The 53,383-nt window shown below is 51.0% G+C and overlaps 1 protein-coding gene across 1 annotated transcript; it reads right to left on the bottom strand.

The window, feature by feature from the left end:
• Positions 1–26,582: 26,582 nt before the first annotated feature.
• Enpp7 (ectonucleotide pyrophosphatase/phosphodiesterase 7) lies at positions 26,583–31,553 on the bottom strand. Its single transcript, NM_001012466.3, is given in 5 exon segments — positions 26,583–27,239; positions 27,504–27,723; positions 28,852–29,478; positions 30,815–30,960; positions 31,251–31,553. Coding segments are annotated over 5 exon segments (1,320 nt in total). The 5' UTR covers positions 31,501–31,553; the 3' UTR covers positions 26,583–27,162.
• Positions 31,554–53,383: the final 21,830 nt, after the last annotated feature.

Here is a 53,383-nt window from a genome sequence, read left to right as displayed (position 1 = left end):
GTTAGAGAGTGGCGGGTTTGAGAGTGGGCCTGCAGGTGCTGCTCAGAATCAGGAGTTCTGTCTTTTCCCCATGGTCAGCAGGATTCCTTCTTGTTGGAAAGACCCTCCCAAACACAGAAATGTCCTTTGGACCACACGCACATAGGCAGGTATCTTTGTGCTTGCTGTTGTTGGGCAAGAAGAATTCCTCCTGAAAGGAGAAGTATCCCTTGGGGCTGTCAAGATGGCGCGAAAGAGACCTGACAACCCGAGTTCAACTTCAGAACCCAGATGGTGGAAGGAGAGAACTGAGTCGACCAAAGCTGACTTTCTGATCGCCACACACGTTATGTACATGTGCACATACGTGTGCAAACACATGCGATAATGATTAATAATGATGATGATGATAATAATAACAATATCAAACCGGTCACGCGCGTGATTGACACCCTCCGGCCCAACCTTAATTCCTTCTCTGCAAGCAGCAAATGAGGTCACCCCCAGGACCCCTTCTGGGCTCTTTGTGTCCTGGCAGGAGCAGGGGTCTATTTCTCAGAGCTGCCTCCTGTTTGTTTCTTCTCCCACAGATGGCGGCTCACGGCAGGCCATTCTGTTTCTTGCTTTCAGCTTTTGCAGTAGGCAGAGGGGTCACGGCCCACCCAATGGATGGTCGGACTTCGGTCTTTTGAAGCCTTAGTGGGTGACATTTATTCTGGGTCAGATGTCTTATGTTTTCTCTCACAGGGTCTTGAGTGATAGGAGGGGAGCTGCCTCTGAGGTAATTACTGCTCCCACTGCAGTAACGAACAGTGTTCTTCACACTTGGGCAGGAGCAGGCCTGCCTGCAGCTGAGGTATCTGTGGCCACAGCAGAATTGACAACTTGAGGGGAATGTCCTTAGTATTGCTCCTCACTTATGTGGACGTTCTCTGTGGCCCCAGCACCTCTGGCCCGTGTCGCTTCCCTGGGCTCTGTGTGCCTTTAGTCATAAACAACAGAAAGCCTGAGTGCACAGCCGGGGCTGGCGAGATTGGGTCCAAGCACTCACGGCCAAGTCTCGTCGTGACTTGCGTTCCATCCCTGGGACTCACAGGGTCCGAAGAAGAGAGAAGAAACTCCTCCCACACGTCGTCTTCTGACCTCCACGAATGCACCACGGCACATATATGTGTCAGGCGTGCACGTGTGCATACAAACAGGCACTGAAACATCCCCACATACCCCTCCCAAATAAATAAATAAATAAATAAATAAATGTAGGAGCCGGAGAGATGGCTTAGTGGTTAGGGGGGGCTTGCTGCGACTGCGGAAGACGCAAGTTCGGTTCCTAGCACCCATGCTGGGTGGCTTACAGCTCTCTCTGTATCTCCAGCTTTTCTCACCCCCTTGGACAAGTGCACGATTCCACCATACACGCATAAATGAGATAGAATGCCAGAGCGAATACAATAAAAATGTAGAACGAGAGAGAAAATAAAACAGTACCGGGTTTGGTGCAGCTGTATACGTTTCTCTGTGTGTTTGGGGTATTATTTCTGGCCCAGGAAGTTTGATTTTTGTACACTCTGGCTTCCCGAGTTAGTAGCGCTGTTCTGGGTGTCCTTGGATCAGTGCAAACTTACTTGGTCATTGTGGCTTTTGGGGGGGGCTCCCTGAGGTTCTGCTGTCGGGACGTGTGCGCAGTGGAGTGGCGTGCTGGGGTGCTCCCTGGTGTGGTCTACAGAGCGAGAAGCCACACAGGACTTGTCCAGAAGGACCGAGTGAGGTAAACTTGGGCTGAGAAGTGGTCCTGACCCCAATGGTGTGTGCGTGTGTATCTAGGGCATCTTTTTAGGGCTGGACTGATATTCGAGAAGCTCTAGGCGCAAGACTCCTGTCGGGGTCCGAGCCTCCATGACATGGATCTGGAGAGGTAGAGAAGACTGTGAGGACTCAGGTGGGGTCTGGTGCCTCTCAGCTGTGGGCCGTACTGACCAAGGTGCTCCAGAAAGGCACACCCCACAGACACACAGTATCTAGGGGACTGGACCCAGGACCCCCGAGGAGACAGACATCGACAGATGGGCGGGTCCTTTCTGCAAGATGGCACCTGGGCCTGCCCTCCCATGCTCCTCAACCCACCTATGCTGTCACCTCTTTAAAAAAATATTTATTTTCATGAGCATAGGTGTTTAGTCTGCATGTATGTATGTGTACAACATGCCTGTGGTTTTTGGTCTGCATGTATGAGGTATGTATGCGCAACACATGCATGCGGTGCCCTGGGTAGCCAGAGAGTGTTGATTCCTCAGGAACTGGAGTGCAGATGGTTTCGAGTTGCCAGGAATTGAACCCAGGTCCTATGCAAGAGCAGCAAGAGCTCTAACTCCTAAGCATTCGCTTTAGCGGCTCTAACCACTGAGCACCCATCCCAACCCCCAGAGCTCTAACCAGTGAACAACTTCCCAGCAGCTCTAACCACTGAGCACCCTCACCCCCAGAGCTCTAACCACTGAGCAACCTTCCCAGCAGCTCTAACCACTTAGCAACCTTCCCAGCACTGTTCATTACCCCTCAAAGGCTCCAAACCTTCCCAACACTGTTTTACCGGGGATCAAATTTCAGTATGTTTTATTTGGGTCTCACGGAGCTCAGGCAAGGCTGGAACTTAGTCTGTGGTAGAGGACGACTGTGTTAGCCATTTTTTCCCCTATCACTGGGGTGGGACACCATGACCAGGTGTGTCACCTCCCTGGGAGGGAGGCAGTGCTCTGGAGCACAGATTGCTCAGTGGGGACTAGAGGGGATGGAGGGGATGGAGGGTGTCTGGGCTGGGGCAGGAGATGGAGGCTGAGAGCTGTGGTGATGTGGCTGTGCAGAACCCACTTCCCACCGTCCCACAGGTTCTCCCGCTCCTTTGTACTGCTCACAGCCGCAGGATATGGACTGAGGCTTAGCAGTCTCAGCACTGAGTGAACGCAACTTGCTCTGTCACAAACCCAGCAAGGTAATAGGGCAGGACTTGCCTCACTGAGTTTGTACTGGGGGATATTGAGTCCTGTTAGCTGGGGGCCAGTGTGTTCCCGGACAACGCAGACCAGTGACGGTGTCTGTAAGGACATTCGCTAGGTCTTGCCGAGTCTCACCCCAAATCTATTTTTTTTTAAGATTCTTTTTTTTTAAAACAAAACAAAACAAAACAAAACAAAAAAAGATTTATTTATTTTATGTATGGGAGCACCTTGTAGCTGTCTTCAGACACACCAGAAGAGAGCATCGGATCCCATTACAGATGGTTGTGAGACACTGTGTGGTTGCTGGAAATTGAACTCAGGACCTCTGGAAGAGCAGTCAGTGCTCTTAACCGCTGAGCCATCTCTCCAGCCCCGAACCTTCTTTTTGTATTTGATTACCACCAGAATTCTTAAAGTAAGACCTAAATATTTTTATTGCCGTGACAGACATGATTGCCAGTGGCTCTCCCTCCCCAGAAGGGCCATTTGAATTGTAGCCCTGCCCTGGTGCACATGGCCAACCTTCTTGTTGGGGATATCTACCTCAGACCTCTTCCAGCATGAAAATCCCTCAGCATGAACATTTTTTGGTTTATTTAATTTAATTTGTATATTATTCTTTAATTCTTCTTGGTTTAAAAACTCACCCTATCAGGGCTCGAATCTTCCCAGCAGGGGATACTGGCATCTCCTTAACTCCCCACGTCTGGCACAGAGCTGAGAGCCCAAGCAAGGCCAATAAAAACCTGTGGTTTGTAGGTCAACATGGGATGGTTTCATCCCAAGACAGAGTGTATTCCTGATCCTAAACCCTCCAGTCCTCAGTGAGATTAAAAATCAGCTTAAAAGGTAAAGGTCAGTGGATGCTCACGTACTCTGGGTGGGAATGCAAGTGGCTTCAGGGTTTGGGGAAAGTAATTCCAGATTCTTGAAATGACTCCTGTCTGTTTATCATGCACCTCTACACAGGAGGATCGCTCAAGAAAGGAGGGGAGTCACTGGGTGAGCAAGCTATGTTCGAATTCCATCACTGTGGTAACTCACACAAGGATGGACATAGTGCCTGGGCCTGGGTGGAAGGTGAGTGCCGTTCAAATAAATGCAGCTGTTGCAACTCAAGGTTTAGCTCTTGTATTTTTTTTCTTTGCCCATTTTCGTGATGTGTGCATGCGTGTATGTGTACATGTTCGCATGTGTTTTTGTGTGCATGTACATGTTCACACATGTGTTTGTGTGTACATGCATGCACATGTACATGTTCACATGTATGTTTGTGTGTGCATGTGTATTCATGTAATGTACACATTTACATGTGTATACATGTTTGCACGTGTGCATAAGTGAATATATGCGTGTGCATATGTGCATGCATGTACACATTTGCACGTGTGTGTACATGTGTGCATGTGTGAACATGCGCATGTTCGTATGTGTGCATGTGTGTGTACATGTTTGCATGTGTGTGCATGTGTGTTGGTGCACATGTACACACTTGCATGTGTGTATACAAGTTTGCATATGTGTGTACATGTTTGCATGTGTACATGTGTGTGTACATGTTTGCATGAGTGAATATGTATGTGAGTAAATGTTTGCATGCATGTACACATTTGCACATGTGTGTACATGTGTGCACATATGTGGGTGTGCCTGTGGAGACCTGGTTCTGGTGTCAGGAGTCATCCTTCATCACACTTTCATCCTATTCACTGAGGCAGTGCGTTTCAGTCAAACCCAGAGCTTGCTGACGGGGCTGGTCTGTCTTCTGTTTCTGTTCACTGAGGCTGAACTTCCAGGTCACTATCATGCACACTCAGCATTCAGGTGGGACTTTGATCCTCATGTGTGTGCATCAAGGGCTTAACTGCTGAGCCAGCTCTCCATCTTTTCTCTTGAGGAAGGAACTGAAAACATTTAGGTTATTTATTTCTTTTTGAGACATGGTCTGGCTATGTAGACCAGGTTGGCCTCAAACTCACAGAGATCCTCCTGCCCCTGCCTCCTGATTGCTAGATTAAAGACATGCACCACCACTCTTGGTGCTATGATATCTATATATATGTATATGTACATGTACATGTACTTGCACATGGAAATGTATGTATATATATACATATAGATATTTTAATAATGAGAAAAAACCTTTAAAAAGTGAAAAAGAATTAATAATAGCAACAACCAAAACTAGCGATTTTTTCTAATGCTGGGAAAAGAACCCAGGGCTTGAACCCTGAGCCTTAGAGAGAAACCTCACAAGTGAAGGGTCCAGTACCAGGAGGAATGGAGGGCAGCCTTGTGGAGACCCCAGGAAGAGCCTACCTTTGTGATCATTCTCTATATCTTGAGTCGTGGATTTTTCTATCCGTAGCTGTGTTTTCCCTGTAGGGTAGTGGTTCTCAACCTTCCTAATGCTTAAACCCTTTCATACAATTTCTCATGTTATTGTGACCCCTCAACCATAAATTTTTTTTTATTCTTTTTTTTCGGAGCTGGGGACTGAACCCAGGGCCTTGCGCTTGCTAGGCAAGTGCTCTACCACTGAGCTAAATCCCCAACCCCAAATTATTTTTTTTCTTAAGATGTATTTTTTTTTTTTCGGAGCTGAGAACCGAACCCAGGGCCTTGCGCTTACTAGGCGAGCGCTCTACCACTGAGCTAAATCCCCAACCCCAAAATTATTTTTTTATAGTTGTAACTCTGCTACTGTTATGAGTCACCATGTAAGAGTCTGAACCGCAGGATCTCTGACATACAGCCCCTGTGATGGGAGCCGAGAGCGCAGGTTGAGAACGGCTGCGGTTGGGCCTTGTCTCCTTGCAGAGGTATTCACACTGTTTCTGTGTAACTTAACTTGTTCTGGAATCCTTCCAGGATGCTCCACACTGATGAAACCTCGCTGTGGTCCGTGTTCTGCCGGCTGCGCAGAAACCCATTGCGCACATAGGGCGCGGTCTCGTGGAAACAGTGCTGTGACTGAGGATTGGCATCATTCGGTGTTGCCTTATGCTCCTGGTCTAACAGTGCTTTGAGGACCCATTATGACTTCTCTCCTCTTCTCATGTGGATAGACGTGGTTTTGACTAACTAGAAGTTACTGGATGGGGCTAGAGAGCTGGCTCAGCAGTTAGGAGCTCTTGCTGTTCTTGTAGGGGGCGGGCACTGGCTTGGTTTCCAGCGTTCACACTGGGTGCTCACAACTGTCTATAATTCCAGCTCTGGGGGATCCTGACACTCTCTTCTGGCCTCTGACATACATAATAATAAAATAAATAATAATAACAATAAATAAATAATACAATAAAATAAATCTAAAAAGCTACTGGAAGTATAGTGACCCATTTTCCTTTTTTTTTTTTTTTTTTCCGGAGCTAGGGACCGAACCCAGGGCCTTGCGCTTCCTAGGCAAGCGCTCTACCACTGAGCTAAATCCCCAACCCCCCCATTTTCCTTTTAAAGAAAATTCTTCTCTCATACAACACATCCCAACCACAGCTTCTCCACCATCCACTCCTCCCACGACTTCCCTCTCCACCAGATAGTCCCCTCTCCCGTCTCGCCCCAGAAAAGAGCAGGCCTCCCAGGGTCATCAACCTAAGGGATTGAAATACAATAAGATCAGGCACAAACATGCTCATCAAACCTGGGTGAGGGAACCCAGTGGGAGAAGAGGGGTCCCATGAGCAGACAGAAGAGCCAGAGACACCCCACCCCCATCATCAGGAGTCCTACAGAAATGCCAAGCCACCAAACATAACGATATGCAGAGGACTTATCACAGACCCATGCAGGCTCAGTGATCCTCCATGAACCCTGCTAGTTGATTCTGCAGGCCATGTTCTCCTCACTTCCCCCTTCTCCATCCCCCATGACTGTCACAATTCCCCCTTCCCCCACTTCTGCAGGGTTTCCTGAGGGGAGAGGCCTGATGGTGACCTCCAACATGGGCTCTTCCCCCCCCCCCCACTAAAGTTTGGCTGGTGACCTTTAATCTCAGCATTTGGGAGTCAGAGGCATGAGGTTCCCTGTGAGTTTGAGGCCAGCCTGGTCTACATAGTTAATTCTAGGCCAGCCAGAATTTAGTAGTTTCAAAAAAAAAATCAGAAAGAAAGAGAGAGAGAGAGAGAGAGAGAGAGAGAGAGGAAAGAAAGAAAGAAAGATTAAAAAGAAAGGAAGAAAGCAGACTCCCTCCTGTAATTTGTTAGCTGGAAGGACTCATACAGACAGGTAATGGGCTTGTAAATTGAAATTTTTATCATTGCTGTATTAACAGGTGTTGGAACATGATCCAAGAAAGGAGTTGTTCCAGGGAATTCTGAGTGCGTATGAGAAAACTCCCAAGAAAACGAGAGAAAGAGTCTTGTGACCACAGTCTCCTCAAACACACAGAATTGTTCTTGGACTGTGCCTTTGTGCCCCTCCTAGGTGTAGGAGAGGGAATGATTTTACTTCAGATAATTCATTACACGTGTCTTATTCGTTTAAATGCCTCTGTGGGAAAACATGCTTTAGGCACACGCGGGTCGTCCTTGTGATTGGTCGCTTGACTCTTCAGATTGCGATTCTTCTTAACCCTCTGAATATCAATCGTCTGATGCTCTGAATAAATTGGCTATTGGATGAGAGTTTAGTCGGCCTCGCTTTTGAAAGGCTTACTTATTTATCTTATATATATATATATGAGTGATCTGTCTTCACGCACACCAGAAGAGGGCATCGGATCCCATTACAGATGGTTGTGAGCCACCATGTGGTTGCTGGGAATTGAACTCAGGACCTCTGGAAGAGCAGCCGGTGCTCTTAACCACTGAGCCATCTCTCCAGCCTGCAGTCTGCCTCATTTTTAGGCTCTTTCTCCTGGGTCCCACCTAGAGTAATAAGCAATGGTTGGCTTCTCATCGAATTTTCTGTCAAGTGCTTTTGGCTGAATTCCCCCTCTCTTCTCTCATAGTCAGGGTCTCTAACTCACTGTGTACCCAAAGATGACCTTAAACTCCTGATTTTTGTGGGCCTCTGCTTCTGGAGTACTGGGTTATGAGGAGGTGCTATCACACCTGCTTTTGGTGTTTATGGCCGTGCTAGGGACTAACGGCAGGGGTTCGTGCATGCTTACCTAACACTCTACTAAACGGAACTTGTAACGCACATCTGCCCGAAAATAAACGTAAAAAATAAACGTTTCTTTGCCGGAGGTGCATGTGTGGAGGTCACAGGACAATTCGTAGGACTTGATTCTCTCCTTCCACCCAGTGGGTCCTGGGGATGGAACACAGATCCTCGGGCTCGGCAGCAAGCACCTTTCCCTCCAGTCCCATCTTGCCGGCCGTAGATGAACTTTTCTGACATTCACTTTTAGAACACTTACTGGACAGTGGTGGCGCACCTTTAATCACAGCCCTTGGGAGGCAGAGGCAGATGGATCTCTGAGTTTCAGGCCAGGGTGATCTACAGAGTGAGTTCCAGGATAGTCAGGGCTACACAGAGAAACCTGTCTTGGAAGGAAGGAAGGAAGAAAGGAAGAAAGAGAGAGAAAATTAAAACTCAAACATGCCTAATTACGACTTCAACCTGCCCACCGCTATACCTGATCAGATCACCTGAGTTTAGCCCCCATGACCACATGGTAGAAGGAGAAAATCATCTTCAAGAGCTGCCCTCTGCCCTCCACACATGCACATTGGCATGTACACAGACCCCGTCCATACATGTGCACACATAGCATCAGCAAGTGTAAAGGAAAACATTGAAGGAGGAAAATAAGAATCTCAGAATGGCCCGTCCTGAGGAGACAGGACCAGGGAGTTGTGTCCAACAGGAGGCTGCTGAACAATGGGGGCAGCCGAAGGGGTTGGTTCCTATCTTTATGTCCCCAGAGGAGGAAACACTGCCTCGGGGTGGTGGCAAGGTGTCCCCTCCCTCAGCCTCAGCCTTGAGCTCTGCCAACAGTGGTGCTGAGCAGGCCTGCAGGGCAACAGCTAAACCAAGATAGGGACAGGACGGGGTAGGGAGGGGTACTGATCTTGTGTCAGGGGATGGGGTAGGGAGGGGTACTGATCTTGTGTCAAGGGGCCAAAGGATCCTGGAGGTAACAGGTTGAATTGCCTTCCTTAAGGAAATGTTCAATAATGAGTCCTAGGAGCCAGGACTGTGACCTTCCTTGGAAAGGTTTCTATCTGTGCAATCAAAGTGAGCATTTGATTGGCTGTCTTGGATGAGGGTGAGCCCAGAGCCCAGTGACCGGTGTTTTTAGATAAGACAACCATAGCATTCGGGACACAGATATGTGGGAGGGAAGGCCTGAGCCACCCCATCTGGCTCTCTGCTATGTACATGCATATACACACATATCTACACATGTAATTATATATGTATGCTCTATGTGTGTGCATGTGTATGTACATGTGTGAGAAGGCCTGAATTTTTTTTAAAAAAGGTTTATTTTATGTATACGAGTATACTGTAGCTTTCTTTAGACTCACCAGAAGAAGGCATCGGATCCCATTACAGATGGTTGTGGGCCATCATGTGGTTGCTGGGATTTGAACTCAGGACCTCTGGAAGAGCAGTCAGTGCTCTTAACCACTGAGCCATCTCTCCAACCTGAGAAGGCCTGAATTTAACATTGACTTCTTCATCTGTAGCTACTTTATTTGTGGAGGCAGCATCTCTTGAACTCTAAGGTCACCAGTTGGCTAGTCTAGCTAGATAGCTTGTACTACAGATCCCATGTCCCTGCCTCCCGAGTATGGGGTGGCGTGCTTTTACATGTGTGCTGGTTGGTCTTTGTCAACTTGACACAACCTAGACATAACCTGGGTAGAGGGAGCCTCCATCAGATTAGCCTGTAGCCGCATCTCTGAGGCAATTTTTTAAATTGTTAATCGGTACAGGAGGGTTCAGCCCACCGTGGGCGGTGCTGTCCTTAGGCAGGCGGGCCTCAGCAATATAAGGAAAGTAGCAGAGCAAGCCAGTAGGCAGTGCTCCTCCAGGGTCTCTGCTTCAGTCCCTGCTCTGTCTGCTTCACTGACTGTCATAGTTAAGATCACTACTGCTGCCACTAAAACACCAAAAGCAACTTGGGGAGGAAAGGGTTCATTTGGCTTACACTTCCACATCATAGTCTATCACTGAAGGGAATTAGGTCATGAACTTAAGCAGGGCAGGAACCTGGAAGCAGGAGCTGATGCAGAGGCCGTGGAGGGGTGCTGCCTGCTAGTTTGCTCTTCATGGCTTGCTCAGTCTGCTTTCTTATAGAACCCAGAACCACCAGTCTGGGAATGGCACCGCTCATCATGGGCTGGGCTCTCCCACATCAATCACCAATTAAGAAAATGTCTTACAGGCTTTCCTGCAGCCAAATCTTAGGAGGTGTTTTCTTACTTGAGGTTCCCTCCTCTCAGATGATTTTAGCATGTGTCAAGTTGACATAAGACCGGCCAGCACAGTGACGGATTGCTCCCTGGAAGTATAAGATAAAATAAGCCCTTTCCTCTCCTATGTTATGTTTGGTTAGCGTTCTATCAGCAACAGAAAGGCAAACAAGAATAACATGGGGTCTGGGGATTCGAACTCTGGTCCTCATGCGCTGTGGCAAGTACCCCAGTCTCTCAGGCTCCACCATGTTTTTATTTCGTTCTTTTAAAAATATTTTATTTTTTAATTATGTGCATATGTGCGCGGATGCGTGCACACATGAATCCAGGTGCCTGTGGAGTACAGAAGAGGACTCCAGATGCCCTTCAGCTGGAGTTGCAGATGGTTGTGTGACGGCTGATGTGGGTGCTGAGAACTGAACTTGGGTCCTCTGCAAGAGCGGCCAGAGGGCTTAACCACTGAGCCATCTCTTGAGTCCCGACCATATTTTTCAACTGAAAGTTGAGTACCGCACAGTACCATTGCTTCTGGGTAGTTCATGTCACTGGGGCACTTCCCATCCTTTGTGTGTGTCTAGCCTCCTGTGGAGTGTGAGGGAGGACTCTGCCTAAGTTGGCTGGATGTGCAGTACTGAATGGGATTGGACAGAGACACGACACACCTTTGACCTCTGGAGCAGCTTCAGGACCCCTCTGTCTTGCCCGCATCTTCACCCCTTCCCTGCCGGGAGGACACACCTCTCCCTAGCTCTTGAGGAATGACTGGTTTCCAGCTGAAAGATCTGTGTTGACAAAGTGCAGACTGGTATTCGCCTTCCCTGTGCGTGTTCACGGCGGGTGGGACACCGTGGTTTCACTTAGGGAGAAAACCACCAACATCTGGACAGCAGCAGTTGCCGAGGGCCCTGGATGGGGTGGGAAGAAGAGAGAGCAGCCTGTCCCAGGGAGAGTCTCGGTTTGCTCGGATTTCTCCTCCGGGCCCCACTTCCCACCTGGATCAGCCCGACAGGGTAGGGGCTGAAGCTGTTGGTCTAACCAATGAGACAGCATGAAGCGATTGGTCCAACCAATGAGAGAGCAGGCACTCCGGGACACCCTCCTACAGTTTAGGGGGGTGGTGCCCAAGTCTGACGATCCTGAAGGATCCCAGTGTTTGTTGGGTTTCGCCAGCCCCTTGGACAGAGGTCATAGGTTGGATCTGTCCAGACACAACTTGTCCTCCCAAGACCTGGCCTCACCTCATCTCATCCTAGATCGCCTGTCCTTTTCATCAGGGCCAGGACAAGGACACTCCTCTGACTTGCATCATTCCCCGGGAGCGCCCTGAAGTCCTCTTCTGAGCTGGCAAGCCCTCGCTGTTCAGCTCTGTCCTAGCCAGCCCAAGAACAATTCCTGCTGAGCCTTAGGACAGTGCAAGCAAAGGTCCTTGTGACCTCACAGCTTCCAAGTACTTAGGTTTAAAGAGGGCCTTGGAGCCACTGGCTGAGAGCCAAGACCAAGGAGGGAGCAGTGGGGCTAGGATGTGGATCTCCTTCAAAGCTTTCCAAGTGAAAGGCCAGGCTACACATGGCGCCAGGGTCTGGTGTTTTCCTTGTACAGTATAGGACTGTGTATAACTGTCATCTCAACACTCAGGAGGCTGAGGCAGGAGGATGCCTAGTTCAAGGCCAACCTGGGTTACAGAGTAAGTCTGTGTCTCAAAAACCAAGAAAACAGAACGGAGGCCGGGGAGGTGGTTCAGTTGGTAAAACGCTGGTAGTGAGGACTGAGCTTAGATTCCAGCACCCATAGTGATGTGTGCCTGCAAGGTCTGTGCTGGGGAGACAGAGAGCTGGTCCTGGAAGCTCATAGGCCAACAAGCCTAGCCAAATCAAGGGACTTTGGGTTCAGGCAGGGATTGTTCTGAAACGTAAACGTGGAAAGGGATTGTGGCACCTGATGTCGACCTCTGGTTTCCACACACAAATGCACGGGCACATGCACATGCACATACAGGAGTACACACACACACTCACAAGTGCATATACTATATGCACACATCTGAGCCATACCCTGGGTCTCTGCAAGAGCAGCCAGTGCTGAGACAACCTCTCCAGCTTCTGTAAAAATTAAAACGTTTTTCTTTTATTTTTAAGATTATAATTTTAGTATACATTATTTCCCCCTTCTCTTTCCCCCTCTAAACCCTCTCTTATACCCCTCTCTTGGCTCTTTTTTCAATTCATGGCCTTTTAGAAGATGGTAATGTGCATTTATGTACAGTGCGCGCGCACACATACACACACACACACACACACACACACACACACACACTCCTAAATATAACCTGCTCTAACCTGCCCAGTTTATATAATGCCACTCATGTGTATGGTTTTAGGGCTGACCATTGGGTTCTGGATAACCAGTTGGTGTGATCCTCTGCCAGAGACTGTTTCTCCGGCTCTGAGCATTCTTCCCATGTCTGTAGCTCTTTGCGTGGGGTGGAGGTCTCATGGGGTTTCCCTGTCCACTTTGCATGTCTATGGATGTTGTCCTTGTTTAGCTCACATTTAGATAGGCAGGCTGGTGAGTGGGTGTAGCTTCTGACATAATGAAGAGAAACAATCTTATAGCAAAAAATTTTTTAAAAAAAGATACTGTGTTTTTCACATATATAAAAGCAACATATGCCCTTGGTAGAAATATCTTGTAAAAGTGAATCCAGCTTATATGTTGACATCAAAAAGAGATGGCGCAGCTTACCTTTATATGTGTACGGTGCAGCCTACCTTCACATGTATATGGTGCAGCCCAACTTCATATGTGGATAGTGCAGCCTACCATCACATGGAGATGGTGCAGCCTACCTTTGCATGTGATGGTGCAGCCTACCTTCATATGTGGTTGGTGCAGCCTACCTTCATATGTGTTTTTCTTGTGCCTTCACCCAGATGAAGACTCTGGGAGAATGGGCCGCAGAGATCTCCTGTGTGCCCACCGCGCCTCTCAGCCTGCTTTGGTGCTTGTGTAGGAGGGGCCTCCCTTACTTCCTCTTTGCTGCCCTTTTAACTTACTGTTGGCGCCGCCGACTCACCGTCTTACTCTCCTCAGTATAATAACGCACACGTTCTCCCCATGGGTACTGAGTGTGGAACCCAAGACCTTCCGTGCTCTAGGTGCCTGCTCACTACAGAGCAGTATCCGAGCCCTCCTTGAGTGTCTGTCCCACAGCTTTGTTCCTTGGGCTGTGGATGGGCAGTTTGAGGTTTTCAAATAAGGGCCACAAGGTGCTGGGAACATCGCCTCCCGAGAAGCAACTCAGCAGCCTGACGGGAGAACAAAGGGGCCAGACTCAGGATGTGAAAGTTTGGGGTTAGAAGATCTGTAACGTTTGGATGAACGAAGACAAATGCCCCTTCTTTTTCTTTTCTTTCCTTTTTTAAAGATTTATTTATTTTATTTATACAAGTACACTGTCGCTGTCTTCAGACACAGCAGAAGAGGGGATTGGATTCTGTTTACAGATGGTTGTGAGCCACCATGTGGTTGCTGGGAATTGAACTCAGGACCTCTGGAAGAGCAGTTAACGCTCTTAACCACTGAGCCATCTCTCCAGCCCCAAAGCACTGGGTGAGAAGCACTTGCTTTCCTAGGTCCTCCTCCTCTGCCTCTTCCCCCTCCTCCTTTCCTCTTCTTTTTCCTCCTCCTCTACCACCTCTTCCTCCTCCTGGTGGGGAGGGATAGACACAGGGCCTTAACATGTTGCCCAGTCTGGTCTTGAAATCACTATGCAGCTCAGCAGGGAGTGTGGGTTTTGTCCCAACCCCTCACAACCTCCCAAACATTGGGGTTACAGATATGGGTCACCACCACCACGTTAGCCTCTGTTTCCAATTCCTTGATGGCACTAGCGTGTATCCAAATTGAAAACAGCTACCACAGCATAGAGACACGCTGGTCTATTTTAAGTTTTAGGAAAAAGGTTAAAACGGTGTTTCTGTTGAGCACTGGGGTTTCAGCCTATGGAAATTGTCAGAAGAGTATATTCAACCCTTTCGCTGTTTCCTATCAGGTCACGAATCTTTTTTTCTCTTATGTTGGTAGCTGACTCAGTTGTTTTCGTACTGCTGTGACCAAAATACCTGACAAAAGGGACTTAGGAAGGAGAGCTTTGAGGGTACAGTCTGCTGTGGTAGGGCATGAGACAGTTTGTTACATGGTGTCTTTAGTCAGGAAGCAGAGAGGGAGGGGGAGGGGGAGTGGAAGGGAGAGAGAGAGAGAGGGAAAGAGGAAGAGGGGGAGGAGAGGGGGAGGGGAAGGGGAGAGGAAGAGGGAGGGGGAGGGGGAGGGGGAGGGAGAGGGAGAGGGGGAGGGATAGATATGCTGGTCACTTTGTATCCTTAATCAGGAAGCTGGTGTTCAGCTCACTTTCTGTTTTTGATTCAGTTCAAGACTCCAGCCCACAGTATGGTCTCCTACATTCATGGATCTTCCTTGCTGATTTAAACACCTGCACAGATATGTCCAGGAGTGGGCAACCTCTTAGCTCATTCTAAATCCAGTCAAATTGAAGATGAAGATTACCCATCAGAGCAGGTGTGTCGGCAGGGCCATGAATCCAAATCCAAATGTTAATCATGGAAAAAAAAACAGAAAACAAAAAACAACAACAACAAAAAAACAAAAACAAAAACAAAGCAGTGTTATGCTGGCAACCTGGCACTGCCGTCCTACTAACCTCTTTGTGAGGCTGGATCGCAAAACTACGCTGTTCCTTTGCGCCTCGGTAAGACAACAACCAAAACAGACAGGCGGCTTTCCGGAGCCCCTACCACACGGTAAATGTGAGTTTTCAGGAATTACCCAACTGTGATTCTTAAGGCAGCCTCTGGACACCTGCGTGTGAGTAGGAGAATAGGGGAACACCACGCCTCACATGCAGGGAAACCCGTGTGGGGAAACAGTGGGCTTTCAAAACTCTTGCTAGTACTCGACCCCCAGTAGAGCACAACTGGGGGGCATAGCAAGTGATCAGGATGTGAGGCCTCCCTCTTTTGGACAGGATCCAAGCCCTTGTGAAAGGATGGGAGGTGGACTTGGAGGGATGGCTCAGCCGTTGCTAGAAGCGCTTAGCGCTCTTGCAGAGGACTCAGGTTTAGTTATACTCCACTCACCCACATCGGGCAGCTCATAGCTGCCTGTAATCCATTGCCTGGGTATCAAAGGCCTCTGGCCTCTGCAGGCTCGGGCACATAGGTAGTGTATGTAGTATGGCTTTTGGATGAGAATGACCTCCTAAGCTCATGGGTTTGAATCCTTGGCAGGAGCATGGCAGCATCCAGGCAGGTATGGTGCAGGAGGAGCTGAGAGCTCTACATCCTCATCTGAAGGCTGCTAGCAGAATACTGGCTTCCAGGCAGCTAGGATGAGGGTCTTAAAACCCATGTCCACGGGGTTGGGGATTTAGCTCAGTGGTAGAGCGCTTGCCTAGGAAGTGCAAGGCCCTGGGTTCGGTCCCCAGCTCCGAAAAAAAGAACCAAAAAAAAAAAAAAAAAAAAAAAAAACCCATGTCCACAGTAACACACCCACTCCAACAAGGCCACGCCCACTCCAACAAGACCACGCCCACTCCAACAAGACCACGCCCACTCCAACAAGGCCACGCCCACTCCAACAAGGCCACACCATGGGTTTGACTACTTGGTCCCCAGTTAGTAGAGCTGTTTGGAGGGATTGAGAGGTGCGGCCTTGTTGGAGGAGATGTGTCACTGGGGTTGGGCTTTGAGATTCCAAATGACAACTCCTAGCATGCCTCTCTGTTTTCTGTTTTCAGATCAGAATGTGGGCTCTTGGCTGTTTCTGCCACCTTTGCTCCACTGACCTGCAACCAATTAAATGCTTTCTGTTATAGGTTGTCTTGGTCATGGTATTTTATCATAGCAACAGAACAGTAACTGAGACAAGCAGGCTCTAACACATACACAATTTTAAATCTTAAATAAATATATCCTTAAAGTAAGAATGCATGACATCCAGGATGGGTGGAGCAGGAACATCGGGAATTCAGAGTATTCGAGATTATTCTTGGCTACATTGTGAGTTCTTGCCTGGGCTACATGAGGCTCTGTCTTAAAAACTCACTCCATCTACTATATCCCAGGAGGAGGAGGGAGAGGATGATGATGAGGAGGAGGGTGTCTTAGTTGAGGTTTTGTCTGCTGTGAGCAGACACCATGACCAAGGCAACTCCTATAAGGACATTTAATTGGGGCTGGTTTACAGGTTCAGAGGTTCAGTCCATTATCATCAAGGTGAGAGCATGGCAGCATCCAGACAGGTGTGGTGCAGGAGGAGCTGAGAGTTCTAGATCTTCATCTGAAGGCTGCTAGCAGAATACTGGCTTCCAGGCAGCTAGGATGAGAGTCTTAAAACCCATGACCACAGTGACACACCCACTCCAATAGGGCCACACCTAATAGTGCCACTCCCTGGGTCTATCATGTACAAACCATCACAGAGGAGGAAGAAGAAGGAAGAGGAGGAGGAAGAAGAGGAGAAGGGGGAGGAGGCTGAGGATGATGATGAGAAAAAAAGCCATTTTCTTTTTGGTCTGTCTGTCTGGAGTGGAGGTAGGGACCAGACACCAGTTCTGGTGGCAACTTCATCTTGGATTTCCTGTCCTTCAGAATCCTGAGCCATGAATTTTTGTCTCCGGTGACCCAATCTCGCTTTTCACACTGGCTTTTTGTGACTGAGCAATCACAAGGGTCTTGTTCTTCCCAAATGCAGAAAAGACATGAAATGTCCATTTTAGCCAACACACACACACACACACACACACACACACACACACAGACATACAAACACACAGACACAGACACGTACACACACACAGAGAATGAGAGAGAGAGAGAGAGAGAGAGAGAGAGAGAGAGAGAGAGAGAGAGATCGAGCGCTGTGGAATGCTGTCCCCATGGCCATTCCCAACTGTCAGTGCAGCTGTTGATCACATGGGTGACACCTCTGTGGCTTCCTGGGAACCTGGACTCTGCGATGAGAATTCCATGGTTCTGACCTTTGCCCTATTTCTCTCAGGTTCCACCATTGCAGGATTTGAAGATTGGTTTCTGTCAGCCCATCAGGGATAGGCAAAGGAGAATTGGGGCCACATGGTTCTTTTGTGATGTTTATCTCTCTCTTACCCTCTGTGACCACTGACAGTTCTCTTGCCTCTTTCCATTCTTGGCCAGGGTTTTTTTCCTTCCTGCAGGTTCTAGCCTCCTCTACCCTCCTCTGGGCAACTTTGAATTGCGTCAGAGGAAGAGTCCATAATGTCTGTCTGTGACAGATCTCCAGCTCATGGGCAAGCACCTTTTATTTTTTTAGATTTATTCTTTTGGTTGTTGTTTTCTTGAGATAGGCCTTCTCTGTGTAGCCCTTGCTGACCTGGAACTCACTCTGTAGACCAGAGCTCCTCTTGCCCCTGCCTCCTGAGTATGGGGATTATAGACCACATGGGGCTGACACTTATTCATTTATTTTTATGTATGTGTGTGCGTTCGTGTGTGCGTGTGTGCACTAGATGTGTGCAGTGCCCAGAGAGGCCAGAAGAGGGTGTCAGGCCCCCTGGAGCTTGAAATTCAAGTGGTTGTGAGCTGCTGCGTGGGTCCTGGCACCCAGCCTGGGTCCTCTTTACTATTGAGCTGTTTCTCTAGTGTGTCCCACCCCCACCCCTTTCCTTCTTTTTTCCTCCACCTCAGGCCCCTCTCTAATTTCTCCCATAGCACTTACTTGTGTCTTGTAGACTGCCTCAGTTTCTCAGACTGACTTTACACTCGCTGTGTGTGGGAAGGGGAGGGTGACCTCGTACTGGTTCTCCTGCCTTCCGATGTTAAGTTCTGTGATGACAGGTGTACTCCAGCCACCAATCTGACTTCACAGAATTTCATTAATAAAATGATTTTTTTTTAAAAAATTGAAAGTAATTTGCCAACCACCCAAGCGTAAGCCTACAAGGAGAACATGTACATAATCTAAAATTTAAAAGCATTACTTCCTGTGACCTCTATCGTCCAGTGGTTAAGAAACCCATTTTCCACCTAGTGATTAATGAATTCATTAGCTGGCGGAACAGGCGGACGTGCATTAAAATTCTGACATAGGTTTATCATATGTAAAATTTAAAAGTTGATCTCAGCTCTTGGGGAGAGAACTGGCTGGGATTTTTAAAGGATTCTTTTGTCTTGGGAGACTCGTGCCTCCGGAGTTCAGTCAGAGCCGTCCAGTGTGTATGCTTTGCGGGGTAAGCTGTGGGGAAGCTACTTCACCGCGATTCACACTCGGACAGGAGATGCTCAGGTGAACACTCTGACCGTTTTCCCTAGGTCTTGATGCTTGTATTGACAATAGAGATGGAAATGCCGGGGTCGCTTCCTGGCGGCAGTGGGGGTGGGTGGAGAGGCAGGACTGCAGTGACCACACTAACAGTCCAGTACCAGGGTGCCAGGCTATAACCTATCCAGGTGGCGGAGGTGACTCCCATGTTCAAGCACAACAGGTAGGGCAGTCGAGTTGGAGAGCAAGGGAAGCGCCTACTGCACATGCGTAGATCCAAGTGTGCAACCGTATTCATAAGGGTCTACTTCTTCCACCAGACCTGAGGAATGTTTTCAGAGTGCATTAGGGGACATCAAGATCTGACTTGCGGTAGTGTGTGGTGACCAGCGTGTGTGGCTAGAATGTGTTGTGCCCCACTTGTAAGATCATCAGTGCTAGGAGCGAGTATCTAGCGTTCTTTGCGTGTATTTCCGTACCTGGTGTGTCCATGGGGGTAGGGAGGTGTGCAACGGTGTGAGCCGTGAAGTGCAGTGCCTGCGCGATTCCTGCATTGCATCCGCTTCCCAAACCTTCCTCCAGCTCTGGGCTCAGCTCACTTCGAACGCAGTGGTCCAGCCCCAGGCGCGGGAACAGGCCGCGGGTTACCATGGCAACAGATGCTCCTCCAACCCGGAGCCACAGAGAGCTGCTGCGGCCAAGCGTGGGGAGGGGAGCTGCACATCCAGACCGGCGATGTGGGGGGAGGGGAGCCACGTCCTCATAGCTGGGATAAACGGGGTGCTCTAGACACGCCCCTGGGGATCATTGGCAAGCCCCGGTGCTAAGAACTAACGTTATTCGTTGGGCGGCGGCAGGCTTGTGCTTGTGTGTGTGGAGGCACCCGATGTCCCTTTTGCTGGTCATGAACCCGTCCGTTAACTGGAGCTCGAGGTTATCACAAGCTGGGTGGTCTGGAACCTGTAGATCCTCCTATTGGGTCCCCGTTAGAATAAGAAACGAATAAGGAGCGATTCTAAGCCGCTAACTTACTGGTTTGTGGAAGGACTCAACTCTATCGCAGCCCTCTAGGAAGGGCTGGCCAGGTCCCACTGGGATCGAACTCAGAGAGATGCCTATTTTTATCTGATTCAACGTGCGGAAGTTGAATGAGACTAATTTCCACCCACCATCCATTCATTCTAGATTGTGGGGCCTGACCGGCAGAACGCGAAGTACCTGGACACGCAGATCCCCAGGCTCACCCACACTTGGATTCAGAGGTGTGTGCGCGGGCCCGTAGGTGTGTACTGTGCGCCCCGCGTTCGCTCTGCCTGTGCTCAAATCAGACCTGGTTTGAGATCCTGGCATCCTGGGTGCTGAGTTGGGGAAGCTGGGGGTTTCCCTGAGGGGAGTGATGCCTGGGCCTCGGCATCTCGGTTCTTTTCTCTAAACCGCCCCGTTCACTTGGCGGCACCCTGCGGATATCCCGGAGGCTGAGTCTGAGCAATCAGAGCTGCAGTAGCTGAGGTGGCTCTCGCTCACTGCAAAAGCTGCCTGGGAAAGGCTTTTCTGGCGTTGAGGAGCCCAGGAGCGCCACCTCCTGGTGACAGCCAGCATCATAGAACCAACTCTGAAGGGGCGGGGCCTCTTGACAAAGGGGTCTTTCTGTGTCCCCACGCGGACCACCCAAGTGGGTCCCAGGATGTTTCATATGCTGTTTCCGGCTGACAGGCCAGTGAAACGGTGGCTCGCTGTTACCTCTGCCCAGCCATGTCCCTGTGGGTGCGGGATGCGGGGCGTGGCTTTGTTTCCATTGGGTTTGTGCGGAGTCTGAGCTGGGTCAGTGATACTCAGAGATTTGCGCAGAGAGACTTCCCACCTGCTGACTTCAGCCTGAGGCAGCTGGGATAGCCCAGAATAACGGAGCATCTCCAAGGGAGCTTGGGGACACGTTTGGATGCCAGCCCTGAGGAGGCTAAGTGCCTCCCTGCAGAGCTTCCTGATCTGGCTTCCCAGATGACAGATGAGCAGGCAGGAGCCTGCCTGCTCTGTTATATAGTCCAAGTCGTTTTTTAAATTCACCCTTTCTTTTCTACTTAAAGTTATTTATTGCCAGGCCTGGTGATGACTAAATAATAATTAATCCTAGCAATTGGGAGGCAGAGGCAGGTAGATCTCTGTGAGTTCCAGGACAGCCAAGGCTACATAATGAACCCTTGCCTCAAATTAATTAATTGCATATGGGTATGCCCCTGCCCTTGCTTGTGTGTGCACATGCATATGGGAGCCAGAGGTTAACATCAAATGTCTTCCACCTCATTTTTATTCTTTAAACCAAGGACAAGCCCTGTCTGTCCTGGAACTCACTTGTAGACCAGGCTGTCCTTGAACTCACAGAAATCTTCCTGCCTCTGGCCCCCATTTACTGTGACTAAAGGCGTTCACCACCACTCCTGATTACATCTTTCCTCTGTGTGTGTGTGTGTGTGTGTGTGTGTGTGTGTGTGTGTGTGTCTTTAGACATGTGCTACAGTGCACATGTGAAGGTCAGAAGTCACCTTCCAAGGAGCGGATTCACCTTCCATCGTGTGGGGTCGGAGTATGAAAATCAGGTCATCAGTTTGGTGGCAGGCATCGTTCTCCAGTGAGCCATCTTCATGAATTCTCCACCTTACTTTTTCTTGAGGCAGGGTCAGCCTTTGAGTTACAGATTCGAATCACCATCAGTTTGTTTTTTGGTGCCGGAGATCCCATCTCATCTGGGGTTCTCAGGCTTGGGAAGTAGGCGTCTACTCCCTGAGCCATCTCTCTGGCCCCAGATGTCTATTATAAAAGGAAACAGTAACATGTGCAAGTCTAAGGTGATCCTAACCAGGAATGACTGCAGGTGAAACAGTTGTATCACTATCTGGGTGTGGCTGTGTGCCAGGTGCAGCCTGACACCCCACCCCCACCCCAGCCCCCACCCCACCCTCCGGCCAAACCCCTATCAGGAAGTGACTTGACTCAGGAGTGCCAGTCAGAACAAATTCTCTTGAAGGAGATTTGGAGGTGGGGCTTTCTCAGCATTTTGGTCCTGTCCATCACCCTGTCTCTTAGGAAACATATTTGTGAGCTCTAGCTCTAAAGCATCAAGGTCACCAAGAGGCTTGCTTGCTTGCTTGTTTGAGACAGGTTCTTACAATGCAGAACAGGTCGGTTTCAAACTTACAATCCTTCTGTCTCAGCCTCCTGAGAGTTAAGAATTACAGGCATGGGCTGCCTTGCTGGGTCACAATCCTTGATTTTACAGATGAGAGAGTTAAGGCCCAGAGGTAACTTGCCTAGAACTGAGAAGCCAGTGACTGTTGGCAAGAGAGTTGGCTGTTTTCTGGGTGATTCCATGGTACCTCAGCCCTGTTCTCCACAGGGGAAACTCAGCTCTGCAGGAAGGAACCCTCAGGTCACCCAGCATCTGGGGTGTCAACTCACCTGACCTCCACCAGGTGGGGAAGGCTCCCAGGGAGCCTGTCATGGGGTTGGAGCCAGCCATAGAGTTGGGACTGGTGTGTGTGTGTGCAGGTGTGCCTGTGTGTATGTGTGCATGTGTGTGTGTGCACGTGTGTGTGCACATGCAGGCATGCATATGTGTGCATGTGTGTATGTGTGTATATGTGCATGTGTGTGCATGTGAATGTGTGCATGTGTGCCTGTGTGTATCTGTGTATGTGTGTATGTGTGCACGTGTTATGTGGATGTGTGCACGAGTATGTGTGCATGTGTACATGTGTGTATGTGTGCACGTGTTATGTGTATGTGTGCATGAGTATGTGTACATGTGTGCATGTATGTATGTGTGCATGTGTGTATGTGTTGTGTGATGTTCATGTGTGTGCATGTATGTATGTGTGCATGTGTGTATGTGTTGTGTGATGTTCATGTGTGTGCATGTGTGTATGTGTGTACATGTATATATGTGTGTATATATGTGTATGTGCATGTGTGTGAGTGTGTGCATGTGTGTTTGTATGTGTGTATTGTGTATGTATGCATGTGTGTGTTTGTGTGTGTACATGCGTGTGCCTGTATGTGCAAGCATGTGAGTGTGTGCATGTGTGTGTGTGTGTGTGTGCCATCAGTGGAGGTGGGTGTGGGTTAGTCTTCTCTAGCAACCTATTTGATGCAGGGTCAGGAACCTAAGTGATTCTTGGGCTGGCCCAGTTCCAGGCATCTGGGCAGGGAGTTTTTTTTTTTTTTTCCTTCTTTTTTTCAGAGCTGGGGACCGAACCCAGGGCCTTGTGCTTGCTAGGCAAGCACTCTACCACTGAGCTAAATCCCCAACCCCTGGGCAGGGAGTTTTATCCAACAGGTCGGGCCAGGTCCCAGGTGCAAAAGTTAAAGCCATGAGCAGAAGCAGATCAGGAGGGGGGACAGAACCCCCACTCTCAGACAGTCTGTCACCTGAGGAGTGTATCTGCTATAGTCATCAGGGGAGTCATACTAGAGGGAGTCAGGCCTGGCCACCACAGCCCCTCAGCAGCAGGATAGTTAACGATCCCCTGTCTACACCACGTTGAGTACAGTCTTGGGCACTGCAGGTGTAGGGTGCTGCCTTTTGCTGGACAGTGGTCAGCAATCCTTTATACAGGGAACCAGCTCCAGACAGGAAACCAGGCCTGGGGGAGCTCGCCCATTGGAGGCCAGGCTTGGGACACGTTTGATTGTTCAAAATCAAGCTGCACAAGCACAGCTCTCAATGTAGAGAATGAATAGGCCTCCCTCTGCAGGCCCTGGCCACCCAGCCCTGCACTGGAGCCAGTCACCCTGACTGTGTTTGCGCTTCCCACCTTGTATGTTTTTGCTGAGCGCTGTGGTCCACAGACAACACTAGCTCCCTGTCAGCTCACAAAGGGCCTCCTCATTCATTTTCCTTTTAGGGCAAAGCCCACCCTCGAGCCAGGACCAGCCAGCCGGCCAAAGGGGCCTACCCCCGGCAAGAACGAACCCACTTCTGCTGTGTTTGGCTGCTGTCTTAAGGACTTAGCTATTTATGACACACCCCTCTGGGTCCTTCTCCCCAGAGTGGCCCCTGAAACTGTTTCAAAGTTTGGGTGTCCATAATGGGACTTGTGCCTTTTCCCCAGGGTACTTTGTTGGAAAGCACCCGCGGCCACGGATGCTCTGAATAGTTTCACAGAAGACCAGAGCACCCTCCACTTCCCAGTATGCTGTCCTGCCCAAGCGCAGTCCCACAGGGCTCCAGATGCCCCCATGTGGCCACAGGGGACAGCACTGCTTCCAGAGAGGCTTGGTGGGAGGGAGAGAGGATGGAGGACTGGCTGACAGCTGGTTTGGAGCAGCAAGGCTGGGCAGCTGGTCTTATTACCAGCTCCATAATGGCCACTGATGAGCTGATGCCGTGAGACAGAGAGGGTTGTGGGGGTGGGCTTTGGTAATCTGGGGGAGGCTGGGCCTATGCTTGTCTAGTCCAGAGTTCAACAACTTGCTTGCAGCCAAGAGACAGCTCCTAAAAGCTTCTTGGAAAAACCGGCCTCTTGGTTTGGCACAGGGAAGACAGACAGGTCTGGGGAAGGAGACGAATCAGAGATGAGGTCAGAGGAGAGCCACTGGGAGGGCGTCACCTCTCTGGGGTGGTGACTCTCGGCTAGATCTTGGAGGACACGGGCAAATACATACATGCTGTTTTGGAGAATGGTCACGGAGGCTGTAGACTAGGTGCGTCCAACCTGTGGCCCCGTGAGCAGCACACACCCCAGGATATCCATGGATTCTGCTCAACCCAGAATCATCAGCTTCATCAAAACATGAGAGTGGTTTGCGATTTTTTTCCCCTGTAACTTAATTTCATGGTTCTCCAGCTTGAGCCTGTGAGGGTGAGTGGGAAGGGGGCCCTTTCCCAGGCCCGCCTCTGGAGTGCGCAGACCTCAGGACAGGGAGAAGCTGCAGCCTCCCATTCAAGAGACAGACACTGGTGGGAAGACACTGAGCTGTGGGCAGGGGTCACAGCGCTCAGCTCTGAGCGGAGTCTGCACTCTGCTGCCCAGCGCTTTCCTGAAGTGGCCTCATGTTGGCAGCCTCTAGCTACATACGAGGGAGAATTCACGCCTCCAGAAGGGACAGATGCTACAATTCAGGACCCGTGCTTCTTTCTTTTTATCTACAGAGTACTTTTGCTGACGCTGCATGCCAGCTCCTAAGGGGAAACATCCCCTGTGAGTATAAACTGCCTAATCGATCTTGCTTCAGCCTTCTTGCCTGAGCGTTTGGGTCTTGGTGTCCGGCGCCCACACCATAGCCTGCGGAAGAACAAGGCTGTGAGTGCTTTCTGCCGACCATGGTGGCATTGTGTAGTGTCCTCACCTCCCTGCCTGTGTGGGGACCGGAACCTCTGGAGGCAGATTCAGTAATGCCAGCGTGTAGATTTAGGTCTGTCGCTAGTGTCCTGGGACTAGTCAGCTGAGGGCACGCTGACTTCAGCTTCCTTACCTCTAAGAGGCATTGGCTGAAAAGATCCTTGGGGTCCCTTTTAGATCTAGCATTCCTGACCGCTCCTGTACCATGTCTTCTCGATGACAGGCTGGTCCTCATCCCTCCTTATCTTTGCCCTCTGGTCTGATGCACCATATGTGTGGACACCAGCCCAAGCCACACACCGAGGGTAAGGCTACAGGGCACAAAGTGTTGCCATGGCTTCAAGTGGATGCCCACAGGCACGGGGGATGGATCCAGACCAAAACAACCCGCGTCTCCCAGCCCTCCCCAGCACCTTGGCATTGAGCCTCTGCACGCTGTGGGATCCACACCCCGGGCTGGCCTTTATCTACCATTTCTTATGCTCTGCACCTGGGATCTGCCCCAGTGCTGACTGCTCAGACTCCTGAAGGTGTTGTCCTCAGCTATGATCTTAGAGCACCTCTACCCTTGCCTGCTTGAGTGTCCCCTGGGTCCCTGGATTGACCTGTCCCCATCATTGGTTTTGCACTTCTGTCCCAGGTCAGAGCACACTCCACCCACAGTGGCTCCCTTGGAGGCTCAACCTGCACAAAGCACCCTCCCTTGCACACAGGCACTTTGCACCCAGCCTCGCAAACCACTGGCTTCTTTCACTTACAGGATCTTGTCAAACCCCGAGTTCCTGGGTTCCATGCTCCCACCTTGTGCTGGGCGTGGCTGTCTTTCAGCCTCTCACCCCAGGTACACCTCCCCAGGGAGGCTGCTTTTAGGTTCAGTGACTCTAGATGTAGCCCTCGCCTGCCCCTGCCTGGGGACATCCTCTCTTAGCAGCCATCTCCATGGTCAAGGAGGTGGGCTGGGTGAGCAAGCTCACCTTCCTGTGTTTCAAAGTGACAAACACCAGAGCTAGGGCCATCTTTTCTTTTCCTTCTTCCTTCCTTCCTTCCCTCCCTCCCTTCTTTCTTTCTTTCCTCCCTTCCATCCCTCCTTCTCGTTTCACTCCCTCCCTCCTTTCTTTCTTCTCTCTCTTTCCCTCCCTCTTTCTTTTTTTCCTCTTTCTTCCCTCCCTCCGTTCTTTGTTTTTTGGTTCCTTCCTTCCTTTCTTCCCTCCCTCCTTTCTTTGTTTTTTGGTTCCTTCCTTCCTTCCCAACCCTCCTTTCTTTGTTTCTTTGTTCTTCCCTCCCTCCTTTCTTTCTTCTCTCTCTCTTTCCCTCCCTCTTTCTTTTTTTCTCTTTCTTCCCTCCCTCCTTTCTTTGTTTTTTGGTTCCTTCCTTCCTTCCCAACCCTCCTTTCTTTGTTTCTTTGTTCCTCCCTCCCTCCCTCCTTTCTTTCCTCCCTCCCTCCCTCCTTCCTTCCTTCCCTGGTCCTGAGGATGAGCCCAGGACCCTGTGTGTGAGGTCAGTCAGGGACTCTACCCCAGAACCACAGCCCAGCCTGGGTTGTCGTGTTCATTGTATGTCTCTGAGCCCCAGGCACAACAGCCCAGCACTGAGTGAGCTCCTGTTTTATGTTTCTAGAAGAGTACAATAACCTTCTGCCCTGGCCAAGGGTTGTAATGGCACAGGACACAAAACCAGGCTGATCTTGTCACCCGGTCATGCCGGGATGTCCTCAGAGCGAGACTGGCTCCTGGTGCATTCCAAAACCAGCTAGCCTTGCAGTTCTCCTCAAACCAGTTCTGTGTGAAGTTTGAGGTCTGCACTGGGGCATTGGATGGCAGCAGGAAGGAGTGGGTGGCTCTGGGTAAAGGCTAGGGAGGCATGGGGGGAGCAGTGTGATTGTTGCAGGGGTCTGATGGCCTGTCTGCAGAGATGTCCTCCAAGCCTGCGCTGGAAGGACCTTAGGAGTGCTTCTCTGGCTTCCACACCAGCTTGATAGAATCCAGAAGCCATGTTCTGGCTCCCGAGTTGGAGGTGGGAGTGGGTGAAGTGGCAGAGGGAAAGGGTGAGGATCTGGGAGGGTGCCCTGTGGGGCAGGAACTTCAGGCTGAGAAGCAGGAACCAGTCTCAGTTTCATCCTTTGAGCCTCCTCTCCTTCTGGGCCTCCGATCTTCGTCAAGTGATGGGGCATTATACGACCTTGGCCAGACCTGTTAGGATCCCCATCAACACCACCACCAAGTGGTGCTGCCTGCTGAGCGGAGATCCTAGGGAATGCAGAAAGTCCAGTGAGAGGAGAGGAGAGGAGAGGGGAGGAGAGGAGAGGGGAGGAGAGGAGAGGAGAGGAGAGGACTGGGTTTCAACTCCTCAGGCTAAAGGAGGATTGGGGGTCCTCGCTGTCCCCATGAGCCCCCAGGCTTCTCTCTCAACAACCCCCTGGGGGTGTGTACAGTGATCTGGTTGAAGGCTTGCAAGCTCACAGGTGTGTGCGTGCCAGCATGGGCTCAAGGGGAGGGGTGTCCCTGCCTCACCTGACCGGAGCATGGGTTGCAGGACGCCTGGATGCCCATTGTTGGGCTCGGGCACAATGCCCAGCAGCTGACACATGAGCTCGTACACATGGACGCTCTCAAAGGGCTCCACCTCCAAGCCTGCCTTGAAGCTGGGGCCCACGGCCCGGAAGATGGTCTTCATGTCCATGTCTTGGTTGTCGAAACCATGCTCACCATTGTTGAACTGGACGTTCACTCTCTGGAGGGAGGGAAGGAGAGAGGGAGGGAGGGAGGAAGGGAGGGACGGATAAAGCTTCTGGGTCATTAATGGGCCCCCAGTTCCTCCTTCTCAGTCCTTCCCAGCCTCCCCGCGGGTTGGCACCCACATTGGTAGATGACCTTAGGAAAAGTTTGCAATGTGTGGTGAGAGGGGTTCTAGACTCTGATTAATTCTGAGACCCCAAAGGTGGAGCCTCAGTGACTGACAGTGAACCACGTGGAGAGCCTATGACAAAGGTGGAGGTGTCAGCCTGAGACCTCGGGTCAGGGGGCCTCTTCATAAGTGTTATTTCTCCTAGGATTCGTGGTCTGGTGGGGCCTCTAATTCCTGTCCTTTCCCCACCCCCTTGATCTGTGCCATTCTTGAGCCTGGGCTTCCCACACTTTACTAAGCACACACACACTCTCACTCACACACACATATACACTCACACACACACTCACACACTTATATACGCACACCACACCACAGCCCCCACTCACACACCATACACATTCACACACATACTTATACACTCACACCATACACACTCACACCACACGCTCACATACCACACACATTCACACTCACACATTATTTATATACTCACACCACACTACACACACACCCCACAAACACTCACACACCACACACACACTTGCATACGCATACTTATATACTTACACACACCATACCATACACACACTCTCACACACCCCACCACTCCACACACAAACACCACACACACACTCCCACACACACTTTTATACACTCACACATACCACCCCCCACACACTTTCACACATACTTATACACTCACAGGCCACACCATACACACACATACACCCATACCCCACACACCACAACACACTCACACACACTTATACACTCACTCACACACCACACCACACCCACACATACCGCCACTCACATACCACATACACACTTGCACACACCCCCATACTTACCCCCAACTCACACTTACATACCACGTACCTTACACACATTTACACACTGACACACACACTCCTGTTGTACAGTGCTGAGTGTGTCTCCCGGGTGGCTGACATATCACACCAGGGGCTAGATAGACAGGGGTCCACCCACAGGCTGCAGCAGTCCACTGACCCCATGAATGACATAGCCGAGGTCACTGTACATGAGCAGGGACGTGATCCTGGGGTTGTTGGCGTAGTGAAAGGTCTTCGGGAAGTCCTCCTTCTTGTACACATGCAGCCTGGGGTGGGCATCCTTGAGGACACTGTATACCTTCTCCAGCATCCCTTCCTTGGGGATCAGCATCCCGTTGGGCCCGTAGTCCAAGAGTTCGAACTCAATGTCCCTGAAGGTGAAGTTGGGGAACTTGTGGAACTCGACCAGGTCGCTGGCCTTCTTGTTGACGGTCGTCATGCCGTGGTCCGAGGTGATTATCAGGTTGAGGCTGTCTGTGAGGTGGTGGCGCTTGATGCTGTCCCGGAGGTAGCCCACCGTCCTGTCTACCTGTTTCACCATGTCCTTCCTCTCCTGGGACTCAGGGCCATACTTGTGGCCAGTGGAGTCTGGCTCCCCAAAGTAGAGAGTGACCAGGGACACATCCTCCTCCGTGAACCACTTCATCACTGTGTCCACATTTGCCCTCCACTCTGTCTCGTTTTTGTAATTGTGTAAGACGCCTTCCTTCCGGCTCATCGTCACGGCCTCTCCTTGGTAGGTGACGTTCCCACCAGGGTAGAAGAAGGAGCCGGTTTTTAAGCCCTGCAGAGTGAGGGGGTGTAAGGTCCAGGGTTCCTTATCCTGTCTTGCCCCCTCACCCGAGCCTGCCTGCTTCTCTGTCTGAGCCACCTCATTCTCCTTGCCCACTGCCTTGAAGCCTTTTGTACTTGGAGGTGGATCCTATCTCACAGATGGGGACAGTCACCATTCTTCTGGAGGACAAGCACCCAGTGTTTTCAAGCACTAATGGAGGTTAGATGGGAAATGTCCCCTCACATTGTGCCCTTCAGCACCCTTGCATCGGGGTCCAGCCATCCTCGGGTCTCCCTCCACTGTCTTTTCCCCTGTCCACTTTGTCCCATGAAACCTCTGCCATCTTCCCCTAAATCCTTGCTGCCTGTTCTAGCGATCTTTCCAACCCCTTGTTTACACGAGCCCGTGGTTCCTATCTGGCTTCTGTCTGCTTCCCCCATTTTCTTTGCTGGATGGAGCACCAGGGGAGGCTGAGTTCTCACGCTGGAATTGGAGCCAAGGGACCGAGTGCCACGTGACAGGTGGCAGCCCCTCCGGTGGAGGTGGAAACGTGGGCGTGGGTTGAGGTGGTTCTTGCCCACCTGGAAACCCTCCTCTTTTTTGGAAACCTCACATTGCCCCAGGGCAATGCAAATCGGGGCGACTTGTGGTCTCAACACTGTACCCCACCTTCTGTTTAATCTTTGGCTCCTTATTGTCCAGCTGCTCAGTGGGGGAACTGGAAATAGATTAAGGCAGTCTTTCCCCAGCATTTCCTTACCCAGTCCATTATCTGCCCTGTGTGAACAAGATCCCCCTTTCTAGTGCCAAAGGGCCTGAGGGCATAGCCTGCTCCCCCCGCCATTTCCCTCTTCCCTTCTCCCTCCTCCCTTCCCTCCTCCTTTTCCCCTCCTCCCTTCCCTCCTCTTTGTCTCTTTCCTTCACTCCTTCTGTTCCTCCTCTTCTTTCTTGATAGGGTCTCGCATATCCCAGGCTAGTGTCAGGTTCACTGCGTACCAAAGGATGACCTTGAACTCCTGATCCTCCTGCTTCTACTCCCCAAGTGCTGGGCTGTAGGCGCGAGCCACCACACCCCACTTTCTCCAGGACTGAGGTGAGAACCCAGAGTTTCATACATGCCAGGTAAGCCATCTGCCAACCCAGCTCTCGATCCTAAGCCCCAGCCTCCCTTTCTTTGACAGAACAGAGAAAGTCCAGGACATGCTGGCCTCAGAGCATAGCTGAGCCCCGATGGCTGCCTGCAGGGTCTTCCTCCCCAGCGGCCTTCTATGCCGGGAGGCCAGGATGCCTGCGCATGACCTCACTTGGTCACGGCCTCAGTCTCTCTTTGGGCAGGCCATCTTACCTGCCTCTGGGCTGTGATCCAGATGGGTATGCTGCCGTTATCCCACCACCTCTGGATCCCAAGCGTGGCATGGTAGGGCAGCCTCACCTTGTTGGTGGTGTTATAGAACATGTTGTGGACCACCCCATGGTTCTCGATGTATTTGCCTGAGTGGGGAACCAGAAGGAGGGGCAGGGCATGTGTGGGGCAAGCCTAGGGAAGGGGCTCATGAACTCACAATCACCGGGAAGCCCTATGGCACACCATTCCCTTGGGACATGCCCTTGACCAGGTGTCACCAACAGAGGACACCTAAAATCCCCTCGTCTGGGCTCTCGATCTTACTCGGAGGGTCTCCTCAGAGCCCTCTCACCCTTGACCAGGGTGCCCCCACTTCTGCCACCTGATGTTTTAGGCCCCTTCCATCCCCAAGCCCCATCCTGAGACTGACACTCACCGGTGACCAGTGTAAAGTGGCAGGGGCTGGTCATGGTGACAAAGGCAGGAGTCATGTAGCGAGCTTTCACTCCTTCCTGAGCCATGGAGTCCAGGTTAGGGGTTTCCACGTCTTGGTCATAGTTCCAGCGGAAGCCATCGAAGGATACAAGGAGAAGCTTATGCTGCTGCTGCCTTTGGACAGGACCCCCAGTCACACAAGCTGGGAGGATGACTAGAGCCACAGAGAGGAGGACAGCTGAGCGCCCCATGGCTGGCTGTCAGACAGACAGGTGGCACAGACAGCTCGGACCAGGAGTGGAGCAAAGTCCCAGGGTCAGACAGGCCTCTTATCCTGTGCGTCTTCAGAGATGGGCGGTTACCAGCCTAGACTTTGCACGTGAGGGCTGTGTATGCAGGGGTGGCTTTTATCTCTAACGGAGGCTCCCGCTTTCTATCCTTCAGTGTCCTACCCAGGGAGAAGGGGACCCTCAGGCTCAGAGCCTAGAAGGTAGACTGTCATCTGGAACTACCCTCCCACAACCCCAGTCTGCACCGCGACTCCCAGCTCCTCTGTTCTCAGAGAACCCAGCCAGGGGCAGGGTGAATGGGACCCTGCCTTAGGGTTTCATTGCAGTGAAGAGACACCATGACCATGGCAACTCTTACAAAGGAAAGCATTTAACTGGGGCTGGCTTACAGTTCAGAGGTTTAGTCCATTATTGTCATGGCGGGAAGCAAGGCGGCACACAGGCAGGCCGCTGCTGACGCAGTGCTGGAGAGGTAGCTGAGAGTTCTACACCCTGATTGGCAGGTTGCAGGAAGAGAGGGTGAGCTACTGGGCCTGGATTGAGCACCTGAAACCTTAAAGCCCGCCTCCTGTGACACACTTCCTTCAACAAGGTCATACCTCCGATAATACCACTCACTCTGAGTCTGTAGGGGCCATTTTCATTCAAACCACCACAGCTGCCTCTCCATCCACGGATGCTAGAAGGCCTTGGTGGGGAGTGGGTCCCTAGGCAGAGCCGGGAGAGGGCCTGGGGGACCAGCTTCTCAAGTCCAGGTCAGCAGTGAACCCAGAACCCCATGTCTTGCCCACAGTGTACCCCAGGCTGAACTCCTCCTTCTTGCTCTTGTAAGGAGTTCTGGGGGGTGGGGTGGATTAGACACAGTGGGGGCAGCAGCAGGAGTGAGGGAGTGGATGTTCAGAGTCAGATATGGTGGGAGTGGTGGGGGAGAGGCGGTGGATATGCAAGTTGTGCAGGTTTGGAAGAAAGAATAGGAAATATTTGGGGTGAGCCATGAGAACTTCCCGAACTGCAGACACCTCCCCCCCCCCCCAGCAGCCTTCCTCCTGACTCCTGCTCCATATAGACCCAAGTCAGCAAGTGAGGACCCTGCGGGGCGTGACACAGTCACCAGAAGCCTCTGCTGCGGTAGACTAGCACCCACAGGGCACAGGCTCTGTATTCCCAGACCTACAGAGACTGGATCCCTCCCAGACATCAGATTCAGGTCGGGGACCTTAGGTTAACACAATACCAAGGAACCGGGCTGGGAGCTGTGGCTCCTTCCCTGTCAGGGAGAGACACAAGCGGGTGCTGTCTGAGGAGGATCTCAGCCTCTGTCTGTATGTCTCTCTGTCTGTCTGTCTGTGCCTGCCTGTCTGTCTCTGTCTGTCTGCCTCTCTGCCTGCCTGTCTCTGTCTGCCTGTCTGTCTCTGCCTATCTGCCCATTTGTCTGTCTGTTTCTGTCTCTGCCTGTCTGTTTCTGTCTATGCCTGCCTGCCTGCATGTCTGTCTGTCTGTGCCTGCCTGCCTGCCTGTCTGTCACCCATCAGATGGGAGAGTTAAGACCCCTGTGGTTGCTATCTTGTGTTTATCCATTTTCCGTCCTTCTGCAGCTCCTGGACGTGTATCTGCCCGGTTCCTATAAGGCCTGGCTGCTTCTTCTCTGACCTCACGAAGCCAGGCACTTCTTCACCTTACAAGTTCTTACTTAACTGCCTTCCTAGGTCAACAAGGGTGTTGTGTGCCCCTGGAACTGGAGTGACAGAGCGTTGTGAGCTATCCTGTGGGTCTGGGACCCAAACCCTAGTCCTCTGCAGGGCAACAAATGCTCTTAGCCGCTGAGCCAACTCTCCAGCCCATTTTTAAATAAACAAAATATGTATTTATTGATTGATTGGAGATAGGCGTATCACAGGCCAGTCTTGAACCTACTATGTAGCTGGGGATGGCATTGAACTCCTGATTCTCTTGCCTCTACCTCCCGCCTGCACCAGCAGGCCCCATTTGTGTGCTGCCGGGGCTTGAACCCAGGCCTTCCTGCATACTAGGCCAGCACTCTACTAAGTGAGCCACATCCCAGCCATGGAAAGCTTTGGTTTTACGAGAGTTTTATGGTATGGAAAAGTGGTCCAATCAGTGTAAGAGGCATCCTCCCTCCCGCCCTCCCTGAGCGCCTCCTCCACACTCCCCCACTGTGGCACACTTGCACGTGAGCCACACTGGTGAGTCAACCCGTGTCTGTTCTTTATTGAGGTTTCCTTAATCTTGACGCAGCGTTCTTTGTCCCCTCCGCAGGACATTCCCGTGGTCCTGAGGCTCCTGGCCAGGGCCTGTGGAGGATCGCTGCATTGTTGGGAGGAGATGGTCATGATGGGCAGGCGGCACAGATAGGACTGTGTGTCTCATTACAGAATCCACTTCGTTCCAGACACAGCATCCCAGCAGGCTCTGACTCAACCAACCGATCAAGGTCACTGCCCCAGGGAGGGCCACTCATCTGTCTTTGACCTTCTGGGGAGACCTGCCTGATGCTTATCCATTTGGTTGTTTTGTATCTGTGCGGATCCTACCTTTGCGGTCTCCACTTTCTATGCCACTGATTGCTGAGGTGTGGCCACCGAAGGCTCGACCAGTGGCTCCTGTACCCAGCTCACAATTCCACTGCTCATGAGTGTAAGTGTATGAGTGTATATGTTCCTGCATGCATGTACCTGCCCTGTGTGTGCACCTGTATGACACACACCTGCATATGTAATGTATATATATTCATATACACACATATGCATATATATGTGTACACATGTACATACTCCTCTGGCTGGTGTGGATATTTGTTTATGTATTCACATTCATATATATGTACGCATGCATGTCATATGTATGTGTGCCTTTATGTCTGACGTGTGCATGTGTGCATGCATGAATGTTTATATATGCACATATATGTATAAGTGGGTGTGCATATCGCACATGCATGCACACAAGAAACACACCCGGGAATATACTCCCGATGCAAAAATCTCACCTCAAAGGGGATAAGAGAGAGTTTATTCTGGAGCCAAATTTGAATGACTGGGGCCTCACAAACACAGATATATACTAACATTTTCCAATGTGGAATCAGTTTCATCAAGTTTTTATAGTAACAGAAAAAGTCATAAATCAAGATGCTTTTTAAAATACGCTGGTTGGTCTATCAGTGTGTGTGTGGTATGCGTGTGTGATTGTGAATGTGGGAGTGTGTGTATGTGAATGTATGAGTGTGGGTGTATGTGTGTGAGTGAGTGTGTGTGTGTGGTGTGTGTGAAGTGTGTGTGTCTGTGTGTGAGTGTGTCTATGTGCGTGAGTGTGTCTGTATGAGTGTGTGAATGAGTGTGTGTGAGTGAGTGTGTTTATGTGTGTGAGTGTGTATATGTGTGTGTTTGAGTATGTGTGAGTGAGTGTGTATGTGTGTGTGAGTGTGTGGGTGTTTGAGTATATGTGTGTGTGAGTGTGTGTGAGTGTGTGTATGTGTGTATGTGTGAGAGTTGTGTGTGTGAGTATGTGAGTGTGTGTGTCTGTGTATGAGTGTGTGAATGAGTGTGTGTGAGTGAGTGTGTTTATATGTGTGGTGTGTGTGTATGTGTGTGTGTTTGAGTGAGTGTGTATGTGTGTGTGAGTGTGTGGGTGTTTGAGTATATGTGTATGTGAGTGTGTGTGAGTGTATGTGTGTGTATGTGTGTGTGAGAGTTGTGTGTGTGAGTGTGTGAGTGTATGGTGTGTGTGAAGTGTGAGTATGTATGTGTGTGTGAGTGTGTGTCTGTGTATGAGTGTGTGAATGAGTGTGAGTGTGTTTATGTGTGTGGTGTGTGAGTGTGTATATGTGTGTGTATGTGTGTGTGAGAGTTGTGTGTGTGAGTGTGTGAGTGTGTGAGTGTGTGTGTGTGTTACAGCAAAGCTGAGGCATCTTAGTTCTAGGCCTAGATGCTGTCCGATGAAGTCCTTAACTTTCGGGTTGAGGGAAGCTAGTAGTCTGCTGAGTTAGTGCACTCTGAAGGCTTTATCTGCTAGTCCGAGAACGTTAGGTCTGCCACAGAGGTGGGTTATTTAGGGACTAAAGATAGCCCAGGGTAAGTCGTAATAAGGCTCTGAACCTATCCACATTCCTGCTTCAGATCAGTCAATCAGGGTTTGCAGATGTAGTTTCTTCCCAAGATTTCTCATATGCGCGCACGCACACACACACTCACAGACGTTCACACATGTCTTACATGTATGCTTACAGGTGTGTATATTGATATTTGTGTACATGTATTCACACATTCATGTCCTATGCACATGCACATAAGCGTCTGTTATGTTTGCTTGAGCACACGTGTGTACACGTGTGTGTCGAGCAGTTCCTCACTCTCTGTTACTCCTAGACCCAAATGTTTCCTGTCTCCAGCCCCGTCTTAGACTCAGGCATGTTCAGAGGGACCAGGCCCAGGTTTGGGCTGCTCTTCGCCTTCAGCAATGGCACTTCCAAGTCATGGGTCTGATCTTGCAGCCAGGTCTTCAGCTTAGTCAGCAGGTGGGTGGGGGCCAGGAGAAGCAGAACCCTGTGCGACTGTGGGTGTGGCATCTGTGTCCTGTGTGTTCGATGCAGGGGGCGGGGCATCTCGGCTGCACTCCCACTCTTCCTGCCTAGGACACCCTAGTGCTCTGAGACCTGATCTCAGGAACCCCTTGGTCTGGAGACTGGGTAGAACTGACACGAGCGTCGGTGTCAGTTGTCCTGTGTGGGCCACACATGGACTGGGGCCTGAAGAACCAGCCCACTGCTGATGGCTGATGGACTCTTTGGTGCTGTCCCTCACAGGCTCAGCTCTTCAGGCTGCACCCTGTTCTCTGTGGTGGACTGTGAGTGATGACTGTAAAATGTTTGTATCTCCCATGGGGCTGAACAGCACAGTCCTCAGCTCGTGGCCCAAGGCCTGACTCCTGGCAGGCCTTTAGTAGAGGATGCTCAAGTGGTTCTGCATGGCACCCCCATGGGCCCTGTCTGGACTGCTTTGCTCTTTCCTTCTCTGGTGCAATTGGGTCAGGGCTGCCACGGACCCTGGTGCCCTGGTGCCCGGGAGTGAGCCTATCCCTTCTGTTAGAGGCATACTGGGTCAGGACAGGCTCCTCAGACCCCCAATCCAACACCCTCTGGTGGGTGTATGGGGGGAGGTGTCATAGTTGACCCAGTTTACTTTAGGACACAGAGGTGATAAAGCGGATTGATTGTGTAACTTAGCTGGAGTAGAAAGTTCCCAAGGGGAGGAGTGACCTGGACCTTGAGAAAGACAAATCCCATGTTATTCCAGACAGAGTCTAGGACATGTTGTCACTCAGAATATCCTTGGGAGAACTCCTGTGGTGCAGAGGGTGTTACCAGCGACTGTTACTCCTGCTCCTGGAACGGGAGTCTGGGATCAGAAGAGCCCAGCAGGGACAGCAGGTCCCACAGTTCATCACTATGCTCTGGGGCCCAGACCATCCAGTCATCAGGGGGGCTGCGATTTTACCACCATGGTTTTGGAGAGACCCACTGGGGTGGGGTGGGGATGGGGGTGGGGGTGGGGGTGGGGGTGAGGGTGGGGGAACCAAGTGATCCTTCCCTACTCAAGGCCACCGAGCTGATGGGGAGGATCTAAGAAAGCCGACCTCCTCCTCTCTGCCCCAGTATCATCCAGGCTGGCTGTCCCTCTCCTCAGGAATGGCTCCTAATGCATCCGACTCCTGCGGCTAGAGCCCCGGCGGTGGCCTGCCGATTGCCAGGCGCTGACTTGACCTTTGGACTGTGGGGTTTTATTAGCGGCCTCCCCACTTTATCATCCGTTTGGCTTTTATTGCTTCTGAGGGGCTTTATCTCAGCCGCGGCCGCCTCTCCTCCCGGATAAATGAGGATTAATATCTTAACAGGATTATGTGCTGTGGGGCTCACCGCCTATCCAGGGACACAGGGTGCTTCCTCCTCCCTCTCTGTCCTCACCCACCCCAGGCCTTCCCAGCCAGTTTTCAGGGAGCACAGCTAGGACACTTATGATGGGTGGAGCGTGCATGGGTGCCTCTTAATTTCAGACTGGAATGGGTGTGTGTGTTGGAATGGGGGTGTGGGGCGAGGGGTGTGTGGGGAACAGGGGCGTGGGGGAGGGCCAGGCTGGACTCTGAGCACACGATGAGGTTTCTCCAGGCTGGGTCTTGGAGCTTGACCCTAAAGAGTGAGGAGCTTGCCCATTTCTGTCCTTGTTACCCAGGGTTAGGACCCTGGGGCTCGTGCCGGGTCTCTCTACTCCCTGCCTCCAGCTTTAACGGTGCTATTCTGAGATAGTGTCTCACGTAGCCAACACTTGCTGTAACCGAGGTTGACCCTGAGGGTCTAGCTTTCCCGCCTCTACCTCAGACTGCCGATACTTCAGGTATGAGCTACCATGCCCGGTTTCACATGGTGGCAGCTGTCGGGAACACCGTGTGAAGGCGGCTGTCCCTAGGGCACACTGGATAACCTGAGGTGACCTCATCTCCGAGTTCTGACTCAGTCATATGTGAAGACCTTCATCTCTAGCCCATGCCACCAGCTCTGGAATCAGGACATGGGCGTATCCTGTGGGGGTCTCCTCTACCACAGAACTAGAGAACAGCCCTTTCTTTTTCCAGAAACTTCTTTGTTCACTTCCAGAGTTAACTCTTTAAGCTCCTGTGTCCTGTGTCTGTGCTGTAGCTGCCCTGGAGAAGGCTTGGCCCTCACAGCTGTCAAGTATGAGTTCAGCCGGAGGCCATCATGGGCTACAGAGTGAGACTTTGTTTCCAGAAACAAAACAAAACAATAAAAAACAGCATAAAAAGAATAGAGGGTGGCTAGAGAGATGGCTCAGCCTAATGGCCGATTGCTGCTTTTCCAGAGGATTCCAGTTCAGTTTCTGGCACTCCTGTGGCGCAGTGGCTCACAGCTGCCTGTAATTGCAGCTTCAGGATATCTGACGCCCTCTCCTGGCTACCTTGAAAACCTGCATCATGTCCACACACGCACGCACGCATGCACGCATGCACGCACGCACACTCGCACACACACACACACACACACACACACACACACGCACACACACACATTAAAAATAAAGAGTAGAGGGCTTAGGTGTAAACACACACTCCTGTAAGCACTTTTTTTTTTCGGCAACAGTGTTGGGGACAGGTGTCTGAGTGAGTGGTGTTGAACTGGGAGAATCTGCACTCACAGGGGGAATGGAAGGTTTCTTGATTCACTGGTCACAGAGATCAGCTCAAAATGGATGGGAGACTGGGACTCCAACCTGAGACTAGATGGTGGCCAGAACCCTACGGGAGACTCTTTAGGACGTTTGTGGGAAATATAAACAAAATAAGCTATCTCTTCTATCATAGGGTTAGACAAAACAAAACTTCACTAAAAAGTTAAATCTCAAGGAAACCACTGGGCAGGAATTCAGACTCCTCAGGGTCAGCACTTCTTGAAATCAAAATATGCGCTCAAGTTTCATTTCTCCCTAGAAGCCGTGCCCCTCTGTGTTAGCCAATGGGTTAAGAATTTGGGGCTGAGCTCTGTCCGCTCGGAGGGAGGCCCAGGACCCCTCAGGTTAGGAGTAAACACTCACTGGGACCTGAGCAACCTGGGCATACTTGCCTGCTGGATTTGACACGGGAACATTTCTTTCCTGCCTTGATGAAATACTTTGGATTGCGTGAACATTTTTTTGAGACTCCAGACCCATTCATCATACACCGGAGTGAGGAAAGGGTTTTTAATTAGACCCTTGCAGAAAAAACGGGGTGGCAGGAAAGGACCGCTTAGAGGGCGCTTGCATACGGGGTCTCATGAGGCTATCTCCAGAATGCATAAAGACACCCGAAGATTAAGTGAAGTTGCAGTTAGGTGGAATCTGGACCTCATTAAAAAAATGGGCAGTGCTGGGCCATGGTGGCCCACACAAAGGGCCTCCTAACACAGAGGCAGTACCGTCTCTGCGAGTTTAAGGCTGGCATATTCTATGCACTGAGTTCTGGGCCACCCAGGACTATGCAGAAAAACTGTTTGAAAGGGGACCCCAACATTACTCACAACAGGGAAATGTAAATTAAAACCACAAAGAAATATTGCTTCATTCCAGGAAGGATGGCTGTATGGCTGTCTTCAAAGATCTAGGTAACAAGCGTGTGGGTGGGGGGAGCTTCCAGCTACCTAGCTTAATTGTGTGTGTGTGTGTGTACATGTGCACATGCATGCACATATGTGTGTATGTGTGTGGTAGATGTGGTATATGTGGTAGATGTGTAGAAGTGTGTGTATGTGTGCGTGCTAGATGTGGTGTGTGATAGATGTGTATGAATGTATGTTTATATGTGTGCATGAGTGCATGTGTGTGTTTATTTATGAGTGTGTGTTCTAGATGTGGTATTGTGTATGCATATGAGCGTATGTGTTAGATGTGGTATGTATTAGATGTGTATAATATATGTGTATATGTGTGCATGAGTGCAGTGTGTGTGCATGTGTGTGTGTGGTATGTGTATGAGTGTGTGTATATTAGATGTGGTATTGTATATGTATATGAGTGTATGTGTTAGATGCGGTATGTATTAAATGTGTATGTGTGTGCATGAGTGCAGTGTGTGTGTGCACGTGGGTGCGCACATATGCATGTGCCATTACACCAACCCATTCAGAACCCAGAGAAGCTGTGAAACCAGTGAATGCTCCTATGATATCTCTGGTGAGTTATGCATGTGCATGTATGCGTGTGAATGTGCCTGCGCACAAGTGTGCAAAAGCCAGAGGTGGCCTGTCAAATGCTCTCTGTTGCTTTCTCTCACATTCTCTACCCAGGGCCCTTCCCTGAACCTGGAGCTTGAAGTTCTTCTGTCAGGCTGGCATCCAGCAAACCCCAGTGACCTGCTGCCCCTCCCTCTAGCAGCACCAAGGTTACAGATGTGGACAGCCACAGCTGACTCAGGCCCTATGCTTGCATAACAAGAACTCTTACCTGCTGAGCCAGCTCCCCAGCCACCTAGTTCCAAATCTTTATGTGAGATTCCCCAGTTTCCAAGTCTGGAGGCTCCTGTACTCAAGCCAGGCTGGAGATAGGTGGAGGGGAGTCCAGGAGCCCCTCAGCAAGTAGCTATAGTGGGAACCACACTATGATCCCTAGCTGAACTTGGAGGGCAGTAGATGTTACCGTGGTCTCTGTGGATGGATGATTAGTCTTCAGTACCAACTCTTAGGGATTTAGAGCCAGCTAGGAGACAGGCCTCTGAGTGTCTTTGAGGGTGCTCCCAGAGAGGTTTAACTGAGGTGGGAAAACCCACTCTGAATGTGGATGGCACCACCTCATGAGTTGGGTCCTAGACTAAATAAAACAGAGAGGGGCTGGAGAGACAGCTTAGTGGTTAGAAAGACTGCTTGCTCTTCCAGAGGCCCTGGGTTGAGCTCCCAGCACCCACATGGTGCCTTATGGCTGCTTGTAAATCCCATTCCAAGGGAGCTGATGCCACCTTCTGGCCTCTTAGGCCTGTAGACTTTGTAGACCAGGCCTGTATGAGTGTGGCACCCATGTATTCCCTCAGGCGCACACACACATACATGAATAAAAATAAACAAGCAAACACTGTAAAAAGCAACAACAGCAAATGCTTCTTTAATGCCTGGTGTGGTAGTGCATACCTTTAACCCTGGCACCTGGGATGGGAAGATTTCTTAAGTTTAAGACCAATCTGGTCTACATAGTGCGATGCAAGCCTGTCAGAGTGGCATAGTGAGGCCCTTGGATGGTTTGAATGAGAATGGCCCCCACAGGCTCATATGTTTGAATACTTGGTCTCTAGTTGGTGTAACTGTTTGGGAAGGATTAGGAGGTGTGGCCTTCCTGGAGGAGGTGTGTCACTAGGGGCAAGCTTTAAAGTTTTGTTTCTCTCTCTCTCTCTCTCTCTCTCTCTCTCTCTCTCTCTCTCTCTCTCTCTGTCTCTCTCTCTCTCCTCCTCTCAGACAGTATTTCTCCATATAGCTATGGTTGTCCTGGAACTTACTTTGTAGACCAGGCTGTCCTGGGAAATCACAGTGATCCACCTGCCTTTGCCTCTCAAGTGCTGGGATTAAATGCTCATCCTTCCTTTGATGTCTCAAAAGACTAGAGCCGTTCCCTGCTTGTGGATCAGATGTAGTGTCCCAGCTTCAGGGCCACGCCTTCTGCCACGGTCCCTGCTGTGATGGTCGCAAACTCACCCTCTGAAGCTGTAAGCCCCCAATGAACTCTTTCTTCTATAAATTGCCTTGGCCACTGTGTCTTAATGACAGTGATAGAAAAGTGACTACAACAAGACCTGTCTCGATCCATCGGTCAATTCTTCAATCAATAGACAGCAAACTGAGTACCCTCACTCATCTCTCCACTTCTGAGCACAGAGGGTGCGACACGACCATCTGCCTCAAGCTCTCGTGCCTTTCCCACCAGGAAGGACCACACCCTGAACACCTGGATAGAGTAAACCCATCTCTGCTTAAGTGGCAAGAATAACCAGGACGGTGGCTAATAGTGGTGCTGCTTATTCTTGGGGTCTGCTTTGTTGTTGTTTTATTATTATTATTATTATTATTATTATTATTATTATTATTATTATTATTTCTTTTTGAGGCAAGGTATTGCTAGGAAGCTGCTTCTGTTCCTGAGTCTGAGGTAATACATGGGTACTGTCATATCCATTTTAGAAGTTCCCTTGTAAGTTTATAGTTTTCAAAACCTACAGTAATAAGGGTTCTTAAACACGTCAACCTCCCTTATAGCCCACCGACCAAAGGTGGGGAGGGGGGAGGATGGCTAATAAGTAAGGGGGGCGTGGACCTGTTTAGAAGTAGTTCTCTGGGGTGATTCCAATCTCCGTGGTCAGCAGTTCAGTTCACTTAGAATCAGCAGCAGCTGCTCAATCCAGAAGAAACCTCGAGGCTCCGCCCATGGGCACACAATGTGAAGTCACATCAAGTGAAGAAAGCAAGATGGACACCAGGCATCGTCAGCAAAGACCTGCATCAGCGAAGGCCAGTGCAGACCAGCAAGGTGAACCGATGTCAGAGTGTCATCCATTGTCTGTTGGGTTTTATCCTTAGACTCTCTCCGAGCATCACATGTCCTCTCAAGCATCCACTCCAGCAGAACATCACGTGCCCTTTCCCCAGACAGCTCCCAGAAAAACACCGCGTGTCTGTTCTTAGCATCCTCTCATGTGTCTGCTTCAGCAAAACATCCTCTCACAAGACAATTTCCAGGAAAACATCACATGGCAAAGGCAAGTCTCCAGAGAAACCAGAAATTTCCACTTCACCCCTTTTTACTATACATTTTTATCGATTGATTGATGATTGATCGATGACCGTATAGGTGCTTTACCTGCCTATGTCTGTGCAGCCCATGTGTACAGTACCCGTGGAAGCCAGGAGAGGACACTGGGTCCCCTGGAACTGGAGTTACAGGTGGTTGTGAGCTGCCACGTGAATGCTGGGAATCAAATCCGGTTCTCTGCAAAAGCAGCAAGTGCTCTTATCCTCCGAGAATTCTCTGCAAGCAGAGAGCCCCCCTTTAAACCTGTAATCCCGTCTCTCCAAGGCCTCTGTAGCCACCAGGCTTCTCGGTCTGTGGCCTGGCTTTCTGCTGGGATAATTCCACCCTATCCTTCCTTCTCTCCACACCCTCCTCTTTCCCCCAGTTAGCTAAGTTCCAGACCACACTCCTCCCAACACATGCCTGCCACCATTACCCGTTGAGCTTCACCAGCCGCTCATTAGGTAAGAATTAGCTCGAAGTCCCCGAGGCTGATGAGGATGTGCCCAGGCCTTTCACCTTCGAGTGCAAGCTTCTTCCTCTGGGATCCATCTTCTGTTCAGCAGGGCCTTCTCCTGGTCTCCAGGTCTACTGAGCAGTGTCAGGGTGCTGGGTCGGGGTACGTGTGGTTCTCTCTGCACCATTTCTGCGCAGGCTCATTGCGAGAGCTAACCAAGCTGCTGGCACACTACTTATAGACCCTGGATGGTGATCCTTCTAGAGGACAGAGATGGAGAATCAAGGGGATCCCAGGAAAGCAGGTAGGGAAGGCTGAGCCTGGGGGTTTTTTTCTGAAATCAGCCCCGAGTTACCCCAGCTCCATAGGCTTGTGTCTGGGGGGGTGTCTGAGGATCCTCAGCACCCCTCTGCTGCTTGGATTTTGGGGGTTCCTCAAGGCATCTGCCTTGTGTTCCTATAGAGAGTGGAAAAGGCCTGAGCCAGCCTTGAGGAAAATGACAATGGGATTCAGTGTATGTCGAGCTCAGCTCTGGAGCGAGGCTTGACCGTACAGCTTCCCAGCAGTTCCTGCAGGAGCCCGAGGGCTTCCGGGTCAGAGGCAGGCTGCAGGCCTCTGTGGGTCATGATGGATGTGAAGGAAGTCCTGGGGAACAGCAGGAACCGAGAGCGGTAATTTGCATCTTTCCCATAATGCTGCTTGGTTGCATCCATGTGCTCAGCCTGTGCAGGACCAATGAGAGCCTCCTGCCCTTCCACCTGCAGGGTCTGTGGCCTTCGGTGTCCCCTAGAATCTTTCCTCTGGAGTGGCTCGTGGGTACTGCTCCCTGGTTCCGTTGCCAGGAGGCGAGAAAACCTCCATTTTGACTTCTGCTGCTAAAAATCCACCTTAGGATCTCCAGAGCTGGCCACTAGTCCAGGAGGTCATCTCCCTCCTCCCTCCTTCTCTTTCCCTTCCTGCTTTTCTTCCTCCTCTTTCTCCCACCGCATAAATGTCAGCTCTCAAGCATCCTCTGGTTCCGTCTGTCCCCTCCTCAGGGTCATTCTGACCCTGAGACACATGGCGAGTTCTAGTAAGGAGATACTTATCAGTCGAATTGCCCTGGGAGGCCACATTTGCTGGATTCACCCTTCTGGGAGTCAGTTCCTAACTGCTTGCAGTGGAGCCTTGTGTGAGGCCACCCTCTTCTGGGGCTCTCCACCCACTGCATGGGGTTCTCTTTGCTCCTCGGAGCCTGCTGAGGAGAAGCCACCTAACCTCTGCCTCCCTGCTGCTTCAGGTGTCAATTTCCCCCTGCACCTCTGATGCTTCAGTGCAGTCACCTCCATACCCTGTGGGATCTGGGAGACTCAGAACCCAGGTCTGTGCTTTTCTGACCTTTCCCCAGGTGTCTTGCCATGGTAGCTAAGCTCTAAGGGGTGGTTATAGAGGGCAAGATGGGTGGGGACCATCCAGGGGACAATGATCACAGTCTGAGGACTGTCCAGTTGTCTTTGCAAGTGCAAGGCATACATGGTGGGAAGGGAAGGTGAGCAGGAGTGCCTGGTATTGACTTTGCCTGAAGGCCAGAGGTTCTCTGGGTCCTTCTGAGCCCTATGAGCAAGGAGACAGCAAAGATACATTGTTACCTTGGAATCTCCGGTGAAGATACATAGTCACTCTGGAATCTTCCCCAGAGACTCTGGACCTGCTATCTCTAGAGGCAGATACAGCCTGGTGGCTGTCACTTTGTGTCCCGATAAATCAGAAGGGAAGAGTTGGGACAGATAACGGGCTACCTTTGGCTTACCTTGTGTAGATAAAGGATGACCAGCCCATCACTGACCCATCTATGGCACTGCAGGAGTAGAAGCAATCCTTGAGTAAAGAAACAACCTTCACCTTTGCCTCATGGTCATCCTCGTAAGCCTTCTTGGTGACAGCAGTCAGTCAGTTAAGCAGGACATCTGGTGGGACTGAGTGTCAGGGGAGATTGGGGTGACAGGGGACTGAGCTGGGTTGCAGGTATATGAAATTGAGAACATTCACCTCCTGCTTCTTCCCCAAAACCAGGGGTCCCAGTGGTCTGGGTCTGAGACGATCATAAGGGAGTTTGAGGTGAAGATGTGCTGGCCCCTGTCATCCTGGGCCCTGAAGGCAGATGCCTTCCTACAGGCAGAGGTTATGACAGCCAGTTTCCCATTCGTGTCTGTTCCAAGTGAGCTGGTCCTGTGAACCCACCCTGCTTCTTTGGCACTTCCTATGTGAAGGGCAAGGAGAGAGTCAGGAGCTGGCTTCCTGCTAGCAGAGGGCTCTGGGTGAAAGGGAAGTCTGCATCCCTCAGCATCCCTGGGCAAATTAGCTCAGGCTTGGAAATGGGACAGGGAAGTGACTATCGATGTAGGCCTGTGGGCACTCCTTGTGACATCCCTGAGCTCCAGGCTATAGCTGTGCTCCATGTGGCTGCAGAACAGCTTTCCTGACTGACACTGTTCTTGTCAACCATGTCCTGTTTCTGTGAGTTGTGAGACACTGGTGCTGAGTGTGCCTGGTGCCAGAGACACAGCTTGAGCCATTCCACTGACTTTTTGTCTAATAGTGTCACCTGCCATGACCCTTGTGAGGGATATTTAATGAAGAGGTGCGGCCTTTCCCCCTCCTTCCTTCCCTCTCTCCCCTTCCCTCCCTCCCTCCCTCATCTCTCTACGTTTCCTTTCCTTCTTCCTTGCCAGTTGTTTTGTTTATTTGTTTGTTTGTTTTTTGAGATAGGGTCTTACTATGTTGCCCAGGCTTGCCTTGAACCCCTGGACTGAAGGATCCCCTGCCTCTGTCTCTAATACACCATCACCCCAGTTAAATGCTGCTTTTCTTTCCTGACTTCCTGATGCAGACTAGCTAGAATTTCTGTCCAAAGGAACTACAAATAAAAAAAACTTTCCTCATCAATTAGAGTTATAGAGTTACCCAGAAATACAGTTCAAACGAGGTAAACCTAATTGTGTGTGTATGTGTGTGGACATGTGTGCATGCCTATGCGTGTGTGCATATGTGTGTGTGCTTGTGTATGCATGTGGCATATGCCTGTGTGTGATGCATGAGTGCATGTTTGTGTGGATGGATGCATGCCACAGTACATGCATGAAGAACTCAGAAAAGCCTTGGGTGTTGGTCCTTGTCTCCTGCTTTGAGACAGGGTCCTTTTGCAGTTTTCTGCTTTGTATTCCAGGCTAGCCCACAGGCTTCTGGAGATTCTCCCATGTCCATGTTTCATCGCCTGGTAAGGCTGCTGGAGTTACAGATTCATGTTACTTTGTGTGGCTTAGTGTGAGCTCTGGGAATCCTCATGCTTTTTTCACGGAGCCGTCATGTCCCCGGCCCTTTCAACAGTTTTCCCTTTTCTCTTTCTCCTTTGAAAAATATTTGTCAGGGCCTGGAGAGATGGCTCAGTGGTTAATAGCACTTTCTGCTCTTCCAGAGATCCTGAGTTCAAATCCCAGCAACCATATGGTGGTTTGCAACCCTCTGTAATGGGATCTGATGTCTTTTTAAAATTGTCTATTTTTGTATGTGTGCATGTTTTACACACGTGCCATGGTGTGTGTGTGTGTGTGTGTGTGTGAGAGAGAGAGAGAGAGAGAGAGAGAGAGAGAGGGGGGGGGGTCAGAGGACAGCTCAGGCATTGACTCTCCCTCCAGTGTGTGGGTCCTGGGATGGAACTCAGGCTGTCAGGTTTGGTGGCCGGCACTGAACCATGCATGCTTTGACGGACATTTTCTAAGGAAAGCTTCGAGGGTCCTGGATATTCCCAATGGAATTGTTTCATGCCAGCTTCCCAATTTGCTTTTCTAATGCTGTGATAAACACTGTGGTCAAAAGCGACTAGGAGATGAGAAGGTTTATCCCATGTCACACTTCCATCACTGAAGGAAGTTGGAGCAGGAGATGGAGGTAGGAACTGAAGCAGACCACAGAGGATGCCTAGGGTTGACACCACCCACAGTGGGCTGGGCCCGTCTAAGTCAATCAGCAATCCAGAAAATGCCCTAGAACTGTGCTGGAGGTAATCCCACATTTGAGATAACCTCAGGTAAACCCTAGGCTGTGTCAAGGTCAGCTGAAGCTAATGAAGAGCTAGCTCACTGTCTTTTCAGAATACAACATGCATGTCATCATGTTCTCCTCAGTCATTCTGTCTTTGGCCAGAGGTTTCTGGGGTGACATTGAGGGCCGGTCTTCTTTGATAGTGGTGTGTGTCTGTTTAGAAAAGTATTTATTTGCATCTTTTTTCACATCTCCCTGTCTTGAGTTCCCAGGTTGGGTGCTCTGAAAACCATTATAGCTAAGAGAATCTGGCTGAATTCAGGTGAGGAGAAAGAGCCTCAGGCATGCCATGCAGGTGTTCTTCCACTCAGCCACACCCAAAGCACAACAGAGTGAGGTTTCTAGTGCACCGAGTCTAGAGGGGAAAGGCTCAGAAATCCCAAGACCCGGGGGTGGGGGGGTGGGGGGGTGGGGGGGTGGGGGGGTGAGGGGGTGGGGGGGTGAGGGGGTGGGGGGGAACCCGGAACCAGGAACAAAATGGCTTTGTTCATTCCTGACATGTCCACCAGGTGGCGCTGTCCAGCCATATATCCTTTGTCCAGGCTTTAGAGGATCACCCCTAGGCCTGGGCTATCCCACACGAACCTTACTATGCAGGCCTACACCCTCTTGCCAGACTGAAACTACAGGGGAGCAGAGGGTCATTTGTGACCTTTAGGGGGCTTGGGTTTGTTTGGTGAGCCAGTTTAGCTTCTCCTGATTCCCCTATCCACACTGTTGATCGATCCTTCTTTCCTTCCTTCCTTCCTTCCTTCCTTCCTTCCTTCCTTCCTTCCTTCCTTTCTCTTCTTTTGCTTGCTTGAAAAATATTTATTAGCTGCATGGGGCAGCTCGTGCCTTTAACACACTTTTAATCCCAGTGCTCAGGAGACAGAGGCAGGTGGATCTTTGAGGGCAGCCTCAAAGAGAAGCTGACAAAGAGAGAATTCCAAGACATTGGGGCTAAACAGAGAGAAGCTTTGTCTTGAAAACCAAAATGCCAACCAACCAAATATATATGTTTATATTTGACTCTATGCGTATTGTCTGTATGTGCAGCACATGCCCACAGAGGTCAGAAGAGGGCACTGGGTCACCTACTGGCTGTGAACTATCATGTGGGGACTGGGACTTGAACCTGGGTCTTCTGGAAGAGCAGCCAGTGCTCTTAACCACCGAGCCATCTCTCCAGCCCCTTTATATACTTGTTTAAGCAGGTGAGAGCATGCCTGGGTGCATATGTGTCACAGGGCACACGGGGAGGACTTTTTCCTGGCAGTCTCTGTTTTTAAGGGAGGGTCTCTCTTGTTCTATTGCAGGTGGGGAGTTGGGACGGGTAAGACAAGAGAGAGGGGCTGACACGCTTGGGTCTGCCCTGTGGTGGCCTTCTGTGACATTTTCCTGGGTAGGCATGAATAAACACCTATCATTTCCAGATAGGGCAGGTGTGATTAAGGAACCTCACCTCTCTCTTCCTCTTCTCCACAGGCAGAATGCCCGGCACTGGCAGTAGTCACACCTCTGACAATTTTTGGTGCCGTGGGGTGGAGTTCTTTATGTTCAGGATGACCCCACATGGGCCTCCCTGACCCAGCCTAATCTTACCTTGTCTCCTGGGGCGCTCCCTCCTACCTGCTTCTGGCCCAGGACTCTGTGGGACTGCTGGTTAAGGGGTAGACTCTGGGCTGTGGTAGGACACCAGTGGCTGGCCCTGACCTCCTGTCATTGGTTTCTGAGCAAACTGCTGGGAGCAACTGTGGAGTTGGGAGTGGATCTTGACAGTCCAGCTGGGGTCCCCAGTGTCCTTGAACTCTGGCAGGCTCGAATCCCTAGGGGTCAGCCCCCCAACACACAGCCTCAACAGAAGAGAGTCTTTTGGGCTCGGGGTGGAAGGGGAAGAAAGGAGGTACACACTGGCATCCCGTGTCTCCTAAGAGCTGCCAGACGGGAACTGAGAGCCCCTGAGGGGAGTCTGGACATCTGCCATGGCTGGTGCCCCTCCTAACCTGGCTGTCCGGTCAGAGGAGGCTACTCTCTTTGGCTCTCCCCTTTTCTCCTCTGGCCCTGGCTCTGAGACATTCATTCAGGGCCTTCAGCTGCCTTGGAGGCACCTCCTGGCCACCCCCATCCTGCCCTGTCCCTTGGAGGTGCCAGATGGGCTGGTCCAAGGCAGCCAGGCCACAGGCCAGATTCTGTCCCCTGCTCTATTCCTCCCAAGCCCCTGGGGAGCCAGGACGAAGGCCTGGCAGGGCAGCAGATGGTGAGTTGGGAGGAGGGGCTGCCCGGCAGACGGACGACTGTCAGGACAGATGGCGGACTGGGTAGGGGTCCGGAGCTCGCCCATCTGCTCCTGCCCCTGCAGGGGCTTTTCTCGGCACCTCCGGCTGATTTAGGATGGGTCCACTTTAAGTCCCTCTGGATGTTCCGTGCCTGGCGGCTCGGTGCTGGTGTCCCTGCCCAGTTCCCACTTGGGGTTTCACAGCCCCTTCTAGCTGGACTCTCCCAGTGCTGGAGGGGACCTTGGGGAAGCCCTGACTGAGCATGTGGCACACCCCAGGATGAAGCCTCTGTGGTAGATGAACGCTTGCAGAGGGTGAGCTCGCTTTGCGCGCAGACCAGCCCCGATGCTGGGAGGCTCCAGGACATGAAGCCCCCACATGCCTTAAGATGTTCCCAGGGTGACAAGGATCAGTCTGGCTGCTTCTCAGGGTCGACATCCAAACTAGGAAGATCCCACTGAGAGACGGAAGGGAGGGAGGAAGGAGAGAGCTCTGAACAGAACAGCCACTCTCAGGAGGAAGGGCAGAAGGCCGGGCATCTAGCCCAGTGTGCAACCACCTCCTGTGGGCACAGTCCTCCGTCCAAGAAAAGGAGAGCTTGTAGGGGTATCCTGGGCTCTGAGGTGCTAGGGGAATTTCAAATTTGGGGTTCCAATGTTGGCAATATCCAAAAACACCTTTAAAATTTTTCTTTCCAGGGTTGGGGATTTAGCTCAGTGGTAGAGCACTTGCCTAGCAAGCACAAGACCCTGGGTTCGGTCCCCAGCTCAAAAAAAAAAAAAAAAATTTCTTTCCAAGAAAAACCTTTGCAGAGTATGGTGGTTCGTACCCGTAATTCCGGCACTCGGGAGGTAGAGACAGGAGGAACAGGGGCAGCCTTCGGCAACATGGTGAGTCAGGGGCCAGCCTGGGCTACATAAGACCCTGTCTCAAAAAGCCCTAAGAAAAGAGAAGCTTTGACTTAACCCTGCCCTGGACTTCTGTGGCAAGTATTCAGTTCCTTCTGCCCCGAGAATGGTGGCGTGTGTCCTGGCACCTGCTCCAGGGGCACAGCCAAGACTCGGCTGCTCCTGTTCACCCACCCTGGCTCCCCTGAGCAATGCCAGCTCTCGGCCCCCGAGATTCCACTTCCATGTCGGGGGTCTCCTATTACCCCCATGTCCCGGTATCCTTTCCAAGAGTCAAGTCATGAGCTGTGTCCTTTCTGTCTCCGCTCGTCCTCTGAGCTGCTGTATGGCTTTGGGTGGTGATCCACTATCTCTGAGCTTCGATTCCTTCCATTGGGAAGGTCAGACCCACCTCTTGTGGGCTGAGGGACTAAGCTGAGGCAGCGCCCTGGGGATCCCATGATGTGCGTGGTGGAGACTCTGAGCCTTGGCAGAGGTTATTAATGACTTTTCTTAAATTTCATTTTGTGGAGGAGGGATTTGAATGGTACGAATGGCTTTATTCATGGCGCCCGCCATCCTCCTCAGCCAGTTATGGGGCATCTCTGGAGCCCTAATGGAACCATCCCCGTCACCCGCCGCCCCTCACTGCCCCCTGGTGGCCAGTTCTGGGTCTTGCAGTCATCACTGCTCTTCCACTCCATGGAGGTTGCTGGGTATTTCCCACCCTTCAGGACTCACCCTGTCCGGTGTCTTTGGGGTCCTTGTTGGGAGTCGGCATTAGAAGTTTCTTGCTTTAGGGCTCCACCAGTCAGCCCATCTCTATTGTGTAGGGCTGCGGCGAACATAGCTTCGCAGATTTTTATTAGGACACCCGAGTTGTTTGTTAACCTCGTTCACCTAGACGAATCTTGTGTTCTTAGCTGATTCCACGGCAACAACATAGCTCTCTGTAACAAGGCTCTGCCGTCTAGCTCTTTCCATGGACCCTGCCTGCTGTTTGCACATGAGGAAACCAAGGTTCTGGTATCTCTGAGCCTCCTTCCCCTGCTATTGCTCTCCTGTGTGGGGCTTGATGTTCCCCCACAATCATGGCAGGTGTGGTAGTGCCTGTCCCTGTCCCTAAGGACCCTGCACCTCCTGTCCTCTGTCTGTTCCCTTGCCCCTCCCTCCCCTATCACCGCCTTACTTGGAACTCCAGGTGTTCCTGGCTCCGCAGGGGTTCTGCTGGCTGGGGCTGTCTCACAGCTCTGCTCTGGAAGCCTGGAGAAGCTCTGAAGTGTCTGCAGGGCTTGGCAGGGGGGGGGGATTTCTTATTTCTACAGGGGAGAACCCGAATTCCTCTCATCTGGAGGAGTTTGTAGGAGCTGTCTACTTACCGAGAGTATGGCCAGGCCTCAGCTGGCATGGTGTTCTACTCTAGTTACAACTACCATGGTGATTCATGGTCCCACCATACCGCAAGGCCCACACTGAGTTTGGCAAAGTTGCTCATGCAGAAACTGGCTTTTGGTCTCCGCTCTGGGGTTCGCAGGTTAGACATGATGGCCTGAGTGCTGCTGGGATTTGGAGGACCAAAGGACCAGGGGAAAAGGGACCCTTGTAAGGTGTGTGGTAGACGGGGGTGGGGTGGGGTGGGAGGGGGACAGAGGCAGGGAGAGAGAAAGGGGGAAGGAAAGGGGGAGGGCAAGGAGGGAGGGGTAGGAAGGGACATGGATTGCTCCAGAAACATCTGCCTCCTGTGGCTTCTTCCCATCTCCCCCATGCCCCAGCGTCTCTGTGGTACCCTAAGAAAGTGTGTCAATACATTTATTCCTCTAAGCAGAGTCCTGGGCTGGGACTTTGCATGGGTCTTTGTGGTTCCCGGTTGGTGTAGAAGCAGAGTAAGGGTGTGGCTTCTACAGGAGGCTTTTCCCTGAAGCCAGAGGCTCTGAGTTTTGGAAGCTGTGCATGTGCACAATTGAATAAGCACACATGTATACTCTGTCCTAGTCAGGGTGCACTAGGACCACAAGCACGCTGGGGAGTAAAGGGTTTGTCTTACACTTCCACATCCTAGATCATCACTAAAGGAACTCAATCAGGGCAGGAACCAGAGGCCATGGCGGCAGGGGTGGGGGTGGGGGAAGGGACGGGGAGGGAGATGGGGGGAGGGGGAAGGGTGCTGCATGAGGCTTGTTCCTCATAGTTTGCTCAGCCTGCTTTCTTATAGAACCCCAGGTCCCCAGCCACAATAGCTGGGCTTTCCCAACTCAGTCACAAATTAAGAAAACATTCTACGGCTGGATCTTAAGAGAGCATTTTCTCAACTGAGGTTCCCTCCTTTCAGATGACTCCAGCTCGTGTCAAGTTGACATAAAACCAACCTGTGCGCGCGTGCGCACACACACACACACACACACACACACACACACACACACACACACACACAAAGAAGCACACACCCATGTGTATCCTTGCATACCTCCAGGGGGGGACGCACACACATTTGCATACACAAACCTGCAGGCCTATACACCCACAAACATACAAGCACACACCCAGGCATGTGTGTACAAGAGAAGCACACATGCACATGCATGCAAGTCCATGCATTCATCTGCCTAAAGCATGCACATTTGCGCATGCGAGCATGGGCACACCCCCACGCACATAGGCACACACACTGAGGCATAGTCGTCCGTAAGCCTGCCTACCATCCATGTTGGCCCTGCCTTCCCAGAAAGGGACTCTCTGAAAGTTTTCGCACGTCTCTCCTGGGACACTGAGCCTGGAGAGAACTTGGGATGAAGGGCTCCTGGATTGACTTATCCTTGCTTGACGGCTCTGCTC

This window comes from Rattus norvegicus, chromosome 10, assembly GCF_021556685.1.
Source record: "Rattus norvegicus strain SHRSP/BbbUtx chromosome 10, alternate assembly SHRSP_T2T, whole genome shotgun sequence".
Classification (NCBI taxonomy): domain Eukaryota; kingdom Metazoa; phylum Chordata; class Mammalia; order Rodentia; family Muridae; genus Rattus; species Rattus norvegicus.
This window is presented reverse-complemented; position numbering and strand designations above follow the sequence as displayed.